Source organism: Dioscorea cayenensis, unplaced genomic scaffold (assembly GCF_009730915.1).
Source record: "Dioscorea cayenensis subsp. rotundata cultivar TDr96_F1 unplaced genomic scaffold, TDr96_F1_v2_PseudoChromosome.rev07_lg8_w22 25.fasta BLBR01000593.1, whole genome shotgun sequence".
Taxonomy (NCBI): Eukaryota; Viridiplantae; Streptophyta; class Magnoliopsida; order Dioscoreales; family Dioscoreaceae; genus Dioscorea; species Dioscorea cayenensis.
Window position 1 is genome coordinate 27,675 of NW_024086984.1, and position 68,824 is coordinate 96,498.

General features: G+C 35.2%; 4 protein-coding genes and 1 long non-coding RNA gene across 5 annotated transcripts; 2 read left to right on the forward strand and 3 right to left on the reverse strand.

The window, feature by feature from the left end:
* Window positions 1-34,641: 34,641 nt before the first annotated feature.
* Window positions 34,642-35,106, forward strand: LOC120254722 (probable disease resistance protein At1g52660). Its single transcript, XM_039262769.1, has one exon. The coding sequence runs from the start codon at window positions 34,642-34,644 to the stop codon at window positions 35,104-35,106; it is 465 nt and encodes a 154-aa protein (XP_039118703.1).
* Window positions 35,107-35,714: 608 nt separating this feature from the next.
* On the forward strand, window positions 35,715-37,550 carry LOC120254723 (disease resistance protein RPS2-like). The gene is made up of 2 exons (XM_039262770.1): window positions 35,715-36,908; window positions 37,530-37,550. The coding sequence occupies exons 1-2, from the start codon at window positions 35,715-35,717 to the stop codon at window positions 37,548-37,550; spliced, it is 1,215 nt and encodes a 404-aa protein (XP_039118704.1).
* A 12,383-nt stretch (window positions 37,551-49,933) lies between these two features.
* Window positions 49,934-50,666, reverse strand: LOC120254721. Its single transcript, XM_039262768.1, has 2 exons — window positions 50,184-50,666; window positions 49,934-50,088 (listed from the first exon to the last, which is right to left on the reverse strand). The coding sequence occupies exons 1-2, from the start codon at window positions 50,494-50,496 to the stop codon at window positions 50,078-50,080; spliced, it is 324 nt and encodes a 107-aa protein (XP_039118702.1). The 5' UTR covers window positions 50,497-50,666; the 3' UTR covers window positions 49,934-50,077.
* On the reverse strand, window positions 50,514-51,410 carry LOC120254724 (protein FAR1-RELATED SEQUENCE 5-like). Its single transcript, XM_039262771.1, has one exon. The coding sequence runs from the start codon at window positions 51,408-51,410 to the stop codon at window positions 50,514-50,516; it is 897 nt and encodes a 298-aa protein (XP_039118705.1).
* A 13,991-nt stretch (window positions 51,411-65,401) lies between these two features.
* LOC120254720 lies at window positions 65,402-68,773 on the reverse strand. The gene is made up of 4 exons (XR_005534716.1): window positions 68,696-68,773; window positions 68,279-68,423; window positions 66,216-66,312; window positions 65,402-65,610 (listed from the first exon to the last, which is right to left on the reverse strand). It is a non-coding gene; the product is annotated as an uncharacterized LOC120254720 (long non-coding RNA).
* Between the last annotated feature and the right edge of the window lie 51 nt (window positions 68,774-68,824).

Here is a 68,824-nt window from a genome sequence, read left to right on the forward strand (position 1 = left end):
TCAGACAGGGAATTCCTCGTCGAGGGAGACGCGACTGCCGGTGAACTCTTCTGAAGATGGTGATGGTGTACGTAAGTCTGGGGATGCTAGCTTCTCTTCTGGATCATTACCCGCGGTGGAGTGCAACTCCCGCGATGGTGATGATCGCTGACGAGCTGTAATGATGGCGCGGCCACGTCACGAGGGAGACGACAGACGCGCGAACTGGAGTCTCCTTTGGACCAATGGTCAAAGGAGCTTCCACGGTCGGTCCGTTAGTTAGTGGAAAGTACGTGAAGACTTCATTGCCCGAGAGAATGTCGTGCATGGAAATCCGGGGGGAGTACGTGTTGACTCGTCGCGTGTCCATCAGCTGCGACGTGTCAATCAGCCAGGCCATTTGCGCAACAGCGGTGTCGATCAGCCATTGGGCCGCATGCACGGTGTCGATCAGCCATTGGGCCGCATGCCTCGTTCAAAGGGGACGGCCCATGGAGAGTTGCTCGGCCCATGTGCTGGGTTGGAGAAAGAGATGTTATCTTTGGACTCCTCTACACCTATTGGGCTGGGCTTGGTTGTTGAATCAGGCCTGCTTGATTCTGATCTGGTTAAGCACGGCCCATGTGCTGAGCCAACTTTACTTAACACTTGTGGGCCTTGTGAGAACCCCACTAGTTAAGTGGTGGATCCAACTTTTATAGGCAGTGGGCCCACTAAGGTGGTTAAGGATCATGTGATTTTGATTGATGGGATTATTGAAAGGGGTGGTGGGCGCGTTGTGTGATAAGGAAGATGGATCGGGCCAACTCGAAAATAGACCAGAGGATCTTTTTCTAGGGGTACCGGGGGCTGATTTGGGAATCGCTTCTAAGCTCCCGTCTGTTATTCCTCCTAGTGGCTTTAATTGGCAGTTTATTACGGGACTGTGGTCGTTTGTACCGTCAGTTGCTTCGGTGATTACTAGTGTTCCCAAACCAGTGCCCAAACCTATGCTTCCAAATGTAACAGGGCTTGATCCTATTTGCACTTCTGGGGATACGGACGTCGATCATTCCATGGATCATTCTCTTGGCGGTTCTGCTTCTGGAGGGGATCTACCAGAAGTAGATTTTGAACATAATAAATCCGAATCTAAATTCGAGAAGGCTATTAGATCCCTTATGCCTGGCCTTAGCTCTGAGATAGTTGAAGAGCAATAATCCCAGCCCCCAGGTGCTAGAAGAAGTGAACGTTAGAAAAAGCCATCTTCCAAGTTGACCGAAGATGCGGGTTTCATTACAGAACCCCCTCGGTCGGTAAAGAAGAAATGTACCCGCGACGAGCTCCGTGAAGGTACCTCTTCTACTCCTTTACTCATTAATGATTAGTTTAATGCTTAAATTGATAGCTATTGTTCTGCTTGCGCCATTGAATTTTCTGATTCTTGTTCTCATAAATTCGACTATTTTGATCACATCTGCATGTTACAAAAGAACAAATCTGCCCCTTTTAGCCGGGAGGCGGAGACCTCTTAGGTCCGCCTTGGTGACCTTCTTGGTCCACCTGCGGAGACCTTCTAGGTCCTCCTGGTTGTTTGTTAGTTTCTTTATGAATATTATCTCCTAGAATATTAGGGGTCTAGGTAGACCAGCCAAACGTTTCCTAGTTAGAGATTTTCTTCTGTTGCACTGTGTGGATGTCTGTTGTCTCCAAGAATCCAAACTGGCGAAGGTCCCCAACGCCATTTGGCGTGAGGTTGGGGGTACGAAGTTGGACATCTTTGCTTCTTCGCCCGCTCGTAGTTCTACCGGGGATATGGTCATTAGTTGGAATAGCTCGCTCTTGACCGATAAGGTGATCTTTACCGAGGTTTTTTGCTTAACGGTTGAGTTTTATTGTAAGCGGGACAACTTTCAGTGGATTTGCACCTCCGTTTATGGACCAAACTCTCATTTCCTTAAGTTAGCCTTCTGGGAGGAAATCAAGAGGAGTGCTAGTGGGGTGGACCTTCCTTGGATTATCTGTGGAGATTTTAATGTCATTTTTTCGGTTAATGACAAAAACTTGGGGCCCCCCGTGTAGAGGATATCCGACATGCAAATTATCTTTTGAACGATCTTTCCTTATTTGAACCTGCTGCTGTCGGTAGAAGATTTACCTGGAATAACGGCCAGTCAGACCCAATCTTGGTCATGCTGGATCGTTTTCTGGTCAACTATGACAGGGGATTAGGCTTTCCTAGGGTGGTTCAGACCTGTCTCCCTAGGCTTGGGTCGGATCATGTCCCAATTAGACTTGAAGTTGGGTAACATGTCTCTAGGCATAGGCCTTTTCTCTTTGAACTAGCCTGGTGCACATCGGAGGGTTTCCATGAGCTAGTTCAGTAGTGGTGGAATGAGGACACCTCTTCGGGCTGTGGTGCCTTTGTTATCTCTGAGAAAGTTGCTTAGTTGAAAAAAAGTCTTAGGCAGTGGTCTCAGACCTGTTTTGGCTCCATTAAGCTTAAAAAGCTAGCTCTAATGAGTGAGTTAGATGCTTTGGATGTGCCTAAAGAATACAACCCTCTATGTCTGGATGATTTAGCCAAGGAGCAATTACTTCTGCAGACTCTTGGGAGATTAGAAGACAAGAGGAAATCTACTAGAGACAAAGGTCCAGAGTGAATTTGCTCAAAGAGGGAGATGCAAATACTAAATTTTTTCATGTTGTCGCCAATGGCCGTAAGAATAGGAATTTCATCCCTAAAATTACCCATGGCGGGACCAAGTTTGCTGATACATTGGAAATTGGTCGGATCTTCACCTCTGGGTTTAGAGCCCAATTTGGGCTTCAGAGAGACAATAGATTTAAGACAAACTGGCAACGTCTCCTCTCGATTAAGGCGCTAGTGGACCTTTCGAATCATGAGGTTCCTTTCTCTGTTGAGGAGATTCGTAGTGTCATTTTTGCGTTGGGGGCCGATAAAGCCCCGGGCTCGGATGGTTTTCCTATCTACTTTTTTCAAAAATTCTGGGATGTGGTCCAAACGGAAGTAGTTATCCTCTGTGAGGACTTCTATTTCGTTAGAGCCAACCTTGAATGAATCAACTAGGCTTGCATTACTCTCATTCCCAAGGTTGAGTCCCCGGAGACTCCCTCTGACTACAGATCAATTAGTTTGATCAACTTAACCCTGACGATCATTTCCAAAATTTCAGCTACAAGATTGAGCAAGGTCATTTGTTCTCTTATAGGCAACTCGCAGTCGGCATTTATTAAGGGAAGATGTATTATTGATAATATTGCAATGGCTAAGGAGTTGATTTTTTGCATCCATAAGCGCAGGCTGCCTGGCCATGTCCTTAAGGTTGACTTCTCAAAGGCTTTTGATTCTGTAGACTGGGATTTCCTTCTCGATCTGCTGGAAGCTAGGGGTTTTGGCAGGCGTTGGGTGGGCTGGATGAGGTCCCTCCTTCTGTCCTCGAAGGCCTCCCTTTTGGTAAATGGATCCCCTAGCGAGTATGTGAGATATCGTCAAGGTTTGCGACAAGGGGATCCGTTATCTCCGTTACTTTTTGTTCTTGTCACGGATGTGCTTGGGATGATGTTTACGCATGCTTTAAACTCTGGAGTTTTGGTTGGGGTCGCGTTGGGCGATTAGGGACAGATGTACAACCTGCACTACACAGATGACTTTCTTATCCTGTCTACGGGTGGCGTGGAGGATCTGCGTATCATTAAGCTGCTGCTATATCTCTTTGAAGGGATGTCTGGGTTGGAAACTAATTTTGCAAAGACTTATCTGTTTTCCTCCCGTTTGGACCAGCTTCCTAGTACTGCTGAGTCTCTGACTCTCAACTGTGCAGTTGGCTATCTTCCAGTCACTTGTTTAGGTATCCCTATCTCTAATAGAAGACCGAGGAGCTGGACTGGGAAGTCCTTATTGCTAAGGTACGGGGCGTTCGTCCTCCTGTAAAGCTCGCCAACTGTCTTTGAGTGGCAGGTTAACGCTAATGAACTCTGTTTTATCCGCTATTCCAACTTATTGGATGTCTATTTTTCGACTCCCGAACTGGGTCATCAAAGAGATCGATAGAATCAGAATGGACTTTCTGTGGATGGGGCCGGATATTGATAAGCCAAAATGTCAATTGGTGGATTGGAAGAGTATCTGTCGACCACGAGACTTAGGTGGGTGGGGTATCCTCGACCTGAAGGTCTTTAATAGTGCACTGCTTGGTAAGTGGTGGTGGAAGTTGACTTCTTATGCTAACTGGTGTGGACGGCCAATCGTGCAGTATAATTATGGTGTTTCAAATTGCAACTTGCACTTTCGACGCCAAGGCCGGGACTCCTTTTTCTGGAGTGGCATCTTCAGCTATCTTCCTGCCCTAAGAGAGTGTACTGAGCAGATTTTCCGGGACAGCTCTAGATCATTATTTTGTAAGTATAATTGGCTCTTTGGTCAGGCTCCTATGAACGTTTGGCCTGATACTTTTCTTGAGTCGGCCAATCCGAACGGAACTATTAAGGACTTGATTCAATGTTTAGAGCGGGCACCTTTTCGGGAGGAGTTGGATGTAGAACGTTTTTTGGATAATTATAATCATCGTACTAGTCCTTAGGAGGAAAACATGAAATGGTGACGCTTATCTCCTAATGGGCTCTTTACAGTCAAATCCTTCTACACTTTCCTTCTCGACGGTGGGGTTAGGTGCCTGGTTTCTAAAGCTTTTTGGAATTCTTTCTATCCGCAAAAGGTTAACATTTTCAATTGGCTCATTTGGAGGGATAAGATTCTTACTTTAGAAAATCTAGCTGTCAGAAGATGTAACAAGCTCCCTACCACCACGTGTGTTCTGTGCCATGCGAACTGTGAGTCGGTGGACCACCTCTTCCGTCATCGCAAGTTTGTGCTTCCTGTTTGGAGTTTTTTCTTGCACTTGTTTGGCTTACCTGAGCCTCCGCTTTCATTGGAGGATGTGTGGGGTATCTGGTGGTTAAAACTTAGACCTGGTCAGTGAGTTCTTGGAGGCGGCATTGTTAAAGCTATTGTGTGGCAAATTTGGCTTGTTTGAAATGATTGCATGTTTAATGTTGTTTCTTTGCCTACACTTTCTGTTATTTCGAAGGTTGCGCATGTTTTGATCTTGTAGTTTTCTGCAACCCCTTCTTCTCAGCAGGCGAGGTTTGAGGAGCACGTTTCTTTTATCCACCGCAGCCTGGCATTTTCTTGGCAGCATGATGATCCCACCGATGGAGCTGCTCTCGGTGAGGGGGATTCGGTTCAGAGCATGGGGTAATCCCTCTGTTCTGGTGGGTTTTGGCATGTTGGCCTAGTCGTTTAGGTGTGTTTGTCGGCCCACGGCCTATGGGTCTGTTTTGTCTGTTCTGGCTTTCCTTGTTGTGGTTGTCTTCGTCCGCTAGTCCGGCGGGTTTTGTACCCTTTTATGTTTTTCTTCTTTAATACATGTGGTCCATCCACCTTTTTAAAATATATATATATATTATTTATTTATTTTCTTCCTGTGTGGGCAAATGTGTTGCTAGCTTGCCAGTGGAAATGAAGTGCATGGAGCTTCCATGAGGATAAGCAAGTATTCAACAACTTCAGGATAACGAGAACCAGGTCATCGATCTTTTCTAAGATCCAACAACCTGATGATCAATCAAAGCTTTGATTTTGCAATATTACTAAAGAGCATTAACAAATTCTCAAGTTGAATTTAGATTAGAGAACAAAATAGGATAAGTTTGTCAAGGCATAATTTTGATCGAGTGAACAATTCGACAAGGCAAAATATGGACAGCTTAAAAATTATGTCATACTCATCAATATTTATTATATGATTGACTAGGTTTTTTTTTTGCCAAGATGAACGGCTAGGCTGCTAAAAAGGCAGGGGCATGCACAAGCCTCGGCGGAGAAAGCGGAAGCAAGGCCTGTGCACACATGGGTGCTGGGACCACCCGAATACAACCATTCCTTTATTTTAATTCCTACTTTAACTAAAGCATTCTTTTATTTTAATACCACTAGTACTGTGGACATTATAAAACAGTCCATCATCACCTTCTCCATACTGTGTACGTGCCTGTTCACTCGCAGCCATGCTTAAGAGCAAACGCCAGCCATCACTTGCAATCCGCTGCCGGCGCTTCCTTCGGCCGTACTTCAATCACTTGTCAGCATTAACAATTTTTACCTGGATATAAATGTATGCTTACACGGCATTATTTATGCAAATGACCAAGTGGATAGTATTAGACAAATAGCTTCCAAAGGACATCAAATGTTTGGTTAATTTGCACTATCTTACCATTTCTTTAATAGGAGATCTCTTCACTTTCAAATGAATTTATAACATTGAATAATATGCAAGATTTGATATGCAGGGATTTAATGGGTTTTGGACAAATGCGGGATGGGTTTATTTCAAGATTATTAAAGTGAATGTTCTGGATCTATATCCATATGAGTGGCCTGGTTGATAGAATCAAAAGAGTTGAATTGAAGAAATATATTAAACATATAGGAGTGCATTTAGGGGTTGTTTGGTAACCTGCAACTAGCTGTAAGTAGCTGTAATGTAACTGGTTTTACATGTAAAAGCCTGTTTGGTTTGCTGTGAAATCAGTTTTACATGTAAACAGTTTTGCAGTTTTGTGTACTTTTGCTGCATTTCAACTTACAGCAAATTTTACTGTAAGTTGAAATGCAGCAAAACATTTGGGCTAAAATTACCATTATTCACTCTCTAATTTATGCATTAAAAGAAAATGAAAACTTACATGTAATCAATTGTTAATATAATTAAACTTATACTTATTTATATTTTATTAAATTTATTTTTTTTATTTAAAATATACCAATTTGTATTTAATTTTAATTAAAAAAATATTTTTTATATAAAATTAAAGAATTTTATATATTTTTAATTTAATAAAATTATTATTAAATTAATTAATTAATTTACATTAGTGTTAAGAGTAGATGGGGAGAGGGTAATTTTCTTGGTTGAGCACTAACCTTTGGTCATATTTCAATTTGAGCACTAACATTCAAAATGTATCAAAGTGAGTACTAACATTTAATTTGGTTACACCGGTGAGGTTGTTGGGGTTTTCTGGTGAGAATTCAGTCACGTGGACACTTGACTCTACCTCATCTTCACTCGTGAACATTGCCACATCAACAAGTGGGGGCAAAAAAGGGAAAAAGATGATCAGAACAGAGGATGAAGAGGCTGATGTGGCAGTTAATATGGAGGAGAAGTGCACATCTGGAGAAATTACTGATGTGGTAGCCTCTGAGGGTGAAGATGATGTAGAGTCCGATGTCCACGTCACTGAATTCTAGCTGAAAAACCCCAATAATCTCACCAATGAAACCAAATTAAATATTAATGCTCACTTTGATACGTTTTGAATGTTGGTGCTCAAATTGAAATATGACCAAAGGTTAGTGCTCAACCAAGAAAATTACCCGATGGGGAGAACTAAATTAATTATTTAGAGTTAGTGTTTAATTATTTAAGTTTCTGATTATTATTTTTAAATGTAATAAATACTTTATTAAATCATTTAATTAGTTTAAAAATTAAATTAAATTAAATTAAATTAAATTAAATTAAATTAATTATTTTAGTTTAAATTATTTTTTTTAAATGCATTAAATAATTAATAATAATACATTATATTGGGGTAATCTTACCCCTCTACTTACATGGTGACCATATCTTCTAACTTACATCAAACCAAACAAATTAAAAGTAATGCAGCATTTTCAGTTACAGCAAACCAAACAGCAGTGATGTAAATAGAAATGCAGCATTTTCACTTACACTGTAATTTCACTTACAGACAACCAAACAGCCCCTTAGTTTCATATGATGTTTTTTGACATGTCTCATTTTTGTAGAAAAGCTGGATACCCTAATCCCCTTTCCATTTGATTTTTTATGGGACAAAATTCATAGATCATTGAAGAACCTAAAATTGACACCACTTCTAAACATGAGCTCTTTCTACTTAGTTGTTGTAGTTGTAGTAGTTGTCATATAATAATAATAATGATGATGATGATGATGATGATGATGAAGATGATGTTGACGATAAAAGTAGACTGTTTGAATTCTACTTGTGCTTATCTGATTTTCCAAAAATAATAAAAACAATAAAAATAATAAAATAATAATAAAAATATTGTTAAATATAAAGATTATTTTTAACCATATATATATAAATATATATATATGTCTACCAGTCTAAGTGATTTTTTTTTATTATTTGGACTACTATGTATTTGTGTGCTTTATTTTTAAATATTTATTTGTTTTATGAATTTGTATTTAATTTAGTTTTTTTTTTTATTTTGGTCTTTAGCAATATAAACAAGCTGTTGAAGGGAAAAGAGATTCAGATCCTTAATTTTTGAAAAGCATGTCAGACAATGTTTTTTTTTTTTTTACAAATAGGCGATAAGCGCTCTCTATTTAAAGGATTGCCAAACGGACAGACAGGAGCGGAGGTGCACCAATTACGGTGGCTTAGGGGGCGTTCATTTCACTGTAAGTGAGGGGAAGTCAGAAAGTGAGGAAGTGCCACTTCCCTGAAGTGAGAAGAAGTGATATCACTTCCAGGACTTCTGTGTTCATTTCTCAGAAAGTGAGAATAGAACCGAAGGAACTTAGGTGTTGGATGAAATTCTATGAGTTCAAAAAATACTTTAGAAGTGAAAATAAATAAGTTTTTATAGATTGACTCACTTCTCCCCACTTCAGTAAAAAAAATACTGAAGTGGGTTTAGTTCAAAATCCACTTCAGTCGGAAGTGGGGGAAGTGTCACTTCTCCCACTTCAGCACAAATGAACACCAGAAATGGGGGAAGTCAGACCACTTCCCCTCACTTTCCCCACTTTCCCTGAAATGAACGCCCCTTACTAAACAGTACTTGAATAGTACATGAACAGTACTTGAATAGTACATGAACCGTACTTGGCCCGGATGTACAGTACAGGAACAGTACTCCCCCTTGCCCTCCTCCTTGCACTCAAGTGTCAGACAGTGTTTTGTGATTGATAGATTTCTCTTTGAAAGAAATACATTTAATTCGTTAAGTCATTGGACATGACAAATAAAATACAATATGGAGGGGTATAACCCCAACCCCCAAACATGAAGACCAGACAAGGGATGTGACACCCTCGATAGCGAATGAGCAACACAATTCACCAACATTCCAGGTGCATAGAGAAAATTGCATCCTTCGCTTTGGCTGTTGTAAATGTGTGCTTAAGAATGTTATTATGATTATCCGAAAATTTCCTCCTGACCAATGTAGATGGCTACATGTTTAAGTTTTGTTTTGTGATTGATTAATGGAATTATTTTGTAAAAACAAAAAATTAAGTGAATTAACAGTGATTTATGTTTATGTATAATTATTTAAAAAAAAAAGAAGATATTGATATATTGTATACTACTATACTTATATAAGATTGTGAAAGTTTCATAGGGTAAATTTTTTAGTATGTCACTAAACTTTGGCTCATTTTCACTTTGATCACTAAACTTCAATTTGTATCAATTTGGTCACTCAACATTAATTTGATTTCATTGGGTAGTAAATCAAGGAATTTTTGCTCCCAAATGAATGATGTGACTCTTTTTTGATGACATGGGCACCTCTAATAGACTTAATAATGTGTCATGGGAAGGATTGACTTGAGTTTTCAAACAGCCATGTTATCAATTGGAGGTTGAAATCCTTAATTTATTGCTAGTTGAAATCAAATTAAAGTTGACTGACTAAATTGATGCAATTGAAGTTCGGTGATCAAATTGAAAATGAGTCAAAGTTTAGTAGCCTACTAAAAAATTTACCCCTATAAAAAGCAGCCTTTATAGATACAACGACAATAAAGGCATTAATTAGTTCTTGTTTGCCAGAAAATAATTAAATAAATGCTAAATTATTAAGGTTGTGTTTGATTAGCAACATGAAACATGGCTGGAAAAGAAAAATTTTCAATGGAATATTTTTCCATGGAAAAAATTTTCATGGAAAATGAAAAAATAGTCATTTGATTGGCATTATTTTTTAACTAGAAAATACAAAATTTTCTATGGAAAATTCAGATTTTGTTCTTTGATTACTCTTATTTTCCACGGAAAATGTAACATTTTCCATGGAAAAAACCTCATTTGTTGTTTGATTGCATTAATTTTCCCCACAAAAAGTCACATTTCCATGGAAATTTTTTTAAAAATTATTAAAATTGTTAAAAAAATATTTAAAAAAACATTTGATAATTATAAACAGCGCTACATGTAATTGAATCTTACCATCAAAATGTCTCAGGATCTGTTCATTGATCTGGATAAATTTATTTAAAATGTTATCAAGTTAAATAATTTATCTTTTTAAAAAAAAATAATTAAAAGAAAAGTAAAAACATTGAAGTGGATCCTTATCCCAAATTTGATTTGTCTCGCACGTTATTTTTCACATAGCTCCTTACGTTTTCCCTGTCAAACTTTTCCCAGGGTGGAGGCAGAAAAAATTTTTCACTAATTTGAGGGAAAATAAGATAACGTGACAGAGTTTGTGGAAAAATTTTCACGGAAAATTTTGACAAACAAATTGCGTAAAAGTTAGAAAATGACCCGTGAAATTTTTTTTCAGAGAATAAAAAGACAATCAAACACAGCCTAAATATTTGTCAGGCTAAAAAAATTCCTGCTTTGTTTTTTGTTGCGTTGTCTCCTATTAAAAAATGAGCATTACCTAACTTTTGCTTTTATGTTTTGTGTGATTTGAGAGAATAAAATGAACATTAATTTTGATGGTCACTGTTTAATTTAATTATTGTTTATTTTTTTTCTTTTATTACAAAATTTAACAAATTAAATTTGGAGTGTGCAAATGGCTTCAAGTTAATTTCTCAATACACAAAGTATCTTATTATAAACATAAATCCGGTACCAAGTGAATAAGGGGTTATTGGCAGTCGATTTCATATTCTCATTAACTAAACAACTATTTCCTCTTTAATAATAGCTTGGTAATTTTTTTTTATTTATTTTGTGTTTTTTCATGCTAGTTCTTTTTTCTGGGAGTCATGAGATCTCCGTTTAACAATGTCAAATATTGCAAATTATTTAATTTGACCTACTCATTTGGAAGTGATGAGATCTTATGTCTGGCAAGACCGCATAATTGAAGTTTAACTTCTATTTTAGTTTAACAGTGTCAACTTTGGCACATATGAAAATGCACGGAGGGTGGCATTTCAAGGAAATTCACATTTGTGGGATCATGTAATGATGGTGTGAGCCATGGATAAATATTAGAAAAACAATTTAAATAGTCTTTTATTTTTTTTATGCACTTCTATAAGAATGATTCAATTTTAAATAATTACAATTTAATCTTATGTGTTTACTTTTTGTTATAATAAAATTATCTAAGTTAACAGTAATCATTTGGGGCTTACAATAAGATCATTTTTAGGGGGTTTACATGACTTATAATACAGTAAATCACGTATGATCATCATTGACATCATAAACCTGTGTGACTTTATTATAATAAAAACTAAATTTAGGAAACAAAATTATAACTTTTAAAGTGGGTGATTGAAATAAAAACATGCAAAAACAAGAAAATAAATATTTAAATTATTTACTTTGAATATTATACCAGTTAGAGATGTCTAATGGGCAGTGCCAACCCAAGCCTGGTAGGTGCTCTAGTACATACCTTGCTCGAGCATAACACAAACCCCGCCCTTTGCTGGGTCAGGGGTTTGTAGTGTGCCGGCAGATGGCCTACATCGGCCCCATATGGCTCGGCACACCCTAAAGTGTTTTTCTTAATTTATTTTATTTTATATTTCCAGTTTTAAAGTCAATAAAGCATTCATCCTTATGTTTTTAAATTCCCCCTTTTTAAATAATGTTTTAGCAATTTTTTGGATTTTGGTATATTTTTCTGATTTAAAACAAAATAAATAAAATATGGCCAAAGAAAGCCATGAATTGGGTCTACCTGTGTGGTAGGTAAATAGCGTTTGCCAGTCCAACACGGGCTAAAAGTGGGTTGTGCTGGTCTGAGCATATACAGTGCTTGGCTGCACTGGTCCCATGCCACCCCACTTTATGTTGTTGCCAGTAACATGTATTTGGAGGCAAGTAGGGTAAAAGATAAATTTTGTAGTAAGTCACTAAACTTTGGCTCATTTTTACTTTGATCACTGAACTTCAATTTGTATCAATTTGATCATTCAATTTTAATTTCATTTCACTTGGTAGTAAATCAAGAGATTTCAACCTCCAAATGAATAATGTGGCTCTTTTTCAATGACATGGACACCTCTAATAGACTTAATAATGTGTCAATAGGAGGACTGACTTAGATTTTTAGATAGTCATGTAATCAATTAGGAGTTGAAATCCTTGATTTATTACCGGTTGAAATCAAATTAAAGTTGAATGACCAAATTGATACAAATTGAAGTTCGGTGATCAAAATGAAAGTAAGCCAAAGTTTAATTACATACTAAAAAATTTACCCGTGGCGAGTATATACATGGATATATTGAGAAGAGATAATATTAAAAAAATAAAAAACTCATTTGAATGCAGTACAATTTTTTTTTTCCTTAAACCCAATGTTTGACAGATCAACTTTTTCACCACAGAAAGCCTGATTTTTTGTGGCAAAAACTACTGTGGCAAATCAACCACATGACAAGAGCCTGCAAAATTTATTCTCAGTAAACTCCAAGCACATGATTGTACTATTTTTAAGTGATATTGAAGTGAGTCAAATGACAGGGCTAAGCAAATTCTTGTTCAACAATTTACAAGCACATGGGTGTACACTTCTAAAGCAATGAAACAGCACATGAGTGTATAAATGAGCATACTCTTTCTAAAGGTTTTTGGGGAAAACATTAGTGTATAAATCATAGTCTAGGAATTAAGACATAGCCTAATGAATTTCTACATTATTTGTATTTGAGAGGTTTTGAGTTCAAAATCTCTCAAACATAATATACAAAAATAAAAAAGTGCTTATCGCTAATTTATAAAAAATAAATAAATTAGTCTTTCAAAGTGATAATACAGCACATAAACACTTTTATTTTAGTGAAATTAATCATAGGTCTCTCAAAATTAGACAACTTTTGAGGCTGTGTTTTTCAGTTTTGAATATCTCCGACAATTTTTATTTTTTTAATTTGTTTATTTTTTATTTTTAAATTTTATCATAAGTTAAAGGGAAAATTATTGTTCACCCTTCATTATTTTCAAAACTTCTCAAAAACCCCTTCCTACTTTTACACACCCCGGACAGCCCTTCCGTTAGTGTTTAACTTCCCTTTTACCCCCTACCGTTCACTTGAAATGGGTCCATGTTGTGAAATCCCATTTTTGCCCTTGAAAATGGTGGGAAAAAAAAGCGCCAAATCACATCATGTCCAACCTTTTCAAGGGCTTTCTGCTTGGTTTCTGATAGACAATGCTTAGAAGTTGCATTACATCTTGTTCTTCTTCTCATTTCTCCTCATTTGGTTTGTTCGACTTCAGTTCTGCCGGTTTCGTAATACGGTGAGAATCTCTTCGTTGCTATCATTTTGACCATTCTGCGGGTGTTTATTTTGGAGGGTTTTTGTGGTAATGATAGATGTAAATTTGTTTCAGGAAACGAGTCTGGGTGAAGTTTATCATACCCGAAATATAAAAATCGGTTTCTCCAACAGAAAATGAAGTTGATTTCCATCGGATTGGTCAAGTGCACTCCATCTTTGCTATATTTTCTGTTTAACTCTATATACTGTTTAACTCTTTGCTATTCTCTGTTTAAATATATTACATATTTGTTTAATAATTGTCGTCTCCGTTTAAATTTGTCTTTAACTGTTTAACTATTCATATTAATATGTAAATTCTCACCGTCTCTGCGTAAAATATAGATCTTTTTCGCTTTGAACTCAAGTGTTGGCAGGGTGGCGGTGTGGCAGGTGTATGAGGTAGGTATCTCGTGCATAAGAATTAATGATCGACATTAATTCTTTACGCTGATCAGAATATAAATATCCGAACACCCATTCATTGTGATCAGTCAATCTCGGTCCACTGTGCATTCCCTTTTTTCTCGGATATGAAGCGTCAACCTGCTTGTGGACTTCATACCATAAATGACGAGGAAGAACCCTTCCCATGGACAACCACTCCTCGTCGTCCTCATCCTCCTCCTCATCTGTTTCTTGTGTATGATATTCGCTGGAGTAAGACGAAAATTCGAATATCAAATCTATCTTAAAGGATGTCTCATAATCCTCCTCATCTTGAGAATCAATCAGCCGTAATCACGCAACAAGTTAAACTATTTTTTCTTGCCCAAGTCGAAATTCCCGCATAATTACCTGAATGCAGAGGATTCTCTAGCGGTGGATGACAGGCAAGCAATTAAGCGGGCATTTCGACTTGGGTAAGAAAAGAAAGATTTCACTTATTGCGTGATTGCGGAGGATTCTCTAGAGGAGGAAGATCATGAAACATCTTTTAAGACGGAGTTGATATTTATCACTTGAGAATTGTTCTTACCCTTTAAGAACCTTCCGTTAATATACAAATATTACTTTCTATGTTTAACTCTCAGGATCTTCGCTTAAGTCAGGCCATGACACATTGATTAATAGATGTTTTTATAAATATGTTTGCTTAACCTTTTTTAATGTGTTGCGTTCTACATTGTGCAGGTTCAAGTTGATGCGCATGTTATGCAACCGCCGTGAGCATTCGAATGTACAGATACTTGGTGAGTCAAACCAAAATCTTAATAGACGAACGAGGGTCGACTCGCGAGTGTCCAAGGTCGGAGAAGACGTTGTAAATGTTGTAAATGTTTTATTTTAAATAAAACAAGCTTATTTGAGTGTGAACTTATGATATTTAATTAGATTCTCCATTCTAAACGTTTAAATTTTTTAAACAAACAAACTTATTTGAGTGTCAACTTGTGATAACTTGTGAAATTTAAACAGAGATATAGTAAAATAAATTTGAGAAACAAAAAACGGCATTGTAAACAAAACAAAAAGTTAAACAATAATCGATTTACTCTTTAAACAATGACAATGGTGTTTAAGCAAATACATAAAGATGTTTAAACAGTGACCCAGGAGGTACCCATCTTCAACGCGATTGTCAGTGAAAGCATTCAATTTAAACAATAACATATATTTTAAAACAGTTAAATCACTATATTTAAACGGTTTGCATATTATTTAAATGATATAGAATTTATTTAAATAGTTAACCGTTAGTTTAAACACTATATGTATCGGTTTAAACATAAAAAGCTTGATGTTTAAACAGAGACTCATGATAAGGTGAGAATTTTCCTTTGAGCGATGACAATATGGCCTCCTCGCGACAGTGACATATATTTCCTTTTTTGCCCTTGGGATGGAGGGAAAAATACTACCCAATCACATCACGTCTAGTCTAACCTCTATGCATACATTGTGCACTTTTTTGTTTGAATTTCTGATTGTTGTTTGTTCTTTACATCTTCTTTTTATTCTTCTTCTTCTTTTTGTTCTTCTTTTCATTTGGTTTGTACGATTTGGTTTTCGGCCGATATATTATGGAGAGTTTTTGTGGTATTGCTAGATACAACGGGGAGGGAAGAGTGCTAATGTTCACGGTTCAGACTTCTTGGGAGTTGGTGTTAGCTGAGATATGTGAGCGATGGGGTCTCGAAGTTTCCCTTATCAGGGTGAAGTTTATCACACCCGATGGATATAAAATGGTTTATCCAATATAAAACGATGTCGACTACCAGCGGATGTGTCACGTGCACTCCATCTTCAAATGCGCTGTAGTTGATCTTATTGTCGAGACAGACAGTGTGCCATTGTCGAATCGTAATGAAAATGAGTTTTTCTCGTTGTAAGTTCCTTCTCTTTTATTTGATCCAGTTGTATAGGTTCATTATTGTTTAAGTATGTCAGTCACTGGTTAAAATATTGTACTATTCATTTAAGTTAATTGTTCACTGTTTAACTATTTAATTTAACGTTTAAATATTTACTTTATCACTTAAACAGTATATCCTCTGCTTAAAATATTGATCTTTTCATTTAACTGAAGTGTTGGCAGGAATTCAGATTCTGAAGTGCTGTCTTCCTTCCTCCTCAGATCATTCTGAAGTGCTGTCATTGGATATTGGACAAAGTTTTGACTGTGTTGAACATTTCAGGGACGTACTTCAAAATTTTGCAATTAAGCGGAATTTTGACTTCAAATTCATAAAGAACGAAAAACATCCGGTGACTGTGGAATGTGCTGCTGATGGTTGTCATTGGCGCCTTCATGAATCAAAAGAGTATAATAAAAATACTTTCAAAATCAAGACAATCAACCCATCACACATTTGCGGTGATGGAATAGGTTCGGCGTCACATCCGAAAGCGTCCAAAAAATGGGTAAGCGCACGAGTGATTCAGAAGCTCAAGGACCAGCCCATGTACAAGGCCATCGACATTCAGAAGGACATGTTGCGGGAACATGGTGTCCACATACCATACAAGTAGGCTTGGTTTAGAAAAGAGCATGCCGGGTGGTCCTCGACGGCAGTGACATCTCCAGCTACGACTTGTTGCTTTGGTATGTGGATAAGGTAGCTGAGACAATCCCCGGCAACGTTGAAATCATGGAAAGAGACGGTGATCGTTTTAAACGTGCATTCTTTTCTTTCAGCGCGTGTATTGTGGGATTCAAGAGGGCTTGCAGGCCGCTACTGTTTCTCGATGGTACCCACCTCCTTGGAAAGTATCGGGGTACTCTAGTGGGCGCCACATGGAAAGATGGAAACAATGGTTTTTTTCACGTCGCCTTCGGTATAGTCGACAACGAGACCGATGGCAATTGGACTTGGTTCATATCCAAGTTAGGCAATGCTTTATACGAGGAAGGATATTATAATGAGATAATTACCTTCATGTCGGACAGGTCCAAGGGCCTTGTGAACGCAATTGCGATAGTCTTCCCTTTTTCGCCACATGCATACTGTCTTCGACATTTGGAGGCCAATTTCATGAAAGCCAATGTCAGACTTGGGAAGGCATTGAGGGAGGAGTGCTGGTCTATATGCTTTCGCATTGCGTGGGCATCCACGGCTAAAGAATTCGATGATACCGTGAATGAACTGCAGGTCACATCAATCGAAGCCCATCACTGGTTGATTAATAAATCGGATATAGCACATTGGTCGAATTATCTGTTCAAAGGTGATCGTTGGGGTGAGATGTATTCAAATGTCGCGGAGTCGTTCAAAGCTTGGATCAAAGAAGCTCGTCATTTACCGGTGACGAAAATAGTTGACTACATAAGGTCTGCGAATGTTGATTTACACTTAACATTTAGTGTTACCCTTTAAAAATTTCCATATTTGTTTAATTAAAATTGTCTGTCTTTAAATATTAATTCAATCGTTTAAATATTTACCTTACTGTTTAAACAAATTTACTAATTATTTAACCATCACCGTCTTTGTTTAACCTTATTTGCCAGGTTCAAGTTGATGCGCAGGTTATGTAACCACCGTGAGCAAGCGAACAAATGGGAGACCTACTAATGCCCAAACATACATTCGAAGGTAGAGATAATTGTCGAGGATAGCCGAAATCTTCGTGTTGGTCATTGTGTCAATGATCGTTACGAAGTGATCGACTAGTGCAGGAACTCTATAGATCTTGCCATCAGAACTTGTTCATGTCGAAGGTGGCAAGTTTATGGTTTCCCTTGCAAACACGCTTGCGCTGCAATAATGCAGACAGACACCAACGTTTATCGATTTATTAGCGGCTAATTCACCATCGACAATTACAAACTGGCATATAAGGAAGCTATATTCCCCATACCTGACGATGACAAGCCTTTAGACGAAAATCGTGAGCTTCGTTTGCGACCGCCTGTGACGAGAAGGCAGCCTGGACGTCCTAGACGAAAGAGGATCGAGTCGCAAGTGTTTGATGTTCGCGAGTTACATTGCAGCCGCTGCCATGGATCCGGTCATAATCGTAGATCTTGCAATGAAACTGTCGGCGAGTAGGCATTGTAAATAAGCTGACTTCTAAAGAGAAACAATCTGAATTGAGTGGCAACTTTTCATATTTAAACTCTTATTCTTTACAGAGAACGCATTTATTTAAACAGAGACAGTGTTATTTTAAACGGAGAAACTGTAATTTTAAATATTTCAAACTGATATTTAAATGATAGATGGTAAATTTAAACAATGAAACTGAAATGTAAACAATGACAATGTAAATTAAACAATGAAATGAAACTGAACAGAATTTAACCTGCTTTACAATTGAAAAGAAACAAAATTTACATTGAGATATACAAGTCATGTTCTTCAAAAACAAAAACAATGAATTGAATTTGTCCAGGTTTACATTCGAAAACAAAATTGACATTGACATATACAAGTCATGTTCTTCGAACACAAAATTTAACCCACTTGTGACGACCCCCCTTTCTCATAGACGCCGGCTGTCCTCCCCTCCTTAAGTATGCGGGAAACATACTTTAATCTCAGGTAAGGAATTGCTCGATAAACCGCATGGCATAGACAGCGCAATCGACGCTTCCTTGTTTTTGGCGTGGGGTTTCCATGTCGTGCACGAATGGGTACCTTGCGGTCGCCGACTCGCCGAACTCCATATCGACACAATTGTCGAATAGATTCCGCTGTCGAGATATGCAAGTTGAGATTAGAATACCGATTAAATGCCAAACACTATTAATCAGACATAATTAAAGAACTTACCATGTCCAACGCGTCTTTATCGTACCCCGCGCATGAAGAATAATGCATGTATTCTTGTTTATCATTGTCAAGGCGACGACATGGAAGTGGTCATTCATGATTATCGGGAGGATGACAATTTGAACTTCATGCAGGGTTGCGCATGACATCTCCCGATCATAGCCATAGTTGTTTCATGTGCGTCTTCACGCTTTTAACATAAACAGCGCCCTGATGATCTTGTGATGGAGGCGGCTTCTTGTAAGGATATGGCACTTTGCTCAACGACTTTTTGTATTATGCATACTGAAAGCGTCCATCACATCATCCGTGACCATCTCCTTCCCCTCAAGCGTATGTATAATTTGTCCCGTGTGAGTGCTGGCAGTCGATTCTTCCACACGACAGTGCTGAGGTTAAACGAAAACAAATATAATTAGACCATATTGTAAATATTTAAATGATATTATCAATTTTTAAATGATATTATAAATAACTAAACGTTAAGTAGATAAATTAAATGATAATATATAAACATTTAAACACTATCATAAAAACTTTAAACTTACCTGTCCATAGAGCAGTTGAGGAAGATCCTCATCAACTCCTGCTCATATTTGTTAAGACGCGATTGGCCAACCCATTTTTTCTTCTTCGGAATAAAAACTTTCCGAACCGTCTCGTCCCATTGTTGATTGGCCTTGATCATCTCTCTTGTTGCTCGGTCGGGGTCTTTATGGGGTACTGTCATTGAGCCTTCACGGTGTTCAGCACCAGCAGCATCTTCCTTCGATATAGGGATGGCGACAGCATCAACCGTAGACACATCCTTACATGGTTGTTGTTGCGTGGGATTGTGTCTGGCTTCGATGCGGGGACGACGGCGACAGCATCAACTAGGGGTGGCAAAAATTCGGGTCCGGACAAAATCGGGTCCGGACAACTACTAATATAAATAGAAAAATTTGTGTCCGGACCCGGCCCGGTTTTAAATCCGGACAAACTTGGTATGTCCAAACCCGGTTTATTTTAAAACCGGGTTATCCGGATGTCCAAATTTTTCTGAATTCTATAAGTTATTTTTAAGTTCGCTCAAATATTAAATTATACAAAAATAATTTAATTCACATTAAATGTAAAAAAAAACATTAATAATCCAAAACTCAACTCAAATTATAGAAAAATCTAAGTCTTAATAGAAAAAACAATAGATGTTTAAAGTTTTTAGAAGAATGAGCTTAAAACAAATGGGCCTAAGGTTGTGGGCTTTTAAAGTTTTAGGGGTTAAAAGGGCCCGGTTGTCCGAATTTCTATGTCCGGACCCGGCCCGGATTTAAATCCGGACAACCAAGCCATGTCCGGACCCGGCCCGCATTTGCAAACCTTATGTCCAAACCCTTTTTATTTCGGGCCGGACAAAATCGGGCCGGCGGGTCCGGACAGATTATTGCCACCCCTAGCATCAACCGCAGACACATCCTTACATGGTTGTTGTTGTTGTGGGATTGTGTCCTGCTTCGATGCAGTACTGTCGGCCACGGCAACAGATTCAACGATCTTCTCAACCGTGGCCACGGCAACAGCATCATCGGGAGACACACCCTTAGCTTGTTCTTGTTCTTCAGGAATTATGTCCATCTTTGATGCCGCACTCTCGGCAGCCGATTCCACCGGGTCGGGGATTTTGTTAACAAGAGAGTTAATGATCTTCTCAACCGTGGCAACGGCTACATCATCTACGATGTCCTCCACCGTCATGGCCATGTCATCAATGGCGATGACTCGAGAACAACATCGACCGCCCGATGGTGTTGCTATTGTTTCATCGTCGACGGCGGTGGAGACAGAGCGCGATTGTTCTCCTCTTTTTCGCAAGTCTCTTCAAATGTGGCCGTCTTGGAATGGCCACCCCGATGATGTTGTCATCATCAAATTCTGACACCTCGTTCGTCCCAGGTGCTTCATTTCTTTGAAGGGACGGCGCAGTCGATCAATTGTGAACGTCCTTCCAGTGCCTCAACACGAGCGACAAGCCGAGGAAACTCGGTCATCAATATCTGGCACGCCTGCATAAGAGTTACAGTGCCATCTTCGCCTAATGTCGTTGGTTGGATTGCCATGGTCGGGGTGCCCGCGACAACGGGGACTCGCCTTTTGTCGTGGTAGGGGGGTTATTGCAATCTGGCGGGGTAGGGGAGGGCTTCTCCGGCGTTGAAGAATGCGTGCGCGTGATGGGCTGGAAGTAGGAGAACGGCGTCGAGCGGGCATGATAGAGGCTGCCCTCTCATCCTGCCTTCGAGCAAGTGGTTCCGGAGCAATAGCATCCATCCGTCGGTTGGCTCCAATAAATATTTCTTCTTCAGCATTCGCCAGAACCAGCTTAGGAAACTAACATATGTAAACCAAACAATTTCAGCATAATCATTCATTTTAAACTATAAAAACTTTATTTAAACAGAGTTTTTATATATTTAAACATTATAGAATATATTTAAACGGAGAACAAAATATTTAAACCTTTATGAATAACTTTTAAACTGTAAATAATAAAGTTAAACGCTAAATAATATATTTAAACATTAAAGACTTCTGTTAAACATTGTCCATGATTTATTACCTCTTTTCCTTCGAGCGATGATAAGATGGTTTCTACCGTCGCTTGCTTCCGATAAGTACTTTCACCGTAGCACAGCATCCTTGGGATCTTGCCAAAACGGATTTTCTTCCCCGTTCCGGTCAGCTCGTAAAACCAGACGTTAAGCGCAACCGAGCAACCCTTAATGTACCCTGTGTTGGTCTTCTTCCCGGCGCATCTATCTTGCACTCGAGCGGCTGCTTGTGGAATGTCCTCCATAAGTCACTTGTGCGTCGCCTGCGCCCATGCGTATCGCCCCATGGCGGGTAGATCATCGACATAATCAACAATCTAGTTCGGAACCGAGTATGATGTATTTGGGAAGAGGACTGTACCCATGAGGTACACCATCAGGAGTTTGACAAAATTATCTTCTTCTCCCTTCTGTCGAACAAGTTGCACAAGAGTGCTCTTGATGGAGTCTCTGTATCTCTCGTAGGTTTTTTATAAATACCTCCCTTCGAACGCTGAGCGGGTTTTCTTCTTCTGGAAGACGACTGCGTCGCCATCGCAACGCAGACCAAGAACGAGGGCCACATCTTGAGGCCTGAAACTCTGTAGGCTTTCCTCGATCCTGAATTTATTGGTGTGGCCATCGTATCTTTACAATAGAGAATCAAGAAGGGCCCTCTTTTGGTATATAGCTTCCAGCTCAGTGAATGCTGCAAACGGTGTCCTTCGGACGATCTCCCAGTGTCGAGGGGTCATGTTATCTTTCAATTCAGTTAAGGTCTCCACTACCGGTGTCAAATAGCATCGCCCATTAACTAGGTTGACCGCCATATCACAAGCCTGCGACAATAACAACACATTCAACATGCAGTATTCACAAATGTTTAAGCGGAAATATAAGGTTTCAAACGGTAACCTCTCAGTTATTAAACAGAGACCCAGTGTATTAAACAGAGACGACAATACGTAAACAGAGACAACAAAATTTAAACTGTAACATCTCATTTCTTAAATGTAAACCTCATTTGTAAAACTGCAACCATATCAAAGGAAAGGGGAAATGTACATTATAAATATTACACAAATCATAACAATTGAAAAAACTATTTCAATAGTGTATACAGATGAAAATGCAAAACAAAACAGGAGCCGAGAAATCCCCCTGCAGACTTCAATATCTTCCAACAAAAATAGGAGCACAAAACAAAACCGAAAAATCTTTCTTTGTAACAGAACAGTTAACATAAAACCATACTCAATACCTTAGATTGCAAACTGATGAAATGCCAACTACTTGCGCGGGACTTCCCCTTCGAGATACCGATGGAAAGGGAAAATCTGCAATTACAGAGGCTTCGCCAGTAGAGACAACTTCGGAGACAGCTTCGGAAATGGGAAAGCTGAAGACGCGAGTTAAGAAAAATATGTAAACGGCTCCAGTAAATTCGTCTCTTAGGGTTACCCTACGGAACCCACCCCCCCTACACTTCCTCTCAAACCGCCGAAATAGCTGTAGCCACGACTCCCCATGCAAAGGCATTTCGTCCATAAAATTTGAAAATCACTCCGTTGACATTCGTTACATACTTTGGGGGTTTGAAAAACATAAAGTTTAAAAGGAAGGGGTTTTTAGGGATTGCAAAACTAACAGGATGTTTTTGGCAATATTGCAAATTTAGAGGGTTTTTTGACAATTTCCACTAAGTTAAATTTGATTGGATTTTCATTTTTACCATTATGCTAGTTGAGAAAATGCTTATCTAATCACTTCCAGTTTTTTTAAATTGTTGAACAAAAAACCATCACTTCACTAGCTTTTGCAATCTTCTAGTAACATCCATTTAATCTCTTAGGGTGACAATTTTACTCAATGACTATCCACCCTAAGCCGTGTGAGGAACACTCATTTTTGCATGAAAGGATTTAAAAATAATTTTTTTTTTTTTAAAATAACTTTGTCACTAGATGGAAGGATTAAAAAATAACTAGTTTAAACCAAGATTGCAATTTAAAAATGTCCAAACTTGATTAGAGTCATTAGACTACATGTAGTAAACTAAACTTTGGAGAGAGCTTTTAATCAATTATCAGTATTTTAAAATAATAAAATTAGGGTGAGTACCACATGAGTGTGAAAGAGGTAAGGCCGATTAATCAGACCCAATTTACCCAATTTGGATTGCCAAAAGCTGAAACAAAAATTGATTTATGCTATAAAGAAAAACCGCTAGACCTACTTAGCCAACTAAACCCATTGAATTTTTTGGGTGAACCGGCCTAACCTACTCAATCCTAGAGAGTCTATTCACCCCAACTTATTGGGTTTTAAATTTCAAAAAGAGTTTCTCATTATTAAATTAGGAAAAATTATTTGAATCCAAAAACAATAATAAATAAAAAATCACAAAACAACTCAACTGTCCACAAACTTAAAATTATGTATTAGTTTAAAAATATGATGATTTATAGGTACATTAAAACTCATGTAAAGAATTTGAGTTTCTTAAACTAAAAAACTTTTTAAATAACACACAATAATTTAGAATATCTTATAATAATTCAAAATAACTTAAAAAAATATGAAGACCTTACACAGTTACACTTAATTTGTTTAGGGGTCAAATTAAATTGTCTATAGATCTTCTTGGCTATAAGAGCAATAAATGCTTGTACAATTTTGTATTTAAAACTTATAATAAATTTCTAAATAGGTAAACAAATTTTTTAATTTATGTTTGAAATTTAGAACAAATGTAACTAAATAATTATAATAACTTAATCACTTAATTAGCTTTTACTTAATAAGAGCCAAAACTAATTGAGTATCAAACTCAACTTTCAGCAATTGTTAAGCAACATTAATAGCACTAATATACATATATATATATATATATATATATATATATATATATATAGAGGCAGACGATAAGCTTGTGATAATAAATTTTAAAGATGGAAAACAAATGCATAATTCCTCTAATAGTAATATTCCACACAATATTCATATAAGCTAAAACATGCAAATTTCATTAATAAAATAGTTAACAATGTTTTATAAGTGTAGTATTTTAAAAACTAATTGCAACCGTAAAACATCAATATGATTATTTTTTTTTAGTTTTTAAAAATTATAAACAAGTTGTTTTGTGGGGAAAAGGGACCAACTCGCCTTGATGAGACAGCATGGGCTTAGCATGTTTTGTGATTGATCAAGTGAATTAACAGTGACATATGTCTAATAATTATTTTAAAAGAAATTTATGTATTGTATACTCACATAAGATTGTGGAACTTTCATCAGAAGTAGTCTTTATCCTATTTTAAGGGCATCAGTTCTTTCTTGCCATGAAATTAATACTAAACTAGTGTAAATGTCCACACTCACACTGCGGGTTTCAATATATAAAAAAATTTCTTTAAAAATAGTATACATTAAATATATTTAAAGTCTCTCTAATAGTAGTAAGATCAAGCTTTAATAACAATATGATCAAGAAAAAACATGATTATGGTTTATGACATCATTTTGGTTTTCTTCTAGAATATATAAAAAATGTGTTCATACTGAGCTTCTTGCAGTTTAGTAGACCTGTGTTCCCAGACGGTGAATTTTGTCTACTTAGCTAATTTGTCCCTCTTGTTATTTGTTTTCTCGCTTTCCTTTTGTACTTGCCTTACCCCTGTGAGCGTCAGATTTTATTTTGGTTTGTTTGCTTTGTATGTAGAGTTGTTTTCCTTCAATAAAGTAGTGGTTTATCCACTTTTTATCTAAAAAAAATGTGCTCCTAATTTCCTTTTCTTTTTAGTAATATATATACTAATTTGTATTCTACTAAATTTAATTAATCACCCAATTTGATTGAATAAAAGTTTCTTTCAAATCAAATTTGGAAGGGAAAAATTTTAAAATTTATGAATAAAACCAAATAAACATGATCATTCCAATTGGGAAAATTTTATAAATTATTTTAGAACACCACATTTAACTGAGACGCTTAAGTTCAATACAAAGGAAATAGAATATCAAGATGCTATAAAATGGATAAAATATGTTAATCATGGAGTAGTTGGACAAGTAATTTGTGCGCCATTGTGTGAAAGGCAAGGATGAGATATATGATGCACATGAGATAAAGAAAAGTGTCTTCTCCATTTATTAGCCTAACATGGTCAGTGAAAAATGATAAACAATTCATTAAAAGTCTAAATCATTGAATTTTATTTCATAATATTATATTGCAATAATTCAACTGTATTAACTAATTCCTTGATTTAATTTAAGATATATTTAATAATTAAATTAAAACACCTTTCAAAAGCAAGAGGTGAAATGCAAACATCATCCAATGAAAAATAGACAATATGTTCTCATCAACAAAGAATTTAGAAGAGTAGATATTTGGGCATACAATTAAGAGTTGCATCTCATTATGAGCACAAAATGTTTGGTTGCCTTTGCATTAAATAACATGTTTTCAAACATAAATCTTTTCTCTTAAAGTTTGCTCAATGGATCCCACGCTCCTGTGAAAGTATGTGGAGCATGTGTGTCCATCCCAACAACATTATATATATATATATATATATATATATTTTAATTAATCCCAGGTTTTGTATGTTAAGGTCCCACTTGTGTTGTAGGTGTTGGAATTTGTTTCCATTATTATGATCTATTAGTAACTATGGCATTAATAATGGAGTTCTATGATTTACTAATACTTATCTTTTAAATTTGAAAGGCATGAACTCATGAAGTAAATATTTATTTGAATCTACTAACTAGTTTTTTAATCAATGTTTGTTTCATGTTAAAGAAAACAAATACCTTTCTTATTTAATTCAATATATGATTTCTCAATATAACAAAAAAAAACTAAAATTCCAGATGTAGACAAAACAACGTGCGGATTTCAACAAGGAACATGTTCTTGCAATTCCACACACTCAGCACCACCCAAGATTCTAGCAGATAGAGGGTGTTTGTTTCATGGTATTTGGAGTTACATGTAACTCCAAATACCATGAGACCAGAAATCTGGTGTTTGGTTACCTGTTTTTATTTTTCTTGTTGACCATTATGTTGTACTTTGACCAACTTAAAAGCATTAGAATTCTGGATTTGGTTTTACGGCCGATTCGGCCGTAAAACCAAATCTAGATTTTGGTTTCCTCGCAAGGGCTTTCGTGACAGTCGACCAACTCTGGGAGAAGGTTACTAATGAACGTCGACCGTTGCTCTTGACTGCCATTACGCCACGCCATTGGAGAAGAGCTCAAAGGTTTCGTGATTGTCATATCCTTACCACTGCTTTTCTTGATTGTGATCCTTACATCTTTCTTATAACTTGTAAATTAGGTGATCATAAATTTTTTTAAAATTTAAAAGTGATTTATGTATATATACATAAATATATATTTGTTTTTGATAATGAGCCAAGATGGTTTTTATTTATATTAATAACATGTTTAAATAACACCAAAAAAATCATTATCCTATGGGTTTAACAAAAATTGTTATTAATATTAATAACAATGTGTTACCAAAATTTGACAGATAACATAAAAAATCAATAAATATTAAAAAAATACCTTTATGGGAAATTTGTTATTGTTAATAATCTCTATTTGTGTATCTTATAATTAATCAAATTTAATGATTATTTTTTATGGGGTAATCTCACTAGTGGTGTTTTTATACTATAAATACATCCAACCAAACACATGTTTTCAAAATCCAGATTTAAAAATTCTTCCAAACAAATACAGAATTTTGAAATCCAACGTTTTTAAATACAATCAACCAAATACTGGTTTTGAGTCTCCTGATTTTTAAATCTCAGGATTTACAATTATACAGTAACTCAAAACTCACTGCACTTTCAAAAACATCCAAACAAACACCTCCTAAGTCGAATCAAACCACTGATATCTAATCAATCGTTCTAAATCTACATGAAAGCAATAGGGGGAAAATTTTGGGGAAAAAAATGCTTGCCTTTGTCAGACTGCTAGGAAAGCTCGGGTGGTCGCTAGTGATCCGTTGTGATGTCATGCATCCGCTTGATGGATGACAATGAAAGCTATTAAGAAGAGGTTTATGATGGAGTATTCTGATCTAAGCTTTGAGATCATCACACTAATTAGGGTGGATTGGAAATGATTGCTTGTTTCAATTGGAAATTATTTGGGTTTTAGGACTTAGAATTTCACAGTTATATGTTTTTTTTTTTAAATATTTCACAGTTATATGTTGATGATTAATTTGTATTGTTACTGATTTCTCTTGTGATATGCCAACTAATTAAAAGATATCAAATGTCAATCCAAAATATTCCCTCCAATTTTTTTACTTGTTCCATGTTAGAGTTTTACTTTGGTATTATTTAGTTATCTATTTTAAAAATTTATGAGCCATTAAATATTTTTTTTTCAAATTTATTTTTCATATAGTTTTACAACTTTCAATAAATTATATTCAAATATGCATGTTATTAAATCGTATTTTAAATAAGAGTAATTTTAAAAAATTAATATAATTTTTTATAAATGTTAGATTACCAATTCAATTTAATTGATTGTGTGAATTAGTTAATATAAATAAATAAAAATGACTGAAGGAAGTTTTGAAAAGAAAATTTTTAGATGATAGATATGTGATATCTTAATCAATTAAGAATTACCAAATATCCTTTTTTTTTTTTGAAGTAAATGTGGATAAACCACAGATTTATTGAAAAGAAAAGAAACAGTACATAACCAAGAGCCTCTCACCAGAAGTGAGGGGGTACAATAAGCACAACAGAAAATACAAAAAGCAGAATAACAAGAGAGAAGTCTAGAGAGGCGGAAGGCACCATCTGGCAACTCAGGCCTGTCTAGACAGAAGTAGGAGCAACTACTCCTGAGCTATATCAAGAGCAGAATCGCCAGCAGGATCAGTGTCTCTAGCGCTAAGGAAGCTGAGGGAGTGCTTAATTTTCTGAGAAGCTTCATTGAGTGATTGTTGATGACTATCAGCAGCTGTTGAAAACCAGGAAAGAAGCATATTAGCAGTTTTAAAGATAATATTAATGTGTGGCAAAGCATTTAATTGGAAGATCACGAGTGTTTCTTTTCAATCCAGATATTCAAAAGGACAGAGACGGGAGACAAGATCCCGAGAATTCGGTATTGAGAGTCTATAGAGGGTAGCCGTTTGGACCTAGCAATATGTGTAATGAAAGTGGGTGAGAATTTGAATCTAAGGCATGAAGAAAGAAAGTCCAAATTTGTTTAGTAAAATGACAGTCGAGGAAAAGATCTTTGAATGTTTTTCGAGAGCGTTATGGCGGAGGATACAAGTATCGATTGGAGTTTTGAAAGTTGAAACCTTTCTTGAAAAGATTAGTGAGGTGAGAATTTTGTCCTCTCTAGCTAGCCGAGTGAAAAGATTGATTTCTTTGAGGGCAACGAATTTTTCCAAAAAAATTTGAGTAAAAGTGGGCGTGGAGCCCGCCATCAATGAGAAATTTATAAAAGATTTGGTGAGAAATTGCCACTTTTTCAAGTGCCCAAATGAGGGTGTCATCTTGATTATGGGAGCACTCAGGGATAATATCAAGGAGGAAGCGAGCGATTCAGCGAGGGCAGAGGAAATAAATATTACGGATTAAGTAGGCGGCGATGGAAATGCACGATGGTAATCGAGGATCGAGACTGATCAGGAGAATAGAGTGGGCCGAAAGGTCTTTTAAGTAAAAATCCCATTATGCTTATCGATGGGGAACCAGGAGAAAGAGTGTTAGCCCCGATTATTTATGGCTTTTCGTGATCTGAGAATCTAAATGATGGCGGAATGGTAGTCACTCCGCCCAAAAGAAGGATTTATTTTTAGGGAGGAATGATACAAAGCACCATATGGATCTCTAACGAGTAGTTGGCTTGGATGATTTTAGCCCAACCACAATTTGGATTATGGGAAAGTTTCCACCACCATTTTCCAAGAAGAGCATTGTTAAAATGTTGAAGATTGAGGATTCCCCAGCCTCCCATGTTGCGAGGTCTAGTGATTCTGTTCCAGGCGATGAGCCTAACACCTTTAGAACTCAGTTCGGGCCCTTTCCAAAGAAAATCGCGACGAATTTTATCAATTTCAGGGATCACCCGAGATAGGAAGTTTAAAAACCCGGCATCGATAAAGCTGGGACGATGAGATGGGGACAGAATTGATAAGAGTTAGGTGACCACCCAAGGATAATTTCCAAGAAGAGAGTCGAGTACGAACCATGCCAATGAGCTTTGCCCGATCCATTCGATGCGGGTCTTCGACGAGAGAGGAACTCAAGGTAGGTGATCGGGAAAGCAGTTCACGGGCGGGTTAAGAATTCTAGCAGAAGAAAGATGAGGTTGAAAGCCATAATTAGAGGAGAACAAACAGCTTTTCGAGAAGTTGATTGCTAAACCAGAAGATCCCTCATAAAGATAAAGAATCAGTTTGATTATTCGAAGGTCTTCTTGACCACCAGCAAAAAAGATAAGGAGATCGTCCGCGTATTGGAGGTGATAAATGTTATCGGTTTGATTTAAGGGGACGCCTACAAGGACTTTGGATTTTAGTGCGTGATAAAACATAGCACTAAGGACATCAGAGGCAAGGGCAAATAGCAAGGGAGAGAGTGGATCACCTTGCCTTAAACCTCTTTTACATCGGATATATCCTTGAGTAGTACCGTTAATGATGAACTGAGTCTTGGCAGTGCTAAGGATGGAATAAACCCAAGAAAGCCATTTAGGTCCAAATCCTCTGGCAGCAAGGACTTCAAGGAGAAAGTTCAATCAAGAGTATCAAAAAGCTTTTGCAAAGTCCACTTTTAAAAGATATAACTCGAGACATTTCCGTTTTTGCAAATTGAAAATGACTTCTTGAGCTCAGAGCAATATTATCCGCAATGCATCTGCCCTTGATAAAACCAGTTTGAGAATCGTCCACCAGTAAATTGATAATCTCACTAAGTCTATTGGCAAGAATTTTGGAGATGATTTTCTGAGTGGAGTTGATGAAGCTAATGGGTCTAAAAGTCCGCAACCTCACCAGGTGTATTTGTTTTTGCAATTAGGGAAATATTAATCCAATTGATACGCTCAAGGTTGATTGTGCCCTCGTAAAAGTCATTACAAAGCTTAATAATTGAGTCTTGGAGGAGGTCCCAGTGTTTTTGGAAGAAGAACATAGGAAAGCCATTTGGGCCAGGGGCTTTATCAGGGTTAAGATTAAAAACACCTGATTAATTTCCTCGAGGTGAAAGGTGAATCAAGTTGGGATAGATCAACACTTTCCTTGTAATGAAAAAGGGTGTGCCGAGTCAAGGAGGAAGCGATTTGACATAGGGTGCCAAAAAGGAGAGCGAAAGTGATCGGTAAAAATCCTACCAATATGATCATTTCCATCAATCCAGAGATCATTATGGATGATCACGAGGAATGTGATTTTTGTTTCTTGACAGGTTTGCCACTTGATGAAAGAATTTAGTGTTAGAATCCCTTCTCTAAGCCAAAGTAATTCTAGAGCGTTGCTTCCGATGAAATTTCCTCCGATTCAAGATGGAGTAGAGTTCGAGGCGAATTTGGGAAAGGCGGGAGGATTCTTCTTGGAGAGAGGTCTATTTTTCACCAATAACATCGATAGAGTGAAGATCCATGAGTAAAAGCTGTTTTTGAGCGATTTAGAAGCACCAAAAGTGGTTGAGGACCAGGTCGCGAAGCTTGGCTTTCAAGTAAATAAGTTTTTGGACATGATGAAAGCTCCATGACCGATTGGGATTTAAGTCCCTCCACCGGTCTTGGATAAGGTTGATAAGTTGGGGGATTGGTGTGCAGAATTTCTCAAGTTTAAAAAGTCGGTGGCGCTTGGAGTGGTTTCAAAGTCAAGGCAAATGGGAGAGTGATCGATCCAAATGCAGGCGAGGTCAAATTGGGATGATGCAGGGGTATAAGGGAAGTCCAATTGTGGGAGTATAGGAATCTATCGAGGGGACGGACCCAGGATAGGGATTAGATTGTCCATTAGTCCAAGTGAATTTTTACGCCGTTAATTGGTGGATCAATAAGATCCAGTTCACTTAGAAGATGTTGGGAAATAGTGATATCTCTAGGATTAGATACACCAATGTTTTTGTCTTCTAAAGAGAACATCATGTTGAAATCTCCACAGATAACCCAGGGAATGGTTATGAGATTTTTTAAGGATCGGAGCTCGTTACAAAAATCAGGTTTAATAGAATGGGAATTAGGTCCATAAACACTGGTGCAAATCCAAATAGTGTTATCAATTCGATTAGAAAATTTAATGGAAATGGAGAAGGAGCCCATATGAAAAAGATTCCCAAGGATATGAGTGCTGTCCCAAGCTAGGATGATTCCACCAGCAGAACCATGAGCCGGTCAATATTCAAAACAATCAATACGTTTGCCTCAAATTGATCTCCAGAGGGATTTATGGAGATCTTGAATTTTGGATTCTTGGATACAAACAATATCGCTTGGGGAATTATTAATAACTTTTTAACTAAGTGGCATTTAGAAGGTGCCTTAGAGACCTCTTACATTCGACTTAAGATTTTTCATGAGAAGCAGTGTAAAGTCTAGCGTTGGGATCTTGGAGAAGATCCGGGGGTTTTGATGAGATATTGGAGCTCTTTTCAACTTCAAGTGATCGAATTTTCTCAAGACATTTAGATTTATGAGTAGGGAGAACCTAAGAAATTAATGCCACAAGAATTACTATATTTAAGCATTTGAGTATCGGTCAAGAAGAAAAAGCTGAATTAATAAGAGTGGGTGTGCCTTCACGAGGATGGATTAGGTAATTTTTTTCTTGGAGGGCGTGGAGGGATAGGGACAAATCCAGCCTCTTCATTCCAGCGTCCAGAAGGCTTCTTGGGCCTGTCACTTCTTCTAAGTTGTTTAGAATCAGTAGGAGGTTTTATTGGAATATTTTCGGAAAGGCAGGGAGTCTTGAGCGAGGATCGACCGAAGGTGGATCACGATCAAATTGATTGAGGTTGTTTTTCATCAAGGAAAGAATCCTCATCTTCCAGAATCATTTTTCAGGGATATTCTCGTCTTCTCCCAGGTCTAAAGTTCTTCATCGGGAGGAATATCTAATGGAGGAATTTTAGGAGGTGAAGGATCTTGAGAATAAAATTTTCCAGAATTAATGCAAGGTACTAAGGTCCAACCACCATGGATGAAGATCCATTTGTATCCATCATGGATTAGAATTGTCGGTGGAAGAGGTTGAAGATGAGTTGGGAGGAATTTCCTTAGAAGAAAAGATCAAGTGGTGCTTTCTGGTTTGAGATCTGATTCAGATCGAGATTGATGTGAATCACGAGGCAAAAAGTGCCTTCCGAAATGTGGGATCAGAAGAATCTGTTTGTTGCTGATCCTTAGGAGTTAGATCAGTAACTAATGGAGGATCAGGGGAATGCTTATCTCGATGCATGATATTCCTGTGAGATGGAAGACCAAGATCAGGAGAGTGGCCATCACGGGGCATCTGATCCAAGCGAGATGAGGGGGATATGATCAGGAGCTGATCTCGAGGAATACAGCGATCAGTTGTGATCTCATCTCGAGGTTTGATTAAAACAAACATTTTGAATTGTAGGAATCAGTGGAGATGCAATCACGTGAAGGAACGGACGATTGCAAGGAGCCAAGGATTAAGGTGGAGTTCTCATCACGAGGCGAGGGAACATTTGGTCAGACAAAAAATTAATACTTTTTATTTTTATTTTTTTTAAAAAAAAGGCATTGAGACGGCTTCAGCTTTTTATGCATTGTGCGATTTGGGTGAAAAAGTGAGCATTAGTTCTGTTTTTTTTAAGATTTAATTTAATTCTACTTTTCCATATACTCATATGCTGAGTAGTTTTTCTCTTAAAAATAGCTCTGTTATTTATCTATTTTGGTTTTTTTTAATCATAGTATCTTTATTTTTCTCATCTTCAAGTTAAATTTTGATAATGTGATAAAAAATTAAATAAAAATTTTCTTCTAACTAAACAACATCCAAAGTTAATGATTTATTATGAAAACCTCCAACAGTAAATAATACATGAGCGCAAACCAAGATAATCCAGCAAGCACATTAATGACTCACTGCCATGTTTTAAAAGCGTCATAAAAACGGACTGACAAAGCACGTGTGTACTATGTACTATTGAGTTTATTATTTTAAAGTTATAAAACAACACATGCGTATTTTATTTTTAAAATGATAAAACTAGAGGTCAAGCACATGTGTGTTCTATTTTTTCAGTTATAATAAGACTGAAGGAACAATTTATTATTTAAATTTTTTTTTAGATTTGAGGATCAAGTTTGAATACCATTATTTGCAAGAACTCATAAATCATAACAGTGTCTTGTGAGGGTGACTATATACATATGTATTTAGCTTGACAGAGAGAGAGAGAGAGAGAGCTTGGTTCTGTGTTTTCAATCCTTGTATTGATTTTGAGAAATATGCAGGATCCAGTGAGTTGTTTGTGTTCTTGCATGCAAACCTATGTTAAGCGTCAGGATATTAGCTATGTGTTCCGCACCAAAGAGAAAATTGATGATCTGAAGAACGCCATGGAACAACTCACGGCCAGAAGTTGGATTTTTAAAAAGCGATGATCTTCAACGACGGGAAACTGCTTGATGATCAACATCAACTTCAACAATGGCTTCGCGATGTAAAGCTTCTTCTATAATAACTATAGAATGACTTTTTTTTTTTAATTTTGTTATTTTTTTAAATCAAGATAATATATATTATTACATCATAGAATTTTTATGTTTGTGCTTTTTCAGTTTGTTATATTATAGAAAAAGTAGTTATTCCCACAAAGATTTCTAATTACACCATTTGAATTGGTTTTGAACAGGTTGGAGAAAAGGATAATAAAGTAGAACAATTATTGAATGAATATCGCAAAGGTAATTGTGTTCCAGGAGGCTCTTATTCTCTAAATTGTTTTTCAAAGGTATAAGATTGGCAGGAATGCATTCAAATTGAAAGGGGAGATAAATCAGTTGAAAGCAGAACAACCAGAAATCAAATTTACCAACATACCACCGCCTAAACCAGTCCCTGAATCATATATAACAGTGGGGGAAAAAATCAGGTCCAATGTTGATATTGCTCGCAGTTATCTGGAAGATGAAAGAGTTGGTATAATTGGCATATGGGGCATGGGGGGTGTAGGCAAGACCACACTCTTGAAAAATCAGGCAGTCATTGTCAGGTGATGCGAACATGGGATTCGATCGTGTGTTATTTATCGAAGCTTCAAAGGGTATTCAGTTGGAAGAACTTCGAAAACAGATTGTTGAAAGGTTGAATTTGGAATCTTCTGCTGGTAAAGAAGGCATCTTCAATGTTTTAAAAATTAGCAACTTTGTATTGCTCTTGGATAATATATGGGAAGAAGTGGATCTTATTGATCTTGGAATTCCCCATCCTTATAGCGATGATAATTCCACCAAACAATACAAACACAAAGTGATTTTCACTACTCGATCTGAAGATGTATGTGCCAAGATGGGTGCAGGAGAAAATACCATCAAAGTGGAATGCTTGGAATCAGATGAAGCATGGGATCTTTTCAAGGACAATGTAAATCTAGCTGTTATTGAGTCAGACGAAAAGTTGAAAAGAAATAGCATGGCAGGTGATGGAGAAGTGTGGTGGTTTGCCACTTGCTCTGAAAGTGGTTGGTAAAGGCCATGTCAAACAAAAAAATCTGTCCAAGATTGAAATTTACTTTGAACTCAATAAAGAATTCAGGCACTGAAGTAGTTCAAGGTGTGCAGGAATCATTACTTCCAATTTTTGAAATTCAGTTATGATAATCTAACTAATGATTTCAAGGGTGTTTCTTATCTATTTGCATGCTGCGAGGACAATCTAAAGATGAAATTGTAGGAGTTTTTTTGATGGGATTAGGCTTGATTGGTGATTTTGACAATTTACAAGAAGCTTATGGCACAAGAGAAAATATCCTTAAGACTCTAGAGGAATCATATTTATTGTCTTCTGATGATGATGTTGTGAGCTTACATGATGTAATTTATGAGATGGCAATGTGGATAGCATTAGACTGTGGGAGGAACATGAATAAATGGATAGTGAAAACATATAATGTCTCTTCTTCAATCAATGCAGAGAATTGGAGATCCGCGAACCGATTGATTATAAAATTTAATTCTTGTACCAAAAATATGCTTGAAGAATTTTTGCCAATTTTGTCTCAGTGTTCTGATTGGTTGTGTTTAATGATACATGATTGTTATCATTTGAAAAATATTCCCTAAGAATTTTTCAGACAGATGCCAAATTTGACATATTTGGATCTTTCATACACTGGTCTCGAAGAGCTCCCAAAGGACATCAAATGTTTAGTTAATTTACAATACCTAAACATTTCAAACACACAGATCTCATCACTTCCAGAGGAGTTGGTAAAATTGAAGAAATTGCAATATTTAATATGCAGAAATACAAGGCTGGGCAAGGTAGAGGATGGTCTCATGTCAATATTACAAAAGTTGAAGATCATTGACGTATTTCCATCAGGGTGGGTAGACCTGGCACAATTAAAGAAATTGAAAAAACACATCAAAGCCATAGGAATGCGTGTAGTATCAGAAGAGGTTCTCCAACAACTCTCATGTTTGCCAACTACTCGGCTTTATCTAGCCAATGTGGATAACTTGATCTCTCTTTCATTTGATACTTTAAGCTGCAAAGATCATGGGTTCTTGCAGGAACTAGAAATTAGTTTTTGCCGAAAGCTTGAGGTGCTTGTGATGAATGGAAATGGGTGTCATCTCAATGAGCTCAAAATCTGGCATGTTAAAAAACTGCAGAATGTTATTTGGACAAATCTATCGCCGCAAGAATTTTTTCATGTGTTGAGGAAGTTATATATAGTAGGATGTAATTTGGATAATTTAGCTTGGATCCTGCATCTCCCATGTCTATCTTATTTATATATAAGATATTGTGAAGAGATAGAAGCGTTGGTTTACATGGAGGAGGAGAGAGAAATTCAACAACAAGAAGTCTCAGAACACCGCCCAACATTCCCTGCATTGGAATTTCTAAAGATAACTAATCTACCAAAATTAGTGAGCATAAGCAATTTTGAATTGGATTTCCCTCGACTTTCATGCCTTATAGTAGAAGATTGTGCAGAGATAGAAACATTGGTTTACATGGAGGAGAGAGAAATCCAACAAGAAGAAGTCTCAGAACACCGCCCAACATTCCCTGCATTGGAATTTCTAAAGATAACTAAGCTACCAAAATTAGTGAGCATAAGCAATTTTGCATGGGAATTCCCTCAACTTAAAGATCTGACAGTGCGTCAATGTCTTAATCTGAAGAAGTTACCATTCAAGAGTGGCATTAACAACAACAATCAAAGAATTATATACATTGATTGTGAGAGAGAATGGTGGGAAAGCTTAGAATGGGATGATGCCACCATCCCATCTCACCTTCAGCCAAATTTCAGTAGGGTAATTAATTAGTTTCATGCTTTCTTTTATTATTTCCAATTTCTTCATATGCACTGTGGATTCATGAATGTTAAAACAAGTTTTTAATATAATTCTCTATTCATTAATCAATCGCTATAACATAATGATTTTTTTTTAAAAAAAAATTTATAGAATTCATTTTTACTATTCATGCTGAGTTCTTTATATATATATATATATATAAGGAGCTTTAAAATTCATTAAATCTGCATAAATAACTCAATAGAATTGCACTTTGGAAGGGGCATTTATTAATCGGGCATATGTATGCCTTCTCCCTTATTATCATGTTTGAATGTTAGTTTATATATAGTTTATCAATATTCACCCATTATAACACCAATAATAATAATTGGATTATTATTAAATGCATGGACATTGTTTATTATTATTATTATTATTATTATTATTATTATGTTAAAAAGAACTAACATGCTAATTTATTTATTTATTTTTTTTACTAATAGGTGACAATGTATAAGAGATTGTAACGACCGGACACATACGAAGGTGCACCAGAAACATGCTTACTTTTTGAAACAAAAAAAGACATTAACTTATTAAAAATGATTAATTTGTTGAATATTTTTGACTTTGCAGGATGAGATTGATGAAGACTAGACATTGTTTGAAGAATGGAAGTGTCCATCTAGACAACTATGATAGCTCAAATCTAAAAAGTTATCTCGAGCCCAAAAACTCATATTTTGGCGACTTGATGCATGAAAAATACGAACCTACGGTGGAAGTTTCTCAGACCAGCATCATCTCTATTTCTAACTCTAAAATAGAATATTTTAAGAATATTCTTCTCACTTCACACTTTTATATTTATGCTAGTAATAAATTTAAGCATCTTTAATTTTTTTCAATTTTTAACCATTGAATTTAATTATTATATTATTTAAAAATATATTTTTGATATTTTTTATAAATATTTATTAAATATAAAATATGATTGATAAACTACAAATATAAATACAAACATTAAATTACATTAATTAATTAATAAAAACATAACATACAAACAAGCACCATCGGTGAAAACAACACATTATTAAAAACTAAAAATAACACACAAAGCTTTTTAATTATCTTTTGTCATTTTGCATAGTAGCATCTTCTATTAGTCGTTTAAAAGATGATAACTCAAGATTATAGAGATGTTAGAGAGAGACTAATGCGAGATCGACAAATGTTCTTAGAAATCTGAGAACAAAAATCTTGCTCTTCAACAAATGAGATATGAAGACAAAATTTTTGATCACGAGACTTGAATTCTATAGGTGATCCAAATATGCGTGCTTGTATACAAGCAACAACAGAAATTTTACTGAGAAAGAGGACATTTTTCAACAACCATCCCCATACGGATCTAACATGTTTAATGATATTTTTTTGGAAATATTGGTGGAAGTAGCGATAACATGCCAGGATTATTAGACCCATCTACTTCAACTTTCTTTAGTTGTATTTATTTAATTAAAATATAAAATTATATATATAAATTTTATAAAAAAATAAAAAAGAATAAAAAAGAAAAAATAAACTAAAAATTAAATTTGAAAAACAAGAAAAGAATAAAAAAGATAAAAAATTAAAAATTAAAACTAAAAACCAAAAAAGATAAATAATAAAATTAAAAATTAAAAAATTAAACTGATAATTAAAACTGAAATATAAAAAAAATAAATTGAAAATTAAAAATGAAAACAAAAATAAACTGCAGATTGAAGAAAAAAAATAAACTCAAAAGTAAAATTTAAAAAAACAAATAAATAAACAAATAACGTTGCTACAGTGACGTGCAACTTCTTGCACGTCACTGTAGCGTTTCTCAAATTTGGCGATTGATTTGAGTTAATCATGCGCCAAATCTGGGTTAAAACGCCAAATTTGCTATAGGGTTGGAGATGGCCTAACAATCCTGCGCCAAATCAATCGCACTTTGGAAGGGGCATCTATTAATTAACTTTATAAGATCGCACTTTGGAAGGGGCATCTATTAATCATATGCCCCTTTCCCTACCTTATTGTCATGTTTGAATGTTACTATATATAGTTTATCAATACGCACCATTATAACACCAAGAATTGGATTATTATTACTAAACGCATAGACATTGTTTGAAGCATGGAAGTATATGCGCAATTATGTAATTTAAACTAGGAACATTAATATTATTAAAAATGATTAATTTGCTAAATATTCTTGTCTTTGCAGATTGAGAGTAGCCCAAATGCATGAACAATTAGTTGAAGTGAATGAAAGGTCTTTGAGTTTTCTTTGTTTTAGTTTGCACAAATTAGAAATCATCTCATGCTCAAACCAAGTAAGATCAATATTAATTGGAAAAATGTTCTTTTCTTATTTTTTTTTTTTATTTTCAGATTCAATGTGCAACTTATAACATTGAGAAATCATGTCATCCATTTGACAGGTCCTTAATTTCTCAGGGTTTTTACATCTTCTAAAGCGTCTCAGAACTACAACTTCTCTTCGCGATTAATCGGTGATCTACCAAATTTCTCGTGCAATTTTGCTCGAATTGCTAGTGTTGTTTTTGGTTTACTTCTCAAATCTGTACACTTTGATTGATTTTTATTTATGCCAGTGTGAAGACATTATTATTTGGTTTCCAAGTTTGAGGTTTGTTTACTATTATTATTTTTTTGTATTTTTCTAAGTTAAGTCTGGCTTGAAAGTTGATCAATTGAAGACATTAATCGTTGGGTTGTATCTTTCATTCAAACTATATTTTCAAGTAAGTTGTGCTTTGTTAGCATGTTGGAAGCATATATATATATATATATATATATATATATATATATATATATATATATATATATGTAAAATATTGTTTATTTGTCATTTTCACTTGCATATTGCTAAGGATTAATTGTGGACTTTGTCAAACTTTGAAAGCCTTTAGTTTTTGTTAATGTGCAGAATGGTCTAAAATGAGGGGTTTTTCATACCTAACTTTGTTTTTTGGTGTTACTATTGTGATTTTTGGTATTTTTCTCTCTCTCTTCGTCTTTTGGCACGTTAAGAGCAAAACAAAAGCAAAAAAAGGTGTTAATTGATAAATGTGTTGCTATGGTTGGTAAAGCTATTTATGAAAAAAGAGGCTTTGGAACTTCGGAAAAGAGTTTTCATTGAGATCAAGATGCATGGAGATTCTTTTATCTATTCGGTAGTGATAGCAAGATTATACACATCAAGCCAAGGCAAACTTGTTTGAGGATCAAAAGTTTAATACCGGAATACTAAAGAAGCATTGGGTCTTTTGTTACAACAGTTTATGATAAGGTGATGTTTCTATCACAATTTTATGTTGTTTTGTCTATCTAGAGTTGAATGATTTTGTTTAGATATTCATGACACATTTCTAATAAGGGTGTTATGATATATTGTTTATTTATTTTTTTCTATGTTATTTATTTATTTATTTATTTTCTTATTCTGCAGGTGTGGGCAAATGTGTTGCTAGCTTGCTAGTGGGAATGAAGCACATGGACCCTCCTTGAGAATAGCAAGTATTCAACAACTTGAGGATAACAAGAGCTGGGTCATCGATCTCTTGAAGATCCAACAACTCGACGATCAATCAAAAGCTTTGATTTAGCTAATCTTTGTTGAATTCGAGGTTAGGGAACAAGATAGTATGAGTTTGGCAAGGCATACCTTTGATTGAGTGAATAATCGTAAAGGCGAAATTTGGATTTGCTGAAAGATTATGTCAGACTCATCAATATTTATTATATGATCGAATTGCTCATCACACATTGACTAGTTTTTTTCTCAAACGGAATTCATCACTTGTCCGATCATTAAAGATTGATGTATCCCTAGCTATCAAATGTCACTTCCATTCTCCAAATCTTTATTTAACCATTTTGCCCGAGGTTTTTCATTTTGTAACACTCTCAATTTATTTTTGGACGGATGATAAATTTACAAGACCTTTCCATTGCTTGGCGATTTTTCCTGTTTTTTAATTTTTCCTTGAATACCGAAGGTACAAACATTTTTGACAAAACACAACAATGAAAAGCAAGTAGAGCGAGTGCATAAGTTTGCATGGAGCTTAATAGAAACCATTGTCAGATGAAAATATTCATAAATCAAATGGCACAGCAAGAACATCCAATGTTTCATATATAAATTTAATTCCAGCAACACTACTGCAGGCACCTATATAACAATGTCATATGCTGTTTTTTTCATTTCATTCGGAAATGGAATCTAGACCACATTCTTCAATAACTCAAAGTATCATCATTATTATTTACACAACTTAATTACACCTCAACCCGGCAGCCACTCCCTTTCCTCACAACCGACCATAGGGTCTTCCCATTTTTGTCTATATAATGTCCCTGGTTTTCAATTGGGCACAAAGCAAAGAAAACACCCTAAGAAACTCCTACAAGCCAATATATACTAAATAGACATAAAGAGCATTCATGTACAGTCTCCACAAGGAAAAACAAAAAAACACAGGCCAAGTGGGCATTACTTTTTGTTCTTGCCCAAAAGCCAAACTAAACTAGCATTACTTTCACATCTCCTGATTTAAGAGCACTACTAAATGCTAGAAAAAGTAATAAATGGATGGATACTCTTAGCTTGTTTACCGTTTAGTATGTTCAAGGCGTTGTGTTTACTGGTATTTCTTGTGCCAAAGGTGGGTTTTGCGCATCTTCATAGCGAGGGACAACAAGCAGCTATAAAGACTTAAGAGCTGTTGTGAGATGCTGCAGGAAGGCCGCAAGTTTGGATCTCTGCATGTTCATTTCATAGAAGGCAAAAGTTGAGAACAAAAACAGAGTTAGCACAATTCTATAATACATTTGTATATATAAATATATCAAAAAAACTAAGATGTTGTGTATGAGCAGTTCATATTGTTAATAATATAGTGTGCTTACTTTTTGCCACGACTTTGCCAAATTATTTTGGCCATGAGACCTCTCTTGGGATCTCTAGACGGCGATCTGGAAGCCAACGAGCACCAACCACCTACATTGGGTTCATACCCGACCAAGGCATCCTCGAGTTGCCGGGTTTGCATACTATCACTCCAAAAGTGGAGGCCATGCATATATATATATATATATGAGATGTTGAATAGAGAAGGACAATTGAAGGTGTTAAGCATATCACAAGAGAACGGCTCAAGTTAACAAACACATCAATGAATGCCAAATTAATCTCTAGGAAATTATAAGGTGCTTAAGTGTAACTATAGATAAGCATATCAATAGATAACTATAGATATATCATAGATAATTCTATAATGAAGCAAAAATATAGCTAATTCATTTTGAATTTATCATATGTTGTGTTTAACTTGTTAGTTCTTTATTAGTTTACTACGTTTCCTCAGGTTGTGTCTGTTTCCATCTTATTACCCATTGTCACAGCTCTCTTGTACAGAGTTCTAATATAGGAAACTCACTTCTCATTTGATGGTTCATTTCGCAACAACTCGGTGCCATCCATTCAGCTAAAAGCAGAATAAGGACAGAGATTCCGAGAGTTGAATGAGAGAAACTCGACAATCTAGAAAAAATAATTTCCTAAATGTAGTAGAGCAAAGACTAGATCTCGTCGGTTGACTTCGATGATTAAAAAAAGTTCACGTGCTCTAACCTTGCGAGACCAAAATCACGAGACCTACATGACATTGACATCGGAATGCATCAATGCAAACTAATAAAATAACTGATTGATCAAGAAAATTAAGGATGATATCCATTTATTATTCTATTGCAACATTTATAAAAGGTTGGCTTTCTCAAACATACATGTAAATAAATTTGTTTGGCATGGATGTCTCGTATGTAACATTAGATTATATCTATTGGCTTCCCAAATAGATCACACTGCATAAAGGAAAAACTAAGGATGATGCTATGGCCAAAGGTACAACTTGAACTTGCGGATATTTTTGACCAAGTATTCTTAGGAAAGGGTTATACTTATAATTTATAAGGGCCTCTTGGCTCTAACTGGAAGCATAACCAATGAACCAATTAACACAAGTAACCAATCCCGATCAAAGGAGTCAACATAGTGACAACACTAACAAAAACTACAAAGAAAAGCATGCCTATACACATAAGCATTAGACAAACTAAGTTTTAGAATGAAAACAAGGGTATGGATATCCTACGAGTGTAATTATTCAAGCTTATGTAGATAACAACACATTTAAATACATTTTTGAAACAAAGTAGGACTAGTTTTTGATTGGGCCCAAGAGGTATGATTGAAAGAGTTAAGGTAAACAATGATCAAAAAAAGTTGAGGTAAACTCACTTTTTAACATAGGTTTCTATGAAATCTAATGAGACTGGAAAGACACACACATATTTGAAAAAAAAAAGAAACAATTCATAGCAATATACAGGTCAGCAAATAATGAACACCTAAAACAACTAAATGAGTGATGTAAACCAAATGATTAATATTTAATATAATCATGATTATAGACTCGATGACACAAGAATTGTTGGCCCGAGACAGATATTTTTCTCGCAAGTATGGGATATATAAAACTTCCTCTGCCCGGATCCATGCAGAGGTTTAGATGCCATGGTAGGAAACTTACAAGTTACAAATAACGTCTTCCAAAACAAGTTAATATCTATTCAAATTCTTGGACTTCAATACATCACAGATATTGGGATGCCAAAGGATCAAACTCCACCTCTCGACTCGCCACTATAATAGAATGCTAGAATCCTTCCAAATTTTTCCACATAAACACCGGCTTTCCCTTACTATAATTTCAAAGAAAACCCACCAAGTCCACTTTCTCGCAGTCGAAAACATTACCCAAAGAATCAATTTAAGATGACACAATAAACAAAACATCCTACACGAATCCAAGGAGAATCGCTACCAAAAATTGTCACGCCCGAACCCGGCTCACTGGACCGGTGCTGCAGACAAAGCGACGCAGCACTCACAAGGCGTGAGCCCCATAGGGCCCTGCAAGGCCTCAAAAATCCGATCCGGGGATCGGCAAAAACTATAATAACCCAACCGAGAGTTACAAGATTACAAACTCTACAAAGTACACAATACTTGGATATAGAAGTCCAAAAATACAAAAATACTGAGGGATACACAATAACAAGAACTTAACATTTACAAAAGGATAAGACAACAACTACGGACAATCTCTCAAGATCCACGCGATCTATCACTTTTTGATCCGAAAAAGGATTTAAAGAAAATCCATGAGCTCACTAGCCCGATGAAGTAATCCGTAAAATTGTTTTTAAAACAATGACTTTTACGAATCTCGATTTCGGATATTAAGAATAATTCAAAGTTTAAACATAGTTTAAACAAATACAAAATAAATGGTTCAACAGAGGTATAGTTCTCAAGTAGTAACGCTATTCAAGATAACTAAAATCAAAAGAATACCGGGTTTCTGAACTGCGAATAATTATTCGCCAGAAATGAGCATAGGTCTTCAAAACATAATTTAAACAAAACAAAATACAAAGTGAAATATTCTAATAAAGAATATTTACAAATATGATTATTCGGAATTCAAAACCCAGAAATACGATATCAAAAATACAGAAAATTTCAAGGCAGGACAAATATTTGTGTTTTTGCAGAAATTCAAAATCAAAAGGGCAAACCCAAAAAAAATAACAAATTCAAGAGTAAGTCTCCAAATTCACTGTAAGTGCCAAAGGTCATTTGTTTATCCTCGGTGACAGATCCGAGCCAAAATAACAGATATCATTTATTTACCCTCGGTGACCCGAGATTGAATACCAGGTGGTCGTTGATTATTTCACCGAACGGACACGGTGCAAAACTGCAGTCTCACTTTCCCAAAATTACTTATCGACAAGATCAGGATTTAACCCCCCACTGACAGGGTTGCATATCGCTCATTTGGAGACCAAAGCATTCAAACAAAAACTCAAGGTTGAAATGCAGAATATTCATGAATTTTCCAAATATTCAAACAAACAGAAATATACAATTTCATAATCCCAATTTAGGAAAAATAACTGAAAATACAGAAATTACTTACAAAATTAAATAAATAATTTCCCAAATCATTACTAAAAACTAATCACTATGCACATTTATATCTCACAAGCTCTGCATAACAATACTTCTAATATGTCTCATTCCAAAATGCATAACTCCCAGAATTTAACATCAAATGCAAAGATATTTTGTAGTAAGTAACTTAGGAAAATTCTGAACCTTTTCCTTGTTTAATACTTGACCCAATTTTAGTCTCCGAGAATGAGAAAGATCATGTTAAATCTGAAGATTCTGCATATAGATGTCATCATGTGCAAGTCTTTTTAATGGGTCATAACTCATAATCTATAAATCCAATAAACATGAAATTTTGCAGGTAGATTGATCAAAGAAATCATTACAACTTTTCAATTTTAATCATCTGGAAATTGTGCTTCTATGACCTCCGAATTTAGGCCCCAATTCCCATTCAACTCATTATCATAACTTAAAAATTCATTCTAGCAATTTCATGCATGAACATAGAATGTCGAAGTCTCAAATCTGTAATAATCCAGCCCAATAAACCTTGAAATATTGACTCTAAACCACCAAATCATTTAATTTATTTCCCAAGTGCTAACCTCACAATTTTATTAAGGATACCATCAAGGAAAAGCTATGATCTCCAAACTAGACAGATGAAGTTAAAACTCGTCATTCAAGACTCAACCTTGCCTCGGAGTTATAGTACAACATTTCTCTTGATGTATTCACATCTAACATTCACCCCCATTAACATTTTTCTCTAAACACATATATGCCCAATGTAATCGTACATCGTCTCAATATTATCAATAATTAGCATACACTCTTTAAAACATAAAAGCATCGACTATATATTAACTCAAGAGCTTTGATCTTATCCTCATACCATAATATGATCGTAACCCCATCGTATACGAACAAATAGATAAATAAGGAACTGGTTACAACCAAATATTCTAATATATATGATGCGTTAACATTTCAAGATAAGTAGTAGTCATTCTAAAAATAACATACCAAAACATAAATACTAAGTCTATAGCTAATTAAGGCCACAAATCAGAAATACATGAAAATACCTATTCGACAATAAATAATTTTTATGATTAATAACAATAAGCAGGGAATATCATAATAAAATAATAGATAATAATTTTGGCAAGAAAAAGAAATTCTTCCAATAATGAAAACATGAGTTCTCGGGGATTACTTACCTAAAAGAGAATCCTTCAACATCTAAGACTCCAGTCGACACTAAAGCAACTTCTTGGGGTCTGTGAGAATGGCTTTGACATGCTATATGTTGGGGTATTAGAAGTTATCCAACAAGAGAGTGGTGTTAGCAAGAGGAACAGAGACAAACCCTAACACCACCAACATACTCAACAAGACTAATGGCTTCCTTCACAGTATTAATCTCATGAGGCAGATCAAGAATAGTGTACTTAAATCACAAGGAAAAACATGAGCTATAGCTCTTGCCATAGTTCCAGTCCCTCCACCAACTTTAACGAATGACTTCAACCCATAAAACACGTCCCTGAAAGTCACAATGACAACATCATCAACAAGCACCGAATCACTAGTCATACCATCATTGAACATCTTGTTAAACTCCAACTTCTCATCAGCCACATCCCCCAACCGATTGCCAAAAATAAAACACAAAAGGAGTCTCCTTTGAGCTCCTGAACCATGGACTCAGGACATGTGAAGAGCCACGCATGATTGGGTTGGCATGAGTAGATGCTTTGTGGCTCTGGAAGGATCTTGCTTTTTGGCGAAAAACACTAAGCAAACTAGTGTGATCATGAAGAGACCAAAAGCTTCAACCTTTGATGGTGAGATAGAGAGAGTAGAAGCAAGCTCAATGAGCTCCATCTCAGCCCTTTTTAAGGTTTCTAGAGAGAGAGAAAGTGAGAACTAGATGGCTACCAAATAATGTGAACAAGCTTCTCTCAGTTTTCAAGGTTTGAATGGAACGAGGTCAAGAATCCCGGCTTGAAAGGTCCTTACAAATGAATGGAAACAAGGCTGGGGCCCACAAAAATGGTAATAGGAAACAAGTGATGGAAATTATCATTTTCTTTTTTTTTTTAGAATTTTGGACAAGTTCTGCTATTAATTTCTGAATTACATTAGCACCTGCCCCATCAATAATTGATGGGAAGACAATTAAAGTAATCAATAGCGCATTCATCCTACTTTTCACACTTTAAATTATTTTCCACAAACTCTTCATTAAGCTCCTAACCGATATTCTAAAGTCAATGTAAAATGGAACCATTTTGGTTCTATTCTATGGATGCTATTCTCAGCCGTCCATTTTAATCCAACGGTGATGGAATCCAATCCTAATTCACAAATAAAAAATGATTATACCCACCTCCATCTTCCACCGGACTGCGCACTCTCCCAAATCTAGTCGCCCTTCTCTTCCACCTCTCCAACCCCTCCGCCGCCCCAACCTCACCGAGTGGCCCCGCCCCAACTCCGATGATTGTTCCCATCCTTACCCCCCACCCCCTTCCATCTCCTCTCTTTCACACATCGTCGACTACGTCTACCTCGGCAGCGATGCCGCCGGCCGCGACCACGACGCTCTACATCGTCACGGCACCACTCACGTTCTCAACTGTGTTGGCTCCGCTTGCCCTAAATACTTCCGCGGCATTCTCATCTATTTTCTTCTAGTGATCTGTGTTCATTGAGGCACATTGATTTTACTGCAGGATTCTCCTCAAAGGCGGCAGCAGCAGCAACGAGGATCTCATTTGGTTGGATGGTTCTTACCTTGCATGGCTGCTGAGTGGAAATCGCAGGCCGAGCACCATGCTTAATACTGGTTGTAATATTTGTCAGTGCATTTTGTTTTCTTGATCTTGCTGGTAGCTCTCCCTTTTTCATTACAATCATTGATATGCAGGATGGTTAAAATCAAAAGCACTATGAATATAAACACATCTGTTTTGGATACAGTGTTTGGACTAATTAGTAGCTAATTGGTTAAAATCTTTTGACTTGCCTTCCTTGCCCTTTTGATTTTTTTTTATTCTCGGTATTCGATTTTAAACAAATACAGGAAACAAATTAGCACTCTGTTAATTCTTAATGTCAACAAAATTATCTTAGGTATGAGAAATCATTTGCTGAATTACATTAGCACTATATCACTGTGCGATATTAAGTTGTTTTGAATATTAATTTCATTTGAAATTCCTGACTTTAATTGCCACAAAATCACATGTTCCAAAATACAAAGCATTTCATAGCATTTTGTAGATGAGAAAATGATGAGCTTTTTTAGGTCTCATATGCAAAAGATTATATATTTTATGAAGGAAATTCATCAACTATGTATTTTACTAGCATGTACAATTGAAGCAGAAATGTTCAATGATGTTGCTGGTGATGTGATATACCATTATGCTGTTATAGTTTTGGCTAGCCTGTGTGTTTTACATTCATCACAGTCCTAAAACATCCAATGATGATTAAATTTTGCTAAGAACTGTGATATATTGCAACTTGAGTTCATTATTCAAAATGCTCTGAATGCATGTTAAAATTGGAATGCATATTAGAATCCCACTTTCAGGCTATAGGATGAAAATTTTGCATATCAACACCCAACAAATATGGATTTTTTTATTATCCATTTCTGATTTATTTTAATTAAAATATGAGTGCCTCATGTTTCAGCAGAATTTGATTCTTTATCACATCATAACTGTATGATTACTTTTTCTTTTGGCCAGATTTTGATAAATAAGATGATCCAATGCATTGCTGTCAACTTATTAATTATCATGATTCATGTACATCATCTCTTGACATATAAGATAATGGGAAAGACTTTCTGCCAAACATATAAGTTGATCCTCTTATATGAATTATTTTGGATTGAAAGTTGTAGTGTGACTGTATGAGTGGCTCATTTGGTACATTTTCACTATACAATTGATGATCTAAAAATGCCATATGATTTTATATTCATTTCTAGTTTTCAAACCATCATGTGCTGACTTATTGATGAATTTTCACGCTATATTGTAGTCTGATGGGAAAAGAAGTCATAGAAATGCCTGCTAATGAAGAATTAGATAGTGTTTTTATTTCAATTGATGGTCTTTCTTCCAAACTTCTCGAAGAGTCTAAACGGACAAAGTTATGATGGGCATTTCTGATTCCAGCATTCTTGATGAAGCTGCGGAGACTAAGGGGTCTGAAGAAAACTTATTCATGAAGGAATGTCCTGATAAAGCTACTTTAATTCATCAAGATATAATTTGTAACAATGGAAATGGAACTGCTGCTGTGAACAACTCAAGTGTCTGTGTAATACACTACCTTTGGCAAAGTGTTTGAAGCTTTTCTTTTATTTTCTTTCACACTGAACAATATGGAAATTAGCAAATGTTGTAAGTGCACTATTGTGTCTGTAGTAATGGATCACCATGTACTATGATCTTTACATTCAATAATGGATCACCATTTTTGTAGCTTAACAAAATTTCTGCAGCCTAGCAACAACTTAAACATGACATTCCAAAATTTCTGCAGCCTAACAATAATCTAAAGACAGACATTCAAAGAAATTCTGCAGCTTAACAAAAATCTGCAACAAAATTTCTGCAGCCTAGCAATAACTTAACAAAATTTCTGCAGCCTAACAAATTAAAGCTTAATAAAAAAATTAAAGACAACTTAAGAAATTTCTGCAACTTAATAAATATCCCTGGCCTAACAATAATCTAAAGACAGACATTCAAAGAAATTCTGCAGCTTAACAAAAATCTGCAACAACTTAAAGCTTAATATTTTCTTCAGGTAAACAAATTACAAGTTAAAGTTGCAGCAAATTAAAATGACACCAAATATAACACAAACTCAAATGTACCTGCAACAAATTACAACTTGACATAAACAAATTCAGCCCAAATTCACTAAAAACATGAAAATAAATATGAACATAATGTCCACAAGCAAAGAGACCAATATAAGTCAGACATCCAAAAGCATTCCAGACAGATATTCAGCACAAATTTCTGCAATAGACATCCAAAAGCATTCCAAAAAATATGGCTCAGGCCTGACCTGCATTACCACATAAAATTTTTCATTGTCAAACAATAATGATTAATTGATAATAAGAATTAAATTAACATAAAAATTCAAAGAAATTGTCTTACTAAATGTGCATGTAGACATGTAATGACCCTTTCTCCCACATCTACTGCAAGTTCTTTTCTTCTGTAATGACAATTGAATATCGATCCCAGATTTAATACTTGTATTCACTTTTGGCCGACCTTTGCTTTTAACACGTTTTGGATCAAGAATACTAATGTGCGACCCACAAGCATCATCTCCACCTGAGGTTGCAAGGAAAGAAGATGAACCAATAATCTCCTCATTTGCCTCACTTTGCTCCGTGGGCAAGACATGTTCTTGTGCACTAGAGAATTCACCAACCATTTTGAAGATATCATTTAGCTTAGGCATAATTTTTTCATATATCTCTAAGGATGATATAGACTGTGCATACGAAAACACATATTTTGTGCACTCCACTTCATCAAGGGTGTCAAAGCATTGTTACTTGTATCAACCATCATAACGTTCGACCGATATCTTGCAACCATACTCCAACGATGAAGAATATACTTTTTGGGAATCTTTGCAACCTCTTTTTTTTTAAATATTTTCAATATATGACAACACAACACACCCTCAGTCTCAAACTTCTTACAAGAACATGTAGCTATAGGCTCCCCATCTTCAATGCCATCTTTCCTAAATATAACAATGTGATTGCAAATTTTATATTTGCCATGATTAGTCCCATCACGAATGCGTTCAGCTAGCATACTATCACTCTCTCGCAATTCTGCTTGGAAAATATTGAACACAGTTCTTGTATACACTTCTCCTGCATGTCTCTCAATTGGATGACTTGTATGAAAGTTAGGCATAGAGTTTAAAGTCTTGAAGTCTTCATTTTCTTCATCATTTTGTCGAGCACACAATGCCTTATCATACTGCATAACAAACTCATCCAATGGAGTTTGTGAATTAACAAAGCCATCAAAAAATGAGTTAATACTTTCACTGCGTTGTGTAGATGTCATTCCAGCTGTGAATATATTTTGCCAATATAGAAAAAACCATTTGTGTCGAATTTCATACATTTTACTCAACCAATGTTTATCATCAATGTTGTATGTTACTTTAAGTTCACCCCATTTACTCTCAAATGCTTCAATTGATGCACTACGGTGTAACCAGTTGTTGTAGTCACCTAGGAAGCCTTCTTTGCTCTTCAAATCTACTAAATACTTCATCGAATTTCTCCCAATGTGCCATGAACACAATCGATGACCAGAATTTGGAAAAACTTTCGCAATAGCTTTCCCCATTGCCAAGTCTTGATCTGTAATAAAGGTTTGTGGATGTTTTCCTAGCATACATTTCATCCATGTTTGAAATACCCATAAGAAGCTTTCTTCTTTTTCATCTGCGATTAGAGCACAACCAAATAAAATTGATTGCTTATGATGATTGACTCCAACAAAAGGAGCAAAGGGGAAGCAAAATCTATTCGTTTGATAAGTGGTATCAAAAACAACAACATTTCCAAATTCTGAATATGCCATTCTACATCTTCCATCTGCCCAAAAAACAGATCTAGTTTGGCCAAACTCATCAAGATCCATATCAAAGAAAAAAAAAAATCATCATTGAGTTTTTTTTCCTTGAAAAACTTTACAATAGCCATGCATTCTTTCCCAATATTATTACTTCGAACTGCCCTTAGATGATTTGAACAATCTTCTCGAGTAATTTGTGCAGACCCCATATTTGAAAGTGTTTCATTTAATATTCGAGACATTTGGCTCGGTCCCACTCTACTTTTATGCAATGCCTCCATCAAACTTCTACATGTATCACTAATATGGCGATGAGGCATCTTCATCACCTTAGAGGGACTAGTTAGTAAATCATGGTTATGTGCATCACCAAAGGTTTTTATAGTCCACAGTCCACTCTTCATTTTTGACACTACCATCCGAGCTTGGCAATTTGTCCTTGTATCTCTTCGTCTGTGAACATTTTTCTCTAGTTGCCTTTTGTCTTTCATACACTTTGCTTCTTTCTTTATCACAAACAAAGTGTCTGCGTATGTAATTAATTGAGACTGAGACGAACGATACATGTGCCCTTTTCTTATCCCAAAACCTCTAGACTTTGCATAATCCAAGTAAAATCGAAATGCTTCATCCTCATCGTGGAACTCCATACCAACAAATGGAATTCTTTTCAATGTCGCTTCATTTTGAGACTGTGCACTCTTTGCCAATTCTTGTCCATGTAAAAGTTGTTGGCTACCACCATCTTCTTGATGTTGAGATAACTCGAGCTCATTTGGATCTATTTCCATATTCTTATATGTTAAGAAAGTGTCATCTTTGCATATTTCATCGGTGATATCCACCATCCTATAAAAATACAAATTAGAATATATCAAAGCATATAACTAATGGGATTAGTTGTTGTTACTTATCATTTTCCACATTGATTGTTGTAGATAAGACCAAATGAAAATTTATAATGGTAATTGAGTACTAATTAAATCATCATATTTAATGAACATTAGTTATGTTGATTCAAAACCTCAAAATAAACACTAATCAAACATTTGTTTCATTTGATTAATAATTAAAAGATCATATCAGTTATTATGCATGCAAACAATTATTTATTTATTTTTCAAGTAAAGCTAATAGGCATTATGTTAACAATAGATGTTTAATGGTAGCATCCATCTCTTAATTAGCTCTTAAAAGAGGGGGAAAACCCTTTTCGTCCCTGGAACAATAAAAAATAAAGAACACAGATAATCATACATAAATCAATCAAACATTCTTCCCAAACATTGATAAACCAGAATTCATTTAACAAATCAGTCCATGTCTTTGAATTATGTATTAATTTATTGTTTGTTTGATTAATAATCTCATGCTAGCCTTTCATAAGATAAATTGGTGTACTATTTCTGGTTGCATGAAGATGGACAAAAATAAATATGGTAATAAACATCTCATATAGGTTCTCTGGTGGCTCCGACAAACAAAAAACCCAACAATTTAAAGAGCTCAATCTCAAAAAGATAATCAGACCTGGACGTTGGCAGCACAGGGGAAAGAGAGGAGAAGCTATGATGAACGGAGTGGCGACGACAACCGGACGGCGACCTTGGTGCTGGCAGGACAAGGGAAAGAGAAAAGGAAGCTGCAGGGGAAAGAGGAAAGGAAGCTGGCGACCTCGGTGCTGGCAAGACAAGTCTCTGGGCAGGATCACGAGGCACAGTTTGAAGTTGTGATGAACGGAGCAGCGGCGACAACCGGACGGTGACCTAGGCGTTGACAACACATGGGAAAGAGAAGAGCTGGCTCCTTTAGTGGAGAGAAATATGGAGATGAGAAGAGAAACACTAGCAACACATGGGAAAGAGAAGAATTGGTTGCTTTAGTGGATAGAAATATGGAGATGAGAAGAGAAGCACTAGCAGCACATGGGAAAGAGAAGAGCTGGTTGCTGATTTTCATCACATGGGAAAAGAGAAGAGCTGGTTTTCATCAACTTAATCCAACCGTTCGATGATAAATCAGACGGTTGTAACAAACATCCTTAGAATTCAATTCTAAGGACATACATAGTTGATGAATTTCCTATATATATATATATATATATATATATATATATATATTTCTATAGGTTTAATTAAAAATAATAAAAAAGGATCAGGAATTGAATAAGCGAGGTATATATATACTGACAAAAGAAAAAGATTTTCAAGATGGTACATGCAACGTTGATTTTATAGTATATATGCAATAACTAACATAAGGTATAAGGAAAAAAACTTAAATAAAAAAATATGAATCCAATGGCCACCCTTTATCTATATATTTATTTATTCATTAATTATCAGTGTATTTTGCATTGGGACGGACGTGTATGCAAGAGATTAATACCTTGATGTTTAAGAAGAAAATAAGTCTTGCATTAACCTACTTATATGTTGAATATTCATATACATACAAATGTTGAATTAATCAGCAAATTCAACGTGTTCATATATTTAATTGGACTAATTAAAAGGCAATGAAATTTTTAAAAGAGATAACTAAGTTGAAACGAAAACTGCCAGAAATCTCACTCATGGAGGTACAACCCCCTAAACCAGCCCCTGTTTCTTATAGAACATTGGTAAATGAATTTGGCTTCAACCTTGATATATACCAGCAGACAAAGCAATCAGAATGATGGGCATATGTGACATGGAAGGTGCCAGTAAGACCACATGACATCTGAACATGAGTGGGATTTTTGGCTAAAAAAAAAAAGCAACTTTCATATTTCTCTGGGAAAGACATAAAGGTGAAACATGCATGTTTCATTTGATGATTTCATAAGATATATGGTAAATATATTTTAACATGTCTAAGTCCACCAACCAATTAGAAATCATCACCCTCTTCTAGACAATGAAACTTTTTTCAATCCAATATGAAATTATTAAAATGGACAATAAGATAAGCCTAACCTACAGAGTGAAATCAAAAAGGGTATTATAGATAGTATTCAAAACAAAGCGGAACTATAACTAGTCAATTCTGCTTCAACTGTTAAGAGTTGAAAGAGATATGGCTGCATTATAACATCCTTCTTCACAAAAAGTTTTTATGTAACAAAAGAGTTCCATTTAAAATCAACCATGAACTAAACAAAAATTTCCATAGCTAGACCTAAGCAATTGGTTTTATGTGTATATCCAATGTTTATTAATGAAAACACTTGAAGAGAAACCAAATTACAAGAAGGATATAACCAAATCAGTGAAGCATTTATGGATAAAATAGGATTCCAACTTATTTCTTTGAAAGCATTGCACTGTACTTATTGATTTAGCAAAAAATGTGAAAAACTCTTATTAGACATAGACTCTGTTTTCCTAATTAGTTAGATAAATCTATCCTTTTATAAGCCAACTTATTTCTTCATACCTAATCAGGGAAGTAGATATAACAAAAATTGGCCCATAACATTATAGATCTTAAACCAATTATTCTAATTAATCAGGTTCCTGTTCCTTCAATATATAGGTTTCATTCCTGGTGTTAGACTCAATAATTGAAATACTCGTGATCTCAAAATATTAATGTTCTTAGAAATCAGTAATAGAATGTCCAATAAAAGATTGCCATCCAAAAAATCATGATTTGAATTTGAGATCCATCAACAATAACAACTGACCAAATTCATCTAAAAGATTTTTATTCTATCGGTCATTTGGTTGATCAGTTGATAGAAAAAAATTTGAGTAGATGCAACTAGCAGACTCTAAAAAAAGTTGTCATTCCTAATCCCAAAGATAAAACTTGCAAGTATTCTCTTGATGTATGCATTTGTTTTGAATTGTTGTTGGGCATCATAACAAAAATGGTTATCACATATAAGCAACCAATGAAAGGAATGAGGTAGCACCAAATTAAAGAAGATCGTGACTCTAAGTTTGAAAAATCACAATTATCTATAACACTCCCAATGGAAGAAAAAGATATGCATTGGTTGGTAAAACAACACAACAAAAATACAATTTAATATATGAAACATGATTTATATGCATGGGCCATTATTAAACGCCCTAAGTAGAACATTAACTTAAGCCTTTTTGACTACATTAATGCAACATGTATTAATCAAAAAATATGCATAAGAGCTACAAATTACTTCATGGAATACAATTCACTCTAAATTCGTCAAATAAGTGGCACACATTCACCATTTGGAAGCAACGTGCTTATAAAATGCTTGAAGCTGCAACATGCTCTGCAAGCTTACCAATTGGGTAATTGAAATTTTATGATTATTGGGCCAGCCGTGGATCCAAAACTACCCATATAATTTTTCATTTAGTGCAAGTAGGCCAAGAGGTCATGAAATTGGAGAACACCCTAACTCGTTATTCCTATAGTTTGGCATCTAAATCCTTCAAGGCTTTTTGTGTAATAGTTCCCGTGTATAAGCGTAAAATGTAAAATGAAATACATCAAAGACAATATAAGAGTAATTTCCGACAAATACCTTTTTCTCTTCAAATTTTGTTGCAACACAAAGGTTTGCTTGTTGAAGGAGCTCCAACATCTGTCATTATATAATTCATAAATGGTATCAAGATGGTGTAGGATGAAATTGCAGCATTTCTTCAACCTAAACAAGATACATGAAAATAGGCCCATCTAAAATTTTAAATTAAATAAACACATCATGAAGGATTGAACAGTAAGAACAGGCATGAGTTCCTCGTAATTGCTCTTATGTATCTTCTTCTAGGCCTTACTGGACTAATCCTTATTACTGCCCCACCCTTTTATGGCAAGACTCACCACTTGCCAAGAAAAAAAAGGTAACCAAGTCCAAAAAGCTCTCACTGGCTCGGGCTGTAGTTCAATTAGTAACTTTCTTGATAAAGGAGGGACTTTCTTCCAATTAAAACTACAATCCAAATAGAACCACTACTCATGAAGGATCTTATGCAAGTATCTATATGATTTCATATTTTAATAACCCCATAGAGTATGAGATAAGTTTCTATGGTGATCCAATTATGCAATTGATCTAAAATTAAACTTTCTCCGGTGACTAGGGCTGTAAACGAGCCGAGCCGAGCCGAGTATCACCAGGCTCGAGCTCGGCTCGAGTATAATATTTGAAGGCTCGAGCTCGGCTCGAGCTCGTTCGAGCTATTCTTTTTGTGCTCGAGCTCGGCTCGCTGAAAAGCTCAAGTAGCTCGAGCTCGGCTCGTTTAAGCTCGATTAGCTTGTATACATAAGTATTTTTGTAATTTTATATAGTTTATATAATTATGTATTTTTGTAATTTATATATAAATAATTTAATATTTTATATATAAAAGCTCGTTTAGGCTCGCGAGCCTCACGAGCTGAGTATTTTTGGGCTCGAGCTCGGCTCGTCAACATAAACGAGCAGCTCGAGCTCGGCTCGGCTCGTGAAAAATCGAATCGAATTCGAGCATTGACCGAGCCGATCTCGAGTAGCTCACGAGTAGCTTGGCTCATTTACACCCCTACCGGTGACACTAGTCTAACTAATAAATGGATTGGACTGTGAAAAACCATAACACAAATAAGAAAAGCAACATATGAGGCACCAATTCTAAAACAAATGTACACTAAGAATCAAGCAGCGTCTACTTCACTTGTTGCAGCACAAGCAAAACTCTTCTAAATATTAGCATTATCAAAATCATGCAAGAAATAAAGGTAAAGTCTGATGCAACCTGGGAAAGAAAGGTAAACTCTTGTAAACATGCTCTGTCCAATCAATAAGCTTACAGAGCATATTGCAGCTTCAAGCATTTTATAACTTTTGTATTTGCACACATTTAATGCTAAATAATGCATACCTTAAGCAGCTATGGTGATGCCTTCGATGAGGATGAGAATCCAAAACCTAGCCAGGTGAGAATGAAAGCTCCCTCATTCACACTCACTCTAAGCTCCCTTAACCCTAATTGCAAAGGCATGAGATCTCCAGCAAGTCTTCTAGTTAGTTGTGGCTTTGATTTCAACACAGAATATGTAAGCATGGCTATTGTGTACTCCAAAAGAGCCATTTCCCAGCCTTTACACCTTAGTGGCTGCTTAGATATGATTAAAACAACATATGAGGATAAGTGGATGACCGAAAAACTTTCCATTCCAGTGAGATCACAAGTGACAAATTCATAACCAATAGACAAAGAAATTCACCTTTGTATAACCTTGTAGAACATGATCAACGATTCGTCTTGCATCATACCATGAATTGCGAATAGCTGGTATACCAAACTTATCAATAACCATTCTTACCTAAACAACTAATAAAACACTCAGTACCAAGTCAAACAAAAAGTCTTACATGACATGCTCTACTAGAACTCATTAGACAATTCTAAGAGAATAACACTCACTTTTTTTCACAAATGTTGAAGATAGCAGAAAACTTACAAAAATACTAGTACAGAAAAATATACTATCTGCAATCCATTCCAATACCACCAAAGCATTTAAAATCATGGCAAATTTCACTAATATTAAGAACTAAGCATCATACAGGATGTCATGTATTCTCTTACCAGCATTACAGCCAAGCTTGACCGGAGTACAGCAGCCAACACTTTGGCATAAACTATTAAGTGAACCATATCTCTCATTTCTTCCAACATCCTCATTGGCACACCAACAATGAACATACAAATCTTAAGCAAAGCCCTCCAAAAGTCAGTGATCAGCATCAAATGAAAAGGACAAAGGTAAACCAAAAGAAAATAAATACCCCTTTGTTTAAGCCCTACGATGACCACCACCGCCACCTCCACCGCCGAAGAGGTCGAGGAGCATCTTAGATCATAAGAAACCCTAATCCTAGCCCTAGACCTAACCCTAATTGCAAGGGAATAGACATGTTATTTGGCAATGTAGAAGCATGCCTGTATTTCTATTATGCCTGCTCCGACGATGGATAGTGTTGTGCCGATGCAAACAAAGCTCATCGGTATGGCTTGGAAGAAAATTTGTCTGCACAGTTATAGAGGCAGTTTTTCAATGTTAATAAAAAATTGGCTAGTTCGCGAATTTGGTTTTTTGAAATAAATCAATTTCAGGAACCTTGGGCTAGCCCAATGGTAACTACCCATGATTGTAAGTGAGAGGTCTCGAGTTCGAACCTCTCAGCTTACAATTCATATTTAGGATCCCCTGTGGGAATTCTGTGTGAGGATTACCACTCGTTCTCCCCTCCATAGTTGCATGGCGGGGGGATTATTCTCAGGAGGTCATTCAAGCCACTGTAACTGGTGTACCTCCGTATCCGTTTGTCCTTTGCTTTGTCGCTTGTCGACTTTGTCAAAAAAAATAAATAAATAAAAATAAAATAATAAATAAATCAATTTCCAAAAAATAAAAAGAAATGGTAAAAATTAAAAAGAAATAAAAAAAAGGAAAAAAAAAATTCCTCTTCTTATCTTCACCCAAACCAATGTCAATGTCAATTTTTTTATTTACAAACCATGAAAAACATGTGAAACCCAAAATTACTCCCCTCATCTTTCACCCAAATCAAGGTGGTTTTTTTTTTCCTCTAAATACGATATAAGGTGTTGTTTGTTTGCGGGAAATAGGATTAGATTGGGAATGGGTTCAGTCCATTATTTGGTTGGCATGCATAGAAATGTGGGAGAAGTCTTTGAAGAATGAAATGAGGGAGAACCCTGATTGGCATTCATCCAATTTTTTTAAGGATTACCCAGATCTTGAAATGTTAATTTTACCCTTGACTTCAATTGTTTTTCTAATATGTTTTGTCCTTTTATATGGTCTATGAGAAAAACTAGCTTAAATATTTATTATTTATTATAAGGGTGAAATAATATTAATTAACATTTAAAGTAACAATTGATTCAAATATTAAAGAAATAAATACAAACTAATATTTATTATTTATTATAAGGGTGAAATAATAGGATTTTTTTAATATTATATTTTTTTACGAAAATAAGCAAGTTTTATTTTTAATATATTTTTTAAAGTTGTGGGTCCCAGTTTTTTTAATATTAAACTTTTATTTTTTAAAAGGTATCATTATTTTTTAAATTAAATTTTTATTTTTTTTAAAAACCGTAGGCCCCATTAGTATTTAAATTTAAAAACAGTTTTACATTCAAGTCCTTATAATTTCATAATATTTTCTTATAATTTGTTTTTTCCCCACATTTACTCTCTTATTTCTACTTTAACTAATTCTAACAAATTAGGACATCCCGTGTGGCCTTTGGTCAGTGTTCCTCTCGACCAAAGTAGTCTCCTTTGTTCGGTTTGACAAAAATATGAAATTTTCTAGCTTGAATGTAAAAGAAAATAAAATAACTTTGCAAGAAAAAAAGAAACTAGAATAACCCATGTTTTGAAACCCAAGTTGACCCGACCGGTTGAACCGGACCCGGCCAAGAAACCGGGTCGGGTCAGAGTACAGTGTTGACCCGATTGACCCGACCAAGTACCCGGTGAACCAGCCGACCTAGCCCAGTCAAACCTGGTCAACCTAATTATATTATTATAAGTTTAAAATTAAAACTTTTAATAAGAAATATGTAAGTATAGGGTGGGTTATGTATAAAATTTGCTTCAAAATCAAAACTCAATGCCTAATTCCTAACTTTTATTTATTGGATTGTATTTATTAGATTGTATTAAGAAAGTTAAAAGTTTATATTGTGTTACTTTTTATTTATTATTATGTTGTATTTTGTTTGAATTTGTATTTAGGGTATTAAATTAATATTTATAAATTATAAAAAATATTTATTTGTTAAGCTTTTCTATTTTTGTTTTTTAAAATTTTTAGTAATTTATAATATATTATTTTTTATATTTTTATATAATTAAATTTATAAAAATATATATTATATTTATGACCGGGTCAATCTAGTTCAACCCCAATTCGACCATTGACTGGAAGCCTTCCCGGGTCATACCCCCGGGTCGGGTTTACCAAACCAATAATTTAATACCGGGAAGCCCTCCAAGTTCCTCTAAAATTTTGACTGAATATAACAATAATTTTTATTTGTTAGAATTAGTTAATGTAAATTTACTTTTTAATTTAAATACTAATGGAACACGTAGTTTTTAAAAAAAAATAAAAGTTTAATATTAAAAAATAACAGGACCCGCCATTTAAAAAAATAAAAATTTAATATTAAAAAATAAGCGAGACCCGTAACTTTAAAAATATTATTAAAAAAATAAAACTTGTGCATTTCGGAAATTAATAAAAAAATATATAATATTTAAAAAAACCGAAATAATACTAACTAATATTTAAAATAACAATTGATTTAAATATTAAAAAAATAAATAAATTTAATTATAAATAACAATTGAAGTTAAATATTTCACTACACCATTAAAATTATGTTAATGAAAAAATAACACAATACTTAATTTTTATTAAATAGTATTAACCTTTTTTATAGAATAATGTTCTACCTGAAGTTAACATCAGCTACAGGGTTAACAAACCACACCTATGGAGTTAGCAATGCTAACCCTGTAGGTGTGATTTGCTAACCCTGTAGGTGGGGTTAGCTTCAAGACACAAAAACCACCAACTCGAGACATACAACATTATTGCTTGTTTATGTGTTTAAGTTATTAAACTTAATAATAAATAATTGTTAAAGTGAAAATTCTAATTTAAATTTTTAATTATGATAAAGGAAATAAAAATACTAAAATAATATGATTAAAAAAATATTACCATTCTATTTTCTACGTTTTATTATTAATTTTAATAATAAATAATTAGAAAAGTGGAATATGTAATATGTAATAGAAGTAAAATAATATTTGAAATATTTTATTATTTAAAAATAGGTATTATTTTATTTTAATATGTTATGTTATATATTACTCCTATAAAGGTTATAAAGGTCATTTTACCATATTTCTTTTTTGGTATAATCACCAAAATAGTCCATGTACTTTTCTCTCTCTTCCCTTTTGGTCCCTCTACTAAAAAATGCTTCCGACTAGTCCCTCTACTTTTGAAAATGTGCCCACTTAGTTAGAAATGCTCCCAACCAGTCCTTCTACTTTTAGAAATGTGCCCACTAAGAGAGACTAAGTGGGTACATTTCTAAAAGTAGAGGGACTGGTTGGGAGCATTTTTAACTAAATGGGCACATTTTCAAAAGTAGAGGGACTAGTCGGGAGCATTTCTGAGTAGAGGGACCAAAAGGAAAGAGAGAGAAAAGTAGAGGGACCAACTAGGGTATTATACTTTCTTTTTTTCAACTTTTTCTCATTCCCAATGAACTACCATCTTATATCTTACTAACCAAACACATTATTCATTCCCAATCCTCCTCCACTCCTCATTTTCATTACTCCTTCACTTCTTTCCATTCCCAATCTTGGAACCAAACGGCCCCTAAGATTTGGGACATTGTAGGAATTGATGGAAAGCAAAGGGAATCAATAGAAGAAGTAAAAGTAAAGTGATATTTTTTATTGTTATATGTCAAGTAATATAATTATGTAACCTACTTACACAAGAGTCTAGCATCTATAAGAAATGAGAATATTTATATTTGCTATATATATGTATATAATTGACATCAATATAGAGAGCATTCATTTCGAGAAGAGTGATCTGAAGTGAAAAAGTCAGAGAAGTGTCACTTATTTGAAGTAGTGCAACGCAATATCACTGTAAGTATTTCTAGTGTTCATTTATCAAAAATTGAGAATAGAACCGGAGAATTCATGTGTCGGGTGGAATTTTTTGAGTTAAAAAAGAACTTCGAAAGTGAAGGAAAGTAATTTTTTATAGATTGGCTCACTTCTCCTTACTTCTATAAAAAATATTAGTGAAGTAGGTTTAATTCAAAATCCACTTTATGACAAATGAGCACCAGAAGTGGTAGAAGTAAGGGTGTAAATGATACACCTCTATTCACAAGCTACTCGGGCTCGACTCGGAGAAAACTCGAACTCGGCTCGGTCACAGTCGAGCCGAGCTCGAGCTCGAGTAGCTCGAGTAGTCGAGCGAGCCGAGTTCGAGTATTGTGATACTTGGCTCGAGTGCTCGCGAGCCTAATCAAGCATATATGTATATATATAATATTAGATTTATTTGATAAAAATCAAGAGGAAAAACTTTCGAGCTCGAGCTCGAGCATAATGTTTATGGTTATTTTCAGCTTTTTCGAGCTTAATCGAGCGAGCTCGAGTAGCTCGATTTGTGTACCGAGTCGAGCTCGAGCTATAAAATAAATACTCGATCGAGCTCGAGCCGAGTATCGAGTACCGAATTTTCAGTCAAGCTCGAGCTCGAGCTTGCTACTGCTCGGCTCGAACTCGATCGATTACACCCCTAGGTGGAAGTTAGACCACTTCCCCCATTTCCCTGAAAATGAACACCTCCTAAGCATATGATTAATCTTTGAATCATGTCAAAGAATATGTGATTGATCTCAAGTTATGCCATGCGATATTTTGTGATTACAAGGCGCTTTGTATAGTTTCCTTAACAAGATTGCCAGAGAACCAACTGAGAGGAGAATTCCAACATCAAAGATTTGATAAACCCTAGGATGTGAGAACATCTGGTTAGTGTCCTTTGATGCTATGAGGAAGAGAAGACCGAAGAGGGCTAGATGTGAGTTATTCAAGTGGGATGATGGTTGTGGACTGTGGAGGAAGATGAGATTAGGATTCTGGATTAAGAAGTTAAGAGAAGAGAGGCTAGAGATAAACAAGAATGTCTTTTTGTTAGTTTTTAAAACATAATATTTTTCAAAAAAAAAATAAAAAACGGGTTAACCAATCTAACAAGTTGATTGGTTCCTGGTCCAACCAAGTTTAAAAGTTGTTCATTGGATTAGCGGTTTTATTAGGGTTATTTCACAATACTGGAGTCCAGTTTCTGGTTGAATCGCCCATTCTAGTTTGATTTTTAAAACATTAGAGGTTTTTCAAAACCCCTCTTCCAAATTGCTCCTAAAAGTGGAAAATGGTGTAATGATGGGATCGTTTCAAAGAGATAGTTAATCTAGATATTATTGAGTAGATGAAAGATTAAAAAAATTAACAAAGCAAGTGATGAAGAAATATAATGGTTTACCATTCACTTTGGAAGTCACCAGTCAATAAGACCATGTTGAATTAGAAAGCTCTCAAATAGTGGGAAATTTATTGAGATCTAATAGGATAAAAACAAACAATAACGGTTAATGAATAAAATGAATATCAAAAGCACGCAAATTTACTTGGAAACCTAGAGAAGGGAAAAAACCATGGACAAATGATGAGAGATTTCACTATATTGAAAATTGAATATAAAAGGTAGCTTGCTCAATGGGTTTCTAACACACGCAATGCTGGGTTGGTGTGTATACTGCCACCAACCCCCACACAAGGCACTACGGATACATTGCTATCCAAGATTTGTGTCGGTATCTTTTTACAACTTGGAACATCATACTGCTTTATACAATTAAAGTCACTGAAAAAATAAAATCAATTACTAAAGTAGTTGATGTTGTGGAGAAATATTTATTTCCCATTTTGAAATTCAGTTACAATAATCTATGTTTCTTATCTGTATGCATGTTGCAAGGAAATCTAAACATGAAATTTTAAAGTGTTGGATGAGATTAGGCTTGATTGGTGTTTCTTTTTTCTTTTTTTCTTTTTAACAAAGGCTACAAACACCATAGATTGATCAATGATTTTGTTGATTTGGAAGAAGCTTATGGCATAGGAAAAAATATCCTTAAGATTTTAGAAAATCAATGTTGCTCCATTTTTATCAAGATACAAATGTGTGCTTACAAGGCATTATTTATGCAAATGACCAAATGGATAGTGTTAGACAAAGAGCTTCCAAAAAACATCAAGTGTTTGGTTAATCTGCACTATCTTTAACATTTTTCTAAACGGAGATCTCATAACTTTCAAATGAATTGGTAAAATTAAATAATACGCAAGATTTGATATGCACGAATCTACAGGGGTTTGGACAAATGTAGAATGGGCTTATGCCAATATTACTAAAGTTGAATGTCCTAGTCCTTCTTGAGCGATATCCATATTGGTGGGTTGATTGAATCAAAGGAGTTCAATTGAAGAAAATATATTAAAGAGATAGGAGTGCATTTAGTGTCATAAGATGTTTTCCGACAAGTCACATTTTTGTAGAAAAGCTAGATACCCAAATCTCGCTTCCATTTGATTCTTTATGCTACAAAATTCATAAATTATTGAAAGACCTAAAATTGACACCACTTCTAAACATGAGCTCTTTATCCTACGTTGTTGTAGTCATCATTGACGTTGTAGTCATCATCATAATAATGATGATAAAATATCAATAGTTGCAGTTGCAATTAAGTAGCTGATATTTTTCCCCACTACAAAAACATGGGTTTGTAGTGGCGGATTTTTTTTGCCACTATAGGGTACCATTCTGCTACTATAGATTCATTTGGCAAATTTATAGTAGTAGATTAATTAATCCGCCGCTATCAGGCAGTGATGGCTCTTTTAGCGGAAAAATTCCACAGCTACAAACCACTAAACCCACCCAATCAATATTCATTTTTTTGTTAATAGTATTAAACAATTAACTAAAAATTAATACTCACTTCATTTCATACACAAAACATTCACAAACTCACATCAAAATTAACAATAAAGTCATATATATAACATTTATTAATAAGAATTTTAATACACAAAAGTTAAAATGTAAAATCAAAAAGTATTTATATACATTTCCTTTTGAATAAAAAAAATCAAATACATCAATTTCTGTGAAGTTTTGCTTGACTTACACACTACACAAGACTGGATTTTGCTCTTGGGTTAGAAGAGAAAGCATGGCATTCTCTTCCCTGCTTGTAGCAGAAGGAAACAAGAATATATACACATAATTTTCACAAAAGAAGTACATTACATGTAGCAGAGATTGTTTGTTCTCTGTTGTACCCTGCTTCAACATGGTTGGATTGAGTGACAATACTAAAAAATTAAAACAAAATTTTATAGCTAGAATGGAAGTAAATTTTACTTTTACTCCTGCATTACTGCACAAGTTGAAGTAAACTCTGTTTGTGCCTAAAATTAGAAAGAATTGATCTGATTATAGTCAGAACTTTGGTTACTGAGAAATATAGACAATAACAGTCTATAACCGGGCAATAAATTTACCGATACAAAACTTCTGCGCAATGACAGGACCAGACTTCATAAATCCAATATATAATTGGCGCTTCGAACGATGCCTAGACAAAGTAATACATATGTCCGGCAGCAAAAACTTAACTAATCCCAACCCCCATGATCTAATAAAAATAGGCAGTCGGCAATAGTGAGGATTTAGAAGTTGTTATCTTATCTGGTAAATATGTTGGGATGAGAAGCTAGATTTAACTAATATTCCTATATTCTAGTATATCGTGTAGTGAATCAAATACAAAGGCAAAAGCAACTACATATATGTTATTATGCTATTTCATCCACAAAAATTTAGAACATCCTTGCCATAAATACTCAATAAAGATTGATAGTAAAGATTATGAACCGACAACCCACCCCTTCAATTGATTCTCTTGCAGCTGTGCTTTGAAGCTGATGGTCAACCAAGATCCATGATGATCCCAAAGAAGAAAGTTTTTCTTCAATACTGCAGCTGGAAAAATGAAAAGGTCAGCTGAATTTCAAAAAGAAATATTTACATATGCAAAATATTAAAAAGTTTAAGTCAAAAACAGAAGGTCAGAAGAATTTCAAAATTGCATCTTCAAATGGTTATATTCAACATGATTGATATGAAAAAAACTTTTTGATAAGAATTTCACAAAGTGCTATTTCTGCAGGAGAAATATTGGCAATAACATAATTTTCATCAGCATAATTGCTATATTGCATCTTGAAGAAGCATCCAGGCAACAACAATATTTTAGTGCATGCTAAAAGTAATGCATGATATCAAGACATTAAAAATCCAATGAAGAAATTAAGACTAAATGTATCATGTATGACTTCACAATAAAGGCCGGAAATTAATAAAAAAACAATGGCATTCAGATTAATGTATGAGTTCAAAGCAAAGACTAAAAATTAATCAAAGAAAATTCAGTGAAATTAAGAAGAAGAATGTGAATTCATACCCTAAATCCGATTGGATAATCCTTTGATGCTCTTTTAGGGTACCATGCCAAACATAGATATTATAATTTATGCAACCATTCTCTTCTGCATCATATGTTATTTTGCAGATTTTATCTCTTGAACAATAAAATCATGTGATAATTTACTTTATTTTCTACAGGTTATCATCATCATTTAGAATCATCGTATTCTTTTTTGTTTGGCATGGTAATTCTTTTAGACATTTGCATATATATACACACACACAAACACAAAACATTGGATATTGTAGTTTTGATATTGTACGGTAAATATATATTCATATATGATGTTATGTGGGAAATGTACAAAATTTTGATATTTCTTTATTGTGTTCATCAATATTCAAGAGCCCTTTGGAATAATAACATATCAAGAATTCGCCATGTAGGTATATCTCTGTTGGACATATATTTGAGTAATTAAGCATTCACCTCAACCATGAATCAAGCAGTGAGAATTTATATATCCATGAATCAGCTAAAATATAACAGGGCTCTAATCATAAAAACCACAATATATATATATATATCTATATATATATAAGAGTACTTTGTTTATGTTAAGTATGTACATATATATATACATATCTATCAAAGCATTCCATTTAGGTTAGGTATGAGTATATATGCATATATCTCAAAGTATTTCATTTAGGTTTAGTATGTACAGGCCTAAATGAAAAATACGTGCGGAGATTTGTAGTTCTATGCCCAACTTAATAGTACATATAAGAATCACATAATTTCTAGGTTTAAACTACAAACATGTCCCCTCTTAGCAAAGGCATGCAGATTGTAGGTCACACTGAGATGAATGAAAATAACAAGTTTGCCTCACTTCGCTCATTCTTCTCATTTGCCAGTAGGTTCTTCTAGGCTATTTGTTCAATGTTCCCACATAGCTAGAACCATCCCTCTATACTAATATGCATGGGTTACTAAAATTTAATATGTTTCATCAAACAATTAATTGTGTTATGCAAGTCTCAGTTTTGCTTATGAAAGTAAATCGCTGAAACATCATGCAAGCTGAAATTTTACCATAACATCTATATGCATAAAAGGCTATATTTTTTTTGTTAAGTAAAACAACAACATAATGAAAACTTGAAGAAAGTATGCCACCATTTGCAATAGGGAAAAAAATAGGGGAGAAAATATCGAACTCCCAGTGTAGTTTAATCTCAACAAATTTAAGAAAGCAACCCTGCTCACTTAACCAGGATTTAAAGAAATATGATCCAAAAAAGGCGAACAAAGTTAATTCATCATAAGTTATGCATCAGTAATGGCCATGACCTGATTTCTTTCTAGATACAAGTCTCTACAGTGTAATCTGGCATTTTCCACACTTGCAAATTGCTTTAGAGGGAATCAAACATTTGAATTAATATCAAACAAACTAAAATCGCCACTAAAGTATACGAAATAATGCAATCAATAAAGCAAGCAGTAGGCAAATACCGAGTAAATCAGAGGTTGGCTGGATGACCTCAAGTTAATGATATTTAGCAACGTAGTTTTTGAAAGCTTGAACTTCTCACATCTCTTCAGAAACTCCCCAACGTATTCTCTTGTTTGATTGCAAGCAGCACTCTCAGAAAGAAAACTATAAATATGCATTCTCTTGTTTATTGCAAGCAGTGAGAATTTATATATATTATTCCTTCAATTAATCATAAAAATCATCTTAACAGTGAAAAACTATGAATCTAATAACCAAAACTCAAGAAAAACACCAAAACACATGAATGACACCATCAAAGGACCCCTCCTATCCAAATCTAACAAACAATACCATAAATACGATTAAAATTAGGAACAAGAACTTTGATCGCTGTAGAGAGATAGAAGAGAAAAAAAGAAGGCCGGAGATCTCACCGGCAGTCGTTGAACGGCGGCGGCTGTGCAAACCCTAGCGCTTGGTGAAAACGGGTGAGACTTTGTGATGGCTCCAAGTGAGAAGAAGGGGTTTTGTAAGACTGGAAAGGGCGTTTGGTTCGTTTGGTT

What these genes read in the sequence shown, in the direction of transcription:
- LOC120254722 (XM_039262769.1), top strand. Translation starts at nt 34,642, where the DNA reads ATGGGATTCGATCGTGTGTTATTTATCGAAGCTTCAAAGGGTATTCAG.
- LOC120254723 (XM_039262770.1), top strand. Translation starts at nt 35,715, where the DNA reads ATGCCAAATTTGACATATTTGGATCTTTCATACACTGGTCTCGAAGAG. An exon ending in TTCAGCCAAATTTCAGTAGG is followed by an intron (nt 36,909 to 37,529) that starts GTAATTAATTAG and finishes TTGACTTTGCAG; the next exon opens with GATGAGATTGATGAAGACTA.
- LOC120254721 (XM_039262768.1), bottom strand. Translation starts at nt 50,496, where the DNA reads ATGCCTAAGCTAAATGATATCTTCAAAATGGTTGGTGAATTCTCTAGT.
- LOC120254724 (XM_039262771.1), bottom strand. Translation starts at nt 51,410, where the DNA reads ATGGGGAAAGCTATTGCGAAAGTTTTTCCAAATTCTGGTCATCGATTG.